Source organism: Astatotilapia calliptera, chromosome 6 (genome assembly GCF_900246225.1).
Source record: "Astatotilapia calliptera chromosome 6, fAstCal1.2, whole genome shotgun sequence".
Lineage (NCBI taxonomy): Eukaryota > Metazoa > Chordata > Actinopteri > Cichliformes > Cichlidae > Astatotilapia > Astatotilapia calliptera.
In genome coordinates this window covers 40,214,975-40,287,063 of record NC_039307.1, presented here as the reverse complement: position 1 = coordinate 40,287,063, position 72,089 = coordinate 40,214,975, and the positions used below count along the sequence as shown (strand labels likewise).

Below are 72,089 nucleotides of genomic sequence, written 5' to 3'. Positions count from 1 at the left end.
TTACAGCCTCCTCTGGTGTAATTAGACGTAGATGCTTCAAACTGGCCTTTGACGGCCGAGGTAAGCTGTGATCTGCGCTACACTGGACCGACTAATAAATAAATCCCAGCCAGAGCGCCTGAAGTGACTCAGGCGACTTCCTGTTAATAATCCCCACCCAAGTAAAGTCTGTGTGTAGGAAACCAACACAAGAACGAGCTAAACGGAACTTGACTCTGACGACTCGCCGCTCTTCTTCTTCTGCAGGAGACAACAAAGGAACAGCGCTGTCCATCTGCAGGCGAGTGGGCATCATCACAGAGCAGGAGGAAGAGCAGGAGGGCGCGGGGGTCATCGGGGGCCTAACGGGGCGGGAGTTTGACGAGCTGCCCCCACACCTGCAGCGTCAGGCCTGTCAGACGGCCCGTTGCTTCGCCCGGGTGGAACCGGCCCACAAGAGTCGGATAGTGGAGTACCTGCAGAGCCTGAACGACATAACGGCCATGGTGAGAGAGCGAGCGTGTGCTCATCGCCTGCTCAGGCTGTCTGCTGCTGTCACCTAATGGTTCTGGACGGTTTAGACAGGTGACGGGGTGAACGACGCGCCGGCGCTGAAGAAGGCAGAGATCGGCATCGCCATGGGCAGCGGCACAGCGGTGGCCAAGTCTGCCTCCGAGATGATCCTAGCTGACGATAACTTCTCCACTATCGTAGCTGCCGTGGAGGAGGGCAGAGCCATCTACAACAACATGAAGCAGTTCATCCGATACCTGATATCCTCCAACATAGGAGAGGTGGTCTGGTGAGTAGGAAGAAGCGGCGTTACCACCTGTGTTTGTGGTAAACCAGACGCCTCCTCTCTGATCCCTGCTCTCCGTCTGTCCGCAGTATTTTCCTAACAGCAGCACTGGGCATGCCTGAAGCGCTGATCCCCGTCCAGCTGCTGTGGGTCAACCTGGTCACTGATGGATTCCCAGCAACCGCTCTGGGCTTCAACCCTCCGGACCTGGACATCATGTCTCGTCCTCCTCGCTCCCCGAAGGAGCCGCTCATCTCCAGCTGGTTGTTCTGCCGCTACCTCATCATCGGATGTGAGTGGCTCACCTCCTGCCATGTTGGGAGCATCGTCCCTTTCATGTTTGAACCAGGATTAAGCTAAATTACATGCACAGCACAGGATTTCTGTATTCTGCGTGTTTAACTGCTTTGAAAGTGCACCGCAGTGACTTGTGTTTGTCCACAGGTTATGTAGGAGCTGCCACAGTGGGAGCTGCTGCCTGGTGGTTCATGGCAGCCCACGATGGACCCAAACTGACCTTCTATCAGCTGGTAAGCATCTTACATCTTCCCAAATATTGAAGAGCACCTTATTTCTAACATAAGCACAACTGCAAACCTGAAGAGACAGTTTTTTGTGGGGCGATCGTGGCTCAAGAGTGGGCAGTTCGTCTTGTAACCGGAAGGTTGCTGGTTCGAGCCCCGGCTCAGACAGTCTCGGTCGTTGTGTCCTTGGGCAAGACACTTCACTTACCGCCTACTGGTGGTGGTCAGAGGGGCCGATGGCGCGATATGACAGCCTGGCTTCTGTCAGTCTGCCCCAGGGCAGCTGTGGCTACATGTAGCTGCCTCCACCAGTGTGTGAATGTGAGAGCGAATGAATAGTGGCTTTGTGAAGTGCTGTATAAATGCAATCCATCATTATTATTTGTTCGTCTGCCTTACAGTATCATGTTGTTGTCTCGATGCACGCTCAGTCATCCAGGTAACTCACTCTCCAAAGGTTGATCCTGTTCATCTGGACGTAGCGTTTCGTCATCATCAGGTGACGTCTTCAGTCTCAGCTGACTGCAGGTTTGTGCTTGTTCATCAATGCTCATGAGAATTTGCATAATTGTGATGAAGGAGCTGAGCTCCCAGCCCATTGTTCCTTCAGGGCTGGTTTCAGTCATTATGCAGATGTACTGCTTATAAGGTTGAGACCTGCAGTCAGCTGAGACTGAAGACGTCACCTGATGATGACGAAACGCTACGTCCAGATGAACAGGATCAACCTGCTGTTGTTGTTGCTGTATGAATAAAACTGAACTGGCAGTCTGTTTGTTGATGCTTCAAAGGTCAAAGGTTACCACATGAGCTCTACGCACATCAGACAAACTGTGATACAGCGTAAATGTCCTCATGAAGCACTCTGACTGCCTCGTTTCTGTGCGTTCACACACCAGTGAAGCAGAGAGTAACTTGGGGTTCAGCATCTGGCCCATTTGGCACACAGACTGGAGGGGTCCAACCATCAGCGTCACTATGCAGAGCGCCTGCTCCACCTCGTGAGCCGTACGCCCCCTGCAGGGTGTAGTAATGCTGTTTTGGCTTTTTCCCACTACAGTCCCACTATCTGCAGTGCAGCGAAGGCCACGCTGAGTTTGCTGGAGTGCAGTGTTCGGTCTTTGAGTCTCCTTATCCTATGACTATGGCTCTGTCTGTGCTGGTCACCATAGAGATGTGCAACGCCTTGAACAGGTAAGAAAAGACAGTCAGGTGAGAGGTGACGATGGCAGAGGAAAGTAATTCGCTTTTTTTGGGCTGTCCAGTCTGTCCGAGAACCAGTCCCTGCTAAAGATGCCCCCGTGGTCCAACCCCTGGTTGGTGGGGGCCATCTGCCTGTCCATGGCCCTGCACTTCCTCATTTTATATGTGGACCCCCTGCCGGTAAGCACCAGAGACAGTCCTGGACGTTCAGTCCTTTTCTATGACCACAGAGCTGAACCGCCGATGCTTCTGTCTCCAGGTGATATTTCAGATACGCCCACTGTCCTGGACGCAGTGGGTGGTGGTTTTGAAGCTGTCCCTTCCTGTCATCTTGATGGATGAGGCCCTCAAGTTACTGGCCCGCAACTACATCGAGCCAGGAAGCCACATCCAGGTCAGAACAAGTGACGTCAGCAGGTTGTCTCACCATAACACTTTTCTTTTCTAACACTTCTCTGTTGAAATCCACGTCTCCCAAAGACTTTAGAAGAGGAAGAGGAGCAGCAGAGGGCGAGGGCCAACGTGGGGTCGGTTGGTGCTGCGGTGATGAGGCTCCATCAGTCGCTTGAGGGCGTGTCCTGGTCCTTCGTACTGATCTCTGCACCGCTGGTGATCTGGATCTTCAGTCTGGACTCTGACATCACCAACATCTTCTGGGAGTGACAGGGATGTGGGTGGGCTGCCGGGGACGCACAAACACGGTGAAAGAAGGGGAAAGGGGTGTGGAAGGTGTAAGGGTGGGGCGTGGGGAAACGAGGCACGAGCAAAGGTGATGGATGCGACGAAGGAAACATGTAACCCTGAGACAATCAGAGAAAGAGTGTGTGTGACAGCCTCACCGATAAAGGTGCTGTGTGTCTGCTTTGAGTTCACACTTCCTCCCACGTTCCTGCTGTGTCGCCACGTCACACCCACAGACACGTCACAGCTCACCGCCGGTTTCTTTACAATCTTCCAAACAGTGCTGTTGGTTTGTGTGAACTTGGATCTGATTTATTCTTTCATGTAATTTGAAATAGAGAGAAATGTTAGTGTTTGAGGTTTGGTGCATGTGTGTAGCTTACAGTGTGTGTTGGTGTTTTCCATATTTCTCCTGACATTCCCGGCTCCCTGCTGTGTGGATGCTACCGTGCTTCACACAGCACTTTTATGAGGAAACGAGTGGATTAGAATCACACGCAGGCTCTCCATCCACACTGTTGTTCACGTAGTAATAATGTGTGCTCCACGATAAGGCCGCCTGCCTCTGGAACAGCAGAGTCCGCCAGCCGGCTGCTTTCATAGTCTGCACTGTTGTTTGGACGTCCTCACGGGAAACTAATCCGAGCCGTGAGGACGGCTAGCGTTTCAAATGCATGTGAGTGCACGTCACACACTTCTGGCTTTGAGTTTTAAAGTTGATCCTGCAGAAGCGTGCCGTCTCCCTGCAGCCGGGAGTGAAAGTGGGACAACCCTGATGAGGATGCACATATTTATCAGAGGCTAACCCTTCTAGCATATACGACCTTGATTCTGATGGCCGACTGTCCTCTGTTGTCTTTTCTGTGTATCGATGCTGACACTGCTGACTGTCTTGAAGTTGACGTGGCGTTCGTTGGCTCTTCTCAGACAGGCTGAGGGCAGAATAAGTTCTTCAGTTAACAAATACTGGTGTTCAGTACGGCTGTGCTGCCAGTCGGCCTCTACCTGACGCGCTTTCCCTGCTTTGTGTGTGATTGATTTGGTTCTGGATGTCAGGGATTCAAAGTCAGCACGTCATGTGTTTCTTTCAGGTCGGTCCTCTCTCCTCCACAGAAGCCGTGTCTGTGTTGGTGAACATCACACGGAGCGTTTCAGTTTGATGTAAACACAGATTTGAACGAGGGTCTGCCTTTTTGTCCAGCGATGCCATGAAGTCTTGAACTTAGCTGTCATTATGTAACACATGCAGCCTTCATTAGGAGGAATATCATTACTGAACGGACAGGAAGAGTTAGAAAGTAGCCCTAATGTTCTGACATCAAGTCATTTTGTAGAGAAATAAATCATTAAGATTCGCACTAAGAGCTGATTTAAGGGGTTTTGTATTTGTGTTATTCATGGTATAACTGATTTTCTCAGAAGTGTGAAGCTGTTGGAGGTTTTGTTGTTTGGCACAGAATCTTTTTTTTCTCATTTCAATTTATAGTTTTTCTCACAATAGACTAAAAACTGGTTTAAAATAAAGAGTGAGACTGTAATGAGCAGCTTTTCTGCAGATGCCACCCCATCTCTTTAAAACAACGACATTGCATCAACTGCATTTACTCTGTACTTTGTTATTATTGCTGTTTCCTCTGCTGCCCCCGTCCTCCACGGAGAAGAAGTGAAGGGAACACACCTGAAATAAAGGTTGGATTAGGAAAAAGCTCACAGTGTCTTTCAGGTCATTGCATCTCAAATTACTGTCAGCCTTCTGCTTGACCATCACTAAAATGTTAGGGTAAAGTGTTTGTGTGTGTGCACGTTTAGATAGAGCTGGACTAAAAACACACAGAAGCACTGATAGCAGCACATGAAGAAGCTTTAAGCACACTGACAGAATCTAGAGTTCAGCAGGGTGTAAGATGCAGGCAGGTCATTCATGGCACGCCATAACCACATAGTTTCATAATTCAATTCAATTTTATTTATATAGCGCCAAATCACAACAACAGTCACCTCAAGGCGCCTCATAGATACAGAGAAAAACCCAACAATCATATGACCCCCTATGAGCAAGCACTTTGGCGACAGTGGGAAGGAAAAACTCCCTTTTAACAGGAAGAAACCTCCAGCAGAACCAGGCTCAGGGAGGGGCGGGGCCATCTGCTGTGATTGGTTGGGGTGAGAGAAGGAAGACAGGATAAAGACATGCTGTGGAAGAGAGACAGAGATTAATAACAGATATGATTCAATGCAGAGAGGTCTGTTAACACATAGTGAGTGAGAAAGGTGACTGGAAAGGAAACACCCAGTGCATCATGGGAATCCCCGGCAGCCTACGTCTATTGCAGCATAACTAAGGGAGGATTCAGGGTCACCTGGTCCAGCCCTAACTATATGCTTTAGCAAAAAGGAAAGTTTGAAACCTTATCTTGAAAGTAGAGATATCACTCTAAAAACTATTGTTTAAGCTCAACAAAAAAAATGAACGCAACAGTTTCCATTACTCTTTTTGAGTTATGATAACTTGTGTTGAAATTAGATTGAACCAACAAACTATATTGAGTTACGGGAATTAAATTATCCTCCATAATCAAAGGTGATTTTAATTACCATTTAGGTAATATTTGGTAGCTTAAAAACATATTTTTAAGTTGTTTACTCATAAAAATTATGTTCCTCCAATTACTTTTTCCACATTATTTGAAATGATCTTTAAATGTTATGTAATTAATTACAGCAATTACAAAAACAATTTTTTAAAGTTCATTATTTAAAATATTAAGTTGCTGATTTTCATCATTATTATCATCATTTTAGCTTTCTCTCATTTTTTTTTATTGTAATAGCTTTTAAGAAAGGAATTCATTCAACATTTTTTTTATCAAATAACTTTTTTATTTTTTAACAGTAGGCATTTCAACACTTTGTACTTAAAAAGTGAAAATAAACCAGAAATTTAGATTTATACCATCACAGCCAAGTTATAGAATATGCCTTTATGTATTTAACACCACAGAAACAAATGTGTTCAATTGGTAAAAAATCTACTTAGAAAACATTTTGTTGCAGTAATACTTCCATGCAAGTGTTCAGTAAATGTTAACTTTCAATGCCTACCAAACTTTACAAGATCTTGCATCTTTCTATGACACAATGCAGCAAACACCTTTAAGATCAATTTTACACATACAGGATTCAAAACAGTTAACAATCTTTGAAACAGAGTCAACATCTTTAACATAATGATGGTTCCATCAAGGTCAAGGAACAGCTTCTGAACAACTTCAAAAGTATATTTCAGATCCTTGCATTAGCTCAGATTGAGAGCATATATTATGCCCATGAGCAAAACACAGCACCTTAGGAAATTCTGGCCCTCCATGATTTTTGTTTCCTCCACCACAATGGTTGCAGTCTTATGGTTAGATCCAGGGGTGTACCGGTCACTGATGATGGCAGTTTTCATCACCTGCCTTAAGTTCTTCGGTGTCCTTGTAAAGCAAATTTAAAAAAAAAATAGGTTAGTGAATTATAGATTAGACTTTTATACTTACTGAATCTTAATGAATTCAGATGATCAATGGAAAACACACACACACACACGCACACACACACACACAATGCTGGATTACTTACACCAAACTCCATGAACAGGCCCTCGTCCATCTCTCCAAGGAAAGTGATAAGGCAGCAGATGGCTACTTCTCTGTGTGTTTCGATTGTATTGTGCTATTTAAGAAAAAATAAAGTATGCGTATAAACTACATGGGTGACTGCCAACAAAGTGCATTTCAAAGATACCCAAAGTCTAAAGAGTTGTCCTACCTCAAGAAGCATGTCCTTGATCTGCCTGATTCTCACTCCTTTAGCTCCTCCCCTTGATAAAATGACATCCATCAGTTTTGGGGTGCAATGGTCAAGTGTAGCCATTCAAGGCTTACAGTGGTTATTCTCTTGAACGCCTCCTTTATCTGTCGACCACACAAACACAAGAATTAAGCCTTGCAGACTATTAGCTATACTGCATTAATGAATGCTCTAATACATTATTTAAAGAGGATAGAAGTGATCTAAGGCTACCCCAAATTTTGAGGGAACAAAAACAATCTTGGTGAAGACAAGGGAGACTTCCCCACCATAACCGTGGTGTAATCTCTAATGTTTTAGCAACCCTGTTTTTGCAGAGGTTTCGAATTTACACATTGTTCACTCCCAGCCCATTTTGTAAAAAATGTGTCCCAACTTAACAAAGCACTAATGACCCTCGATTATCACACTATACTAACTGCTTACATAAAGTCTTGATGTTAAGTAGATTCACATAGCCTATGTCAGAATAATGCTATTGGAATGACATTAACAATATTTCACACAATCTGATTTTTTTTAAAAAACAAAACAAAGATACAGTTGTGGTCAAAGGTTTACATACACTTGTAAAGAATATAATATAATGGCTCTACCGAGTGTCCTGTTATTTCTAAAACTCTGATTTTTCTCTGATAGAGTGATTGGAACAGATACTTCTTTGTCACAAAAAACATTCATGAAGTTTGGTTCTTTTATGACTTTATTATGGGTTAACAGAAAAAAGTGATCACATCTGCTGGGTCAAAAATATACATACAGCAGTGCTAATATTTGGTTACATGTCCTTTAGCCATTTTCACTTCAATTAGGCACTTTTGGTAGCCATCTACAAGCTTCTGGCAAGCTTCTGGTTGAATCTTTGACCACTCCTCTTGACAGAATTGGTGCAGTTCAGTTAAATTTGATGGCTTTCTGACATGGACTTGTTTCTTCAGCATTGTCCACATGTTTTCAATGGGGTTTAAGTCAGGACTTTGGGAAGGCCATTCTAAAACCTTTATTCTAGCCTGACTTAGCCATTCCTTTACCACTTTTGATGTCTGTTTGGGGTCATTGTCCTGTTGGAACACCCAACTGTGCCCAAGACCCAACCTTCGTGCTGATGATTTTAGTTTATGTTGAAGAATGTGAAGGTAATCCTCCTTCTTCATTGTCCCATTTACTCTCTGTAAATGCTATGGTTCTTCAGCTATTACAAATGGTTCTTTAAAGAACAAAAGGTTCTTCATCCTTAGCTATCTAAGTTTGATGGTGTAAATGGCATAAATATTTAGGTAGGGGTAGGGGGGGGGGGGGGGCACACACACACACACACCCCTAACCCCGCAAACCCATTATGAATATGGTGAGTTAACAAACAGTAGACACAATACACACATTCAAATACTGTACTTTAGTTTTAAATTTTAATAAGGTATTACTATTTTCTACTCCAAGGCATTACTTTTGAGATTATTATATATTTTTGAAAATATAGCAAAGATAACAATCAGAATAACTGTGTACTGTTTGTGTCTCATGATGATCTCAGCACCAAACTGAGTGGCCTGACTGTGAATCTGGGCCGTCAGCGTCTAAGACAGTGACACAGATCATCATCCATCCAAACTACAACTCTGATACCAATGACAACGACATCTGCCTCCTGCAGCTCTCCTCACCGGTGGCTTTCACCAACTACGTTTCTCCCGTCTGCCTGGCAGCTTCAAGCAGCACCTTCTACAGCGGTGTTAACAGCTGGGTCACCGGCTGGGCCGATATAGGGAGTGGAGGTCATAAAGACATCTGACTGTTTCAGAGAAATTTGACTATAATGCAGGAAACAAGTGTGCTGTCTCAGAAATATTTAGAGCAATAAAATGTTTCCATGAGGTTAAATCTGTCGAGAGTTCAAAACAAGAAAGAATCATTATGTGAATTAACCAGTCTGGAAGTGCTGAATCTGCACCGAGTCACAAAGATCCCTGGTTGAAAGAAAGTATACTTTCTGTGTAGCTGACACTGCCCCCAAGTGGTATTAGACAGTACTACATGTTGACGTCCATCTAATGTCTGTGTGAAGTTACGTTTATTTTTTTAGCACGTTTAAAACCAGCAGCTGTTGTGCTTCTTCTAAAACAATGAGGTGAAGTGAGGTCATTACACTACACAAGTTAACCAGGCGACTGTGTTCTGCAGGGAGCTATAAACCCAGCAGACAAACACATGTCTCCATCTTTGCACACATGACTGCACTTTACATTTGGTGGAGCCATCACTTTGCTTGAAGGTGCATTTAATCCCTCACATCATTTATTACAAACTGATATATTTATTTTACCCCTTCAGTGTCCCTTCCTTCTCTACAAAACCTCATGGAGGTGGAGGTTCCTGTTGTAGGAAACAGACAGTGTAACTGTGACTATGGAGTGGGAAACATCACTGACAACATGATCTGTGCCGGGCTACATACAGGAGGAAAGGACTCCTGTCAGGTGATCGCTGTTTCCTGTGTTTGGCACATTTTCACCTTCTACAGTTTCCTCTCCTCAGCTTTGCTCTCAAAGGAGGATTCAGGAGGTCCAACGGTGAGCAAGCAGAACGGTCGCTGGATTCAGGCGGGAATCGTCAGTTTTGGGGAAGGTTGTGCTGAGCCGAATTTTCCAGGAGTCTACACCAGAGTATCCCAGTACCAGACCTGGATCAACAGCCGGATTTCCTCCAACCAGCTGGGCTTCATGACGTTCACGTCCACTGGGACCAACAGTGACCTCAATGTCACCTGCCCGAATAGCAGCGAGGGTCGTCCTGCTCACTCCTTCATCTTTGTCTTCTTCCATCTCCTCAGCCTCGCCTTTTGTCTCTGCTGACCAGCAGGGGGCTCCTCTGGATGCAAACAGCAGTCAGATCACTTATTGCTTATTCACACACAGCCACTGTGTGCAAACTCAGCTGTAACTTTAGAGAGAGATAAAACAGGGTTTTTTTAATTCAACAAAGTGCCACAAACACCCTGACTGAAGGCTCACCTTTAACTGTGTTATGATTTGGATTCAACTTTATTGTCCTTACACATGTATAAACACAGGGTAACGAAATACAGTTTGCATCTAATCAGAAGTGCAAGAGCAGTAAGTGCAATAGGAGCAGATTATATACAGATAAGGGTAGCATAAAAGGTGGGAATAGCTGTGAACACATTACGTACAAATAAGTGAAGTATACAGATGTTTATGTTACTGTACAGAGAGCAAAGATACAGATATACACAGATGTTCTGTTTATACATATGCACAGATATACAGATGATCTGTATTGCTGTACAGATGGGCAGATATACAGGTGTACTATGAACAAATATACAGATGTGCTACATATATACAGATGTAGCAGTGTGAGGTAAACAGATCTACAGTAGTGGAAGCGTAGCGCTCTGAACAGACTATAATAGTGAACAGTGTACGCACTTTAACAGAGACCATACTATGTGTCACGGGATGGACTGGACAGGTTTAACCAGTGTTTTTAATCATCTTGCTTGGGTTGCTGTGTTTCATCATTTTTGATCTTTTGATAACATACAGTGTTTTTTATGGTTTTATTGCATGTTTGTATAGAGATTGACAGACCACGTGACTTTCGCACATTGCATGTTGGGTACTCGTGGCAAAACAATCAAAGCAATGCATCAAACGCAAGCATTTGCTGCACCGCAAAACGTTCATTCTCCGGTTCCAATACCTTCTTGCTTTTTCTTTGCCCCCCAAAAAAGGAGTGTACAAAACGAAGGAGAACAATGCCGGACCGCACAAAGACAGACTTGATGAAAAGTCAAAGAAAAGATACGAGGAAAAAATCAAAGGAGTGAAAGGGTCAGACCCGTACGAGCGCACAGAGTGGACAAAACATGTGCTGCCCAACTTTCACCACGCTCAGATTTATAATCATACGGTTCTTGGAGTGAGCGCATACACTCATGAAGTTTAGTAACTTCAGGTCACTGCAACAAGCCCAGGTACAGTTTACCGACGGATGGGTGCAGGACCTTGAAATGCACCGAACGAAAGACCATCGTACGAACAATGTGTTCATCCATCTCTCTGCATTCAATTATTAGTTATTATTAATCTCCGACTCTCTTCCACAGCCTGTCTTCGTCTGTCTTCCTCCCCTCATTCACAGCAGATGGCCCCGCCCCTCCCTGAGCCCGCTTCTCCCAGGGGTTTCTTCCTATTAAAAGGGAGTTTTTCCTTCCTACTTTCTCCAAGTACTAGCTGAAAGGGGGTCATGTGATTGTTGGGGATTCTCTGTAATATTGTAGGGTTTATGTCTTACAATAATAAGTGTTGTTACTCACTGGTAGATCCAGTTTGGTGTCAGACATGGAAGCATTGTTCCAGGAAACAAATATTTATGTGAATGTTTCCTGGAGTACAGCATCTATTACATAATGTTACCATTAGATTTAGATTTAGATTTAGATAGAACTTTATTAATCCCTCGGGTGGGTTCCTCTGGGAAATTCGATTTCCAAAAAAGCACAGCACCGACAGAAGTTACAGAGTTATACACACACACATATATAAATACAGAGACAAATATAAATAAAATATACAAAGGGGATAAATAGAATAAATAGGAATAAAAAATAAAAATACAAGGGAATTGCACATTTCAAGTATTGAGTCTATTGCACTGTTGACTATTTACAAAAAGTATTGCACAAGGTATTGTACAGTGAGGTGCAGAGGCACTACAGCTTAGTTGTTCCCCCCTCCTTTGTCCTCCTGTTTCCCCTCCCTCTCCCCTCCAGAGAGGAGTTAAACAGTCTGATGGCGTGTGGGACAAAGGAGTTTTTAAGTCTGTTAGTTCTTGTCTTTGGGAGAAGCAACCTGTCACTGAACAGACTCTTCTGGTTGTTTATGGCCGTGTGCAGAGGATGCCCAGCATTGTTCATAATGTCCATCAGTTTCTTTAATGTCTTTTTCTCTGCCACTGTCACCAGAGTGTCCAGCATTACAGTGTTTCATGAGAACCAGTGTCCAAAACAACCCCGCGCGCACACACACACACACACACACACACACACACACACACACACACACACACACACACACACACAGAGCTACTTTTTGTACAATGCTTAGTCTTTTGCACTGTTGTGAGTCTGCATCGTTCTGTCGTAGCACCACAGTCTTGGAGGAACGTTGTCTCCTTTCACTGTGTACTGTACCTCTGCACATGGCTGCAATGACAATAAAGCCACCTGACTTGGAGCAGGAAACATGTGGGCACTGTACTGAATACATAAGATGAAGGTGTGATGAATGCAAACGCCTCACATTAATCTTGGTTGACGACTTCTGTGGTTCCCTCACAGGTGTCAGATTTCAACAGTGTTATAGTTCACCACAAGGTGGGTCCAGTGAGTAAGCTGCCAGTACGCCCTGTACTGAGATCAGAGTGAAACTGTCAAATCTGAAGCCCTGATCGTTTTTAATGAGTAAGAATTTCACTGAAAGTGTAAAAATGCATCAGCTGATAGACAGCAGACTTTATCTGCCTTCATTCAGATCAAACCACAAATCATGGCCGAGCTGACCGAGCAAGCCCAAAAGTGTGTGCTGTGTTAAGGTCAGGGAGGAGGGTGGGTGAGACTTGAGCTCCATTTATAGAGAGAGAAAGAGTCCATGTGAGCTCACACATGTGCCACCACATACTGCCGGCACAGTGGGACGAACATCGTGAGAGTTTGAACGTTCTCCTGTCGGGAAGAGGAGGAGCAGAGCAGAAGTGTGAAACAGATCAACTGCAGGTGGAGAGCAGCTTGTAAAGTAAGTCATTCTAAGGTGTGTTTTCACCTCACGCTGCCACGTGCAGTGGAGGTCGTGCTTGATGAATGTGGACCACGTCTTTGTTTGTAACTATTAATATTGTTCAGTCGTTCCCACGTGTCCTCTCTGTGTCCGCATTTTAAAACTGCTGACAGTAAAGAGATTTTTGTTGGCCAATCAGAAAGGTCTTTGAAACATGAAAGCAGGCTAACAGCATTAAAAGAAACATAGTGATCAGAAACATCACATCGAGTGGAGACCACAGTGGACACAGCACCAAGTTACTCATTCATTTCCAAAAGCATGGCAGTTATTTAATGCTGGGCTCGTCTTACTGACCACTCAAGGTCCTTTAAGTACCACGCTAACCAGTGTACAATCTAGAGTACTTCACAGGCACACTGGGACCATGCAAACCCCACGCAGACAGGCTGCCAGGAATCGTCTTCATGTGAGGAAACAATTCAAACAACGCACCACCGTTCTGCCACGTCACATCTAGTTAGCTTATTTTTGCTCTTTTCCAGTCACGCAGTCTAATTCTTGCACATTAAAGTAGCTCTGCAGGTCATCATCTGTCTGAAAAATGCTGTTTTAGCCCTTCGTCTCTTTTAAGGACCCCTTTCTTCTGATTGGCTGCCCCTCAAAAACACAAGGTTTGAACAGCAGTGTGCTAATATGACCACATCAGGGATATGCCCACACTGTGACTTCATAAAGATCTGATCTCTTATTTGCAGATGTTGACACATGGACAGACCTACATCATTACTGGCACTGTTGTCAGGGTTAACGTTAGTCCCAGGGTCAGTCTCTATGAAGTTAAAGTCAGCGTAATGCCCTCTAACGTGATGACACCCGATAGCTCCTACTGTGGGTCATATGAGGTCAAACTCCTCCTCCTTCCTACCCCCTCAATAATTCCTTTTGTGACAGCTCTAAGGTGAAGCTCCACCTGCTTTTTTAAAATAATAACATAAATATAGTGACCCTCAAACAGGAAAGCATCCTCGCACGTCCTCACTACCACGTGGAACTGACCACCACCAACAGCTCGCACACTGCAGAACTCCCAGTTTGTTTAGTGCTTGATGTTTCAGGCCCACGTGCTCGTCATCACCTGTCACAGGTCACAGGACCATGACCAACAGCAGGAATAACCAATGAAAACAACATCTTATGAAGCACAAACAGCTGAGAAAGCTACAAGTAATACACATCGCCTTGACATGAGGAAAAAAGACAAAAGGAAATAAGAGTAATTAAATGCAGTCACTGGTGGTGGTCACGTGACCTATATTTAAGCTAGCGCTGTCCTGTGTTTCATTGGCTGATGACGAGCACAAACTGCAGCTCTGCAGTGTGAAAGGAGTTTATTGTTTCCACACTGACGATGGTGCACAGGAGTCCAGATGGAGGCGGGACGACTTGTAACTAGTGACTGACTCATAATCAAGATTCCTCACGGTTTAAAAAGGTAACACGACAAGACTTCACCAAACAAAGGGCGATGTCGCGCCAAGTCGCGCTGGGTGTCTCACGTTCAGCTGTAATTCATGCAAAGCTACTCTTATAGCTTTGCATGAATCAAGTCCAACAAAGAGCATTGCAAGAACTCCACAAGTTTAGGTTCATGTATATGTAACAGATGTGTTCCTGCGTTGTGTCTGACACTGACAAAGAAACGTAAAACAAACAAAGACCTCCAAGTAAATAACTTGCCCACTTGTAATCTATTACATGTAGACTCTGGGTTAATGACTTGTTTGGCCAGAGAAGTTGATTTAAGCAGTGATCTGAAAAAGTCCAGTGCTGTGTTTGGGGACACTGTGCAGGAGAGACAGGGAATCACACTCACGTCTTCCCTGTATCTCCAGCCGTCATGGCTCCCAGCTTGTCACAGGCATACAGGAGGAGGTGGTGGATGGCCATCACAGCCATCGTAGAGAACCTGCTGTTCTCTGCTGTGCTGCTGGGCTGGGCCTCGCTGCTCATCATGCTGAAGAAGGAAGGCTTCTATTCTCACCTTTGCCCTGGTAAGACCGCTGTAAAATGACGTCTGTTTCATTAAAAGAAACAATGCACTGCAGGAATCATCCACAAGCAGGCGCCTCTTTCACTTTAGCCTTGCAGTATTTAACCTTGCTAGAAATGAGGATATTGTGGCACGAGGTGCTTTCGGTAGCTGAAGCAGTTTCTCGGGGTCTTTATTTGGTCGTCCTGATTTGCTTCTTCTATGACCCGTCCCAGGAAACGAGACTGCGGACACGAATGCGACTTTCATGCAGGGCAACGATTGGAAGAGTTGTGTGGAACAAGAGGAGATACTGAATCTCGGCTTCACCATCGGATCCTTCCTCTTGAGCGCAGCCACATTACCCCTGGGGATCTTGATGGACAAATATGGGCCACGACCACTGAGACTCATTGGCAGGTATGACAGCTAAATGAACCAATCAAAGACACTTTAAACTTTAGTTCATGTTCTGAGTGAAAAGGTTTGAGGGCTGATTGCATCATCACGTGTGAGTTTAACTGTTGGGCTGAGCAGCTTGGCAGGGATGCCTGATTTAGTGTCAAACAGAGTGAAATGTGAGGTACTCAGACGTCTGTGTCTTTATGTATTTCAGTTCATGTTTCGCAGCCTCCTGCGCCATAATAGCTGCTGCTGCGTATGACCCTGAAGGTGAGGAAACACGTCAGCACACACAAAGGCAAACTCTAGCAGAGACATATTTGTAGTTTTAGTATGCCACCCTCCCTCCTCATTATGATATAACACTGCCATGTTTACAACGTCCACCTCTGGTCAGGGAAAGTAGACAGGAAGTGACACTTGGTTTCATCACAGCTGAAGGTATTTCTCGTTTGGTCCATCAGTCCTGTCGGGCCTCATCTTCCTGGCTGTGTCCTTGAATGGTTTTGGAGGAATCTGCCTGACCTTCACTTCACTCACAGTACGATTTCCACTCACACACGCACACTCACACACACAGACACACAGACACACTCACACACACACACACACACACACACACACACACACACACACACACACACACACTCACACACACACACACACAGATACTCACACAGACACACACACACAGATACACACACACTCATACACACACTCACACACACACACACAGATACACACACAGACACACACACACTCACACACACACAGACACACACACACATAAGGGCGATCGTGGCTCAAGAGTTGGGAGTTCGTCTTGTAATCGGAAGGTTGCCGGTTCGAGCCCCGGCTTGGACAGTCTCGGTCGTTGTGTCCTTGGGCAAGACACTTCCCCCGTTGACTGCTGGTGGTGGTCAGAGGGCCCGGTGGCGCCAGTGTTCGGCAGCCTCGCCTCTGTCAGTGCGCCCCAGGGTGGCTGTGGCTACAATGTAGCTGCCATCACCAGTGTGTGAATGGGTGAATGACTGGATGTGTAAAGCGCTATATAAATACAGGCCATTTACCATTTACACACACACTCACACACACACACACACACTCATACACACACACACACACACTCATACAGAGGCTCTCACACACACACACACACACACACACACACACACACTCATACACACACACACTCACACACACACACACACACAGACACACACTCACATACACACAGACACACACACACTCACACACACACACTCACATACACACAGACACACTCATACACACAGACACACACACACTCACACACACACACACACACTCATACAGACGCTCTCACACACACTCACATACACACACACACTCATACACACACTCATACACTCACACACACTCATACACACAGACACACACACACTCACACACTCATACACACAGACACACACACACTCACACACTCATACACACACTCATACACACAGACACACTCATACACACAGACACACTCATACACACAGACACACACACTCACACTGCCTTTTCTGGCATTTCAAACCTCTGGGGATGAGTAAGTTACCATCAGTGACAACCAAACACGACCTTTCAGGGGAACTAACTTGACGTTCAGTTTGTGTCACGTGCCTCTCAGTGTTGTTCACAGTGTTGTGAGTGGACATACTGTACAAAGAGTGATGCAGTCGCTGTGCTGGTCTGTGTGGTAGAGAGAGAGATGAGTATGAACGCACAGCTGCTGATTTCACAGAACACAAACATAAGGCTTTGTGTTTATGTTGATGAAGTGCCTTGCATCTGCATTCTATCTTGCAACCACCAGATGGCGATAGCTGCGACTGCAGAAGTCTATGGTAAATGGCATATTCAGTTTTTTGCAGCCGGAATGGAGGCACCAGAAACATTTATCACGAGGGGTCAATCGAGTTAAAGTCAGTTATAACAAGTTCACTCAGCAGTGATGGGAAGCAGAGACTTGCACATGGAACAAAGTTCGCAGTATGATGCAATATATACACTGCTGGGCATCAGACTGCCCCATATCCCTACGTTTCCATCTGCCCCAGGTCCAAACTCCAACCACCTGTCCACACAGTCAGATGCAGAACATACTTAGAGTGTGTGTGTTTTCAAAAACTTGTTCTAAATTCAGCAGCAGTCCTTCAACCAATCACAAAGCTGGCTGGTCAACACACCCTCCCACGCCCCTGTCAGCCCCTCACTCCATTGGTCTCTCTCCTACAGACCTAAAATAACATGAGCCTGAGTGGGTGTGTGTAGGTGAGTGTATTGTTTGTTAAGGGTTCAGGTCAGGTAGGGCAACAAGCCGATATCTTAGGGTTAAAAACAGTGTCTAAGTGAATGTTCCAAGTGTACCCATATGGAAAAGAAATCGTAAAAACATATATGATTTACTCATGAAAGTGGCCACTTTCATGAGCAAATCATATATGTTTTTAGTAAGTATACAAAACATACAAGTTTCATTATATAATTTTTTAAGGGATCTTATATGTGTTTTCACTCTTGTATGCTTTTCATACAAGTTTCATACAAGAGAGATAATAACTTTATAAGATTTATATATATCTTTTCCATATGGGTAATGCTGGCTGAAGTTATTGAGACACAATGGTGTGTGTGTGTGTGTGTGTGGGGGGGGGGGGGGCTCTTACATAAGTACCTGATATATATAGTCAGTAACACTTGTTTAGCTTTGATAAAGCTGCCGTATAATAACTGGTTCCCAGCTCTTCCAGCATCCACATGTCAAAGTGTCCTGTCCACAAATCCAGTGATGATGTGAGCGAGTTAGAAACAGTCAGAAACAGTCAGAAACAGCACCAGAAGACATGAAGTAACGTGCCGGGTGGCTTGCAGTAAAACACTTTGAGTGCTCAGCCAGAATAGAAAAGGAATAAATCAGACATGAAACCAAGTGTGTGCTAGTTTATGTAAAACTGAATATTCAGCAGAAATTTAAGAAACCAGCCGGCCACGATCCAGAGTGGCTGCAGCATGTTACTGTGAAACAACAATGACTCTTTTTGCATTTTCATTTTATAGATAGATAAATATGTATAACATACCATACATATACTGTATATACATATGCATATGCATCAATATTAACATTCTTGTCTAGTTATCGGATTTATGTAGCTACGGGCTTGTGCTTCATGTTAATTTGCAATGAATTAACACAAAAAGACCCACTGGTGTCATTCTGTGGAACTGACCTGCAGCTGGTGTTGTGATATTTGTGGTTGGAACTTCATGCTTATGCTTTATAAGCTGTGTGTGCACAGAGGCAACACAGCGATGGAAAAGAGGGGAGGGCTGATAAGAATGGAGAGCCAAGGCAAACCTACAACATGGGAACATTACTCTGGGAAGGCATGACTTCAGCTGAACCTGAGGCTGTAGACAGACAAATAAAACCCAGTGATATTTACACTGGGGCAAATGAGGGCAATGTACAAACAAAGAAACTGACGGCCTGTTGCATGCTATAGCTGAATTCTCCGATATTATCGGTTTCATTTCATTTCATTTATGTAAACAAAGAGTGTTTCTCATGACACCTTCAGCGTGAACACTTGTGACACCATAGTTACAACCCCAATTCAAAAAAGAAGTTAAGACGCAACGTAAATAAAAACAGAACTCAATGGTTTGTAACTCTGACAAAGCCATGTTTTGTTTCCACAGTATAACATAAAAATGATTTTAAATATTTAAACTGAGACATTGTATCATTTGATTTAAAAAAAATGGCTTGTTTTGATTAATGGGAGCAACAAAAGGCCAAAAAGGTAAACGATACTAAAAAGAAACAGTTAGAGGAAAACACGGTGACTGTACTGCTCTCTCTATGTGTTGAACTCCCTGAGCGTGAACAGCCAGCCAAACTCAAGAGCCAGGGAGGTGAGCGTACTTGCTCCTCGAACATAGTGTTGAACTGACATCATTGAACTGGAGTGAAACTAGAAACACATAAAACTAAACTCTTAATGATTGTCATACAATCAGCAGGTAAGTGTATTTAGCCACTAACATAGGAGACTTCAAGATAAGCATCCTGTAGATATACAATCTGATATTAATACAAAGAACAATAAGCAGGTAGTGGGCAAGTGTACACTTGTATCATTAGCTCAGAAGCTACGACCTATAACTACTGCACTTCAAGGAAGGTACAAAATAATGTCTCAAACACCCCATTACTAATTGTCTAATATACAAAGAACTGACTGAACTTACTTTTGCTTTCTGAAGGAGTATTTTGGATTCAACTCAAAAGATTTCAAAGGTGTAGCCATGCTTTCCCCACTGTTCCTGTCTATGCACATGTCAAAATAAAGGCTTTCCTGTCTATTCGGATGTCAAAATAAAAGCTTCACAAATTTCTGATGTATAACAATAGAAATACAATTTCCTCTTATTTGTCTCATTAGCATGTGAACATAGTCAAAACAGAACAGTGACTCAGAATCAGAATCAGAATGGGTTTATTGCCAGATGTTGAGGTTTACAACATTAGGAAATTGCTGCGGTGCTTCAGTGCAAACAATAAGAATTAAAGTGCTATGTAGAAAGAAAGATATGTGCATGAGATATACATGAGATATATACATGAGAATAAGAATTATGAGTGCTACGTAGAAAGATATATACATGAGTGCAGGTGGTGATCAGTGCCAGACATGAAATGATGCAGTGACACAGCGTAGGGTCATGTGTTAGTGGTGGGAACAGTCATATGGTTATTGTTCATGTGTCCAACAGCAGAGGGGAAGAAACTGTTCTTATGGCGAGAGGTTCTGGTGCGAATGGACCGGAGCCTCCTGCCTGAGGGGAGCAGGTCAAACAGACTGTGTCCAGGGTGAGAAGGGTCAGCTGAGATCCGAGCTGCACGCCGCAATGTCCTGGAGGTGTACAGGTCCTGCAGAGATGGGAGTCTGCAGCCAATCACCTTCTCAGCAGAGCGCACAACACGCTGCAGTCTCTGTTTGTCCCTGATAGTGGCTCCAGCGTACCACACGGTGATGGAGGAGGTGAGGATGGACTCGATGATTGCGGTGTAGAATTGCATCATCGTCCGTGTTGGCAGGTTGAATTTCTTCAGCTGCCTCAGGAAGTACATCCTCTGCTGGGCTTTCTTGATGACGGAGGTGATGGTGGGCTCCCACTTCAGGTCCTGGGTGATGGTGGTACCCAGGAAGCGGAATGAGTCCACAGAGGTGATGGGGGTGTCAGACAGGATGATGGGGGGGAGTGGGGCTGTGTGTTTCCTGAAGTCCACAATAATCTCCACTGTCTTCTGGGCATTCAGCACCAGGTTGTTGTGGCTGCACCAGGACACCAGACGTTCAACCTCCCTCCTGTAGGCAGACTCATCCCCGTCCGAGATGAGTCCAATAACGGTGGTGTCATCTGCAAACTTGATTAGCTTGACAGACTGGTGGGTGGAGGTGCAGCAGTTGGTGTACAGGGAGAAGAGCAGAGGAGAAAGAACACAGCCCTGAGGGGAGCCGGTGCTGATGGTCCGGGAGTCCGAGACATTCTTCCCCAGCCTCACGTGCTGCTTCCTGTCCGTCAGGAAGTCAGTGATCCACCGGCAGATGGGATCAGGCACATTCATCTGGGAAAGCTTGCCTCGGAGATGGTCTGGAAGGATGGTGTTGAAGGCAGAGCTGAAGTCCACAAACAGGATCCTGGCGTAGGTTCCTGGGGAGTCCAGATGCTGCAGGATGAAGTGTAGGGCCATGTTGATGGCGTCGTCTACAGACCTGTTGGCTCTATATGCAAACTGCAGGGGGTCCAGGAGGGGGGCCGTGAGGGTCTTGAGATGGGAGAGAACTAGGCGCTCAAATGACTTCATGACCACAGATGTCAGAGCCACGGGTCTGTAGTCATTTAGTCCAGTGATCCTAGGTTTCTTGGGGACAGGGATTATGGTAGAGGACTTGAAGCAGGCAGGCACATGACATGCCTGCAGTGAGGAGTTGAAGATGCCAGAAAACACTGGGCCAGCTCGTTTGCACAGTGTCTGAGGGTGGCAGGAGACACACCGTCTGGGCCGGGAGCTTTTCGAGCATTCAGACTCTTAAACTGCTTCCTCACATCTGCTTCATGAATATGAAGAGTTGTGGTGGGAGGAGGTGGTGTGAAATCTTCTTTTGTGTGGGGTGAGGAGGGGGGTGTTGTAGGTGAACAGTTTGAAGGTGGTGATGGCTCGTCAAAACGGCAGTAGAAGTCGTTAAGGGTGTTGGCTAAGAGCAAGTCATCAGTGGAGTGGGGGGTTTTAGGCTTGTAGTTTGTAATATTCCTAAAACCTTTCCACACAGAGGCCGAGTCATTCTCTGAGATCTGCTGCTGCATCTTCTCAGAGTGCTGATGTTTAGCAATGTCCACTTCTTTAGTGAACCTGTACTTGGCCTCTCTGTAGCAGACCCTGTCTGCGCTTCTGAACGCCTTTCTCTTTTCCAGCCACAGCTTTTTGAGTTTAGGAGTAAACCAGGGTTTGTCATTGTTATAACTCACCCTGGTGCGTGATGGCACAATGCTGTCCTCACAGAAGTGGATATAGGAGGTGACAGTGTCCGTAAACTCGTCCAAGCTGTTAGAAGCAGCCTTCATTGTGTCCCAGTCTGTGGTCTCCAAACACGTGCGAAGCTCCTCCACAGCCTCGTTGCTCCACAGTTTTTTGGTCCTCACGACAGGTTTGGAGAGCTTCAGCCTCTGCCTGTACGCGGGGATCAGGTGGATCATGACGTGGTCAGAAAGTCCGAGTGAAGCGCGGGGCACCGCGCGATAGGCCCCGCTGATCGTGCTGTAACAGTGGTCTAATGTCCTCTCCTCTCTGGTCGGGCATTTAATATACTGCTTGTATTTCGGAAGCTCATGGCTCAGATTGGCTTTGTTAAAGTCCCCAAGAGCAATAATGAGAGAGTCCGGGAATGTCCGCTCCATGTGGAGAATCTGCTCCGCGAGTGCGCACTGAGCTGCTTGCGCATCCGCGTCTGGCGGGATGTAAACAGCGGCCAGGATGAATGAAGCAAACTCCCGCGGAGAATAAAACGGTTTGCAGTGAATAAAAAGATATTCCAGAGAGGGAGAGCAGTGCTGAGCAATCACTGTTACATCTGTGCACCAGCCACTATTGATGTAGAAGCAGACACCTCCACCTTTGGTTTTACCGGAGAGAGCGGCCTGCCGGTCCGCGCGCAGCAGATGAAAGCCCTCCAGCTTGAGCGCGCAGTCCGGGATGTCCTCACTGAGCCACGACTCCGTAAAACATAAGACACAGGAGGAGGCAAAGTCTTTGTTCATGCTTCTCATCAGGGCCAGTTCGTCTATCTTATTCCAGAGTGAGCGTACATTAGAAAGGAAGATCCCAGGAAGAGCAGTTCTCAGTCCGCGTTTCCTCAAACGCACGAGTACGCCGGCTCGCTTACCTCTCTTTCGACGTCTCACTTTCCTGGTCAGAGTCAGCAGTAAATCTGCCGCAGATGCGACAAATATTGGAAATAAATCCACAGGCGTTGTAGTCCTGCAGTTAAGGAGCTCTTCTCTGGTGTAAGAATATCCAGAGGAGTGCCCAGACACAGAAGAAATGCACAAAAACAAGACAAAAGTAACGCACTGAAGCACCAGGGCATCCATACGCGGCGCCATCTTGGTTTATGACTCATCAGGTTAACTGACCACAGGTCAGTAACAGAAGTGAAAAATAGATAAATAACCCCGCATCTAGAAACTGTTCAGATATCTCAGAATAATGTCCGTCAGTGTGAAACTGTGAAGACTGTGTCATCGTAAACTGTACGTGATAGCAAAGGATTCTGAGAATGTGGAGAAACCTCCGAGCACAACCATCGAACCTGGAACTGATGGATGTGTGTGCGTTAAGAACAGGCACGATGGTGCCGTTGAATCAGGGACTGGGCTCAGAAACACCTCCAGTAGTGATGGTCTGTGAACACAAGTGCAGCTTCTGTTGTTCTTCGAATGAAGGTGTGTGAGAAATGAAGGTGTGTTATTCATATCTGTGATACAAATATGTAACACACACAGCAGCTGCTTATGACCACTGCTGCTACAACAGTGTAAGTGTAAAGATCAGAGCAGGACAGCGCTGATCCACAGGAAACGACACGAGCAGAGCCTTTGAGACAAAACAGAGACGCTTCTTCTTCATACTGTCATAGTCAATATACACCACGTTCCAAATTATTATGCAAATAGTGTTTAAGTGTTATAAAGATTAAATAAGTTGTTTTTCAATTAAACCCGTGGATGGGATTGTGTCTCAGGACTCTTTGTATCACTGAAATCAATCTCGGACACCTGTGATCAGTTGTTTGCAAGGTGAGCCCAATTAAAGGAAAAACTACTAAAGGAGGATGTTCCACATTATTAAGCAGGCCTCCATTTTCAAGCAATTTAGGAAGGAAAAATGATCTCTGCTGAAAAGCGTGAAATAGTTGACCGCCTTGGACACGTAATGAAAACCTCTTTCACGAAAATTTACGTGTGATCACCATAATGTTAAGAGATTTGTGGCTGAGTCAGAGCACACATGGGTTCGTGCAGATAAAGGCACAATGATGAAGGTTTCTGCCAGAGAGCAGCTGCTAAAAGGCCATTACAAAGCTGCAAACAGACATTTCAAGCTGCTGGTGCCTCTAGAGCCCTGCGAACGTCAAGCTGTAGGATCCTCCAGAGACCGGCAGCTGTGCATAAACCTTCTATTCGGCCACCCCTAACCAATGCTCACAAGCAGAAACGGCTGCAGTGGGCCCAGAACCACATGAAGACTAATTTTCAAACAGTCTTGGTCACTGATGAGTGCAGCGCCACCCTGGATGGTCCAGATGGATGCAGAGGTGGATGGCTGGCTGCATCGTCAGCTAAAAGGTAGTGGAGTCGTTTTTGAGCTGGAATCACGGGGAGAGTTTCAGACTGACCACTTTCTTCCTGGTACAAAAAGAAGAACTGTGCTTTCTGCAACACAACCATCTTCATGCAAGACAATGCACCATCTCATGCTACGAGGCACACCTCTGCATCTTTGGCTGCTATCAGCATAAAAGGAGAGGAACCCATTCTTCCCTGACCTCAATCCTACTGAGAACCTTTGGAGCATCCTCAGGTAAAAGAATATGAGGGTGGGAGACCGTTCACATCCAAACAGCAGCTCTGAGAGGCTATTCTGACATCCTGCAAAGACATTCAAGCAGAAGCTTTCCAAAAACAAGTTCCATGGATGCAAGAATTGTAAAACTGCTATCAAATAAGGGGTCCTGTGTTATTGTGTGACTTGACCTGTTAAGATGTTTTTGATTGAAATAACTTTTGATGTCAGTGAAATTGATCTACTAATGCTGCAAATTCAACAAATGACCATTTTCAATTCTCTACAACCTATAAAATCTTTTGAAACTCTGTGTGCGTAATCATTTGGAAGGCGCTGTAGTAACTTAACACAGGACGTGTTGATTAAAGTCTCTCCTGACATGCACTGTGCAGCTTGTTAAAATAAGATGATGTTAGTCAGTAGAAAAGCAAAAGGATGAGCCTTTGGCTGGATCCAAGCTCACCCCAGAGTGCAGAGTTATAGATAGAGTGAACTCTGAGTAAATGCAGTCATGACTAAAATTATGAACGGCTGTGTGGATTTGACACAACTGAAACCATATTACAGCCCAGTGCATGCTGTCACGGTGGCTCTGTCTTACAGAGCTGTACAGTTTACACCCAAACCACCAACTGAACATCTTCCTGTAGAGAAAAAATATTTTCACATTTCCACTTCATGTATCCCTCCACTCTCTGACTCTTACACTAATTTGTTGTTTAAGCAACACTTAATGAATGAATGTAACTACAGAGTTACAGTGTAGCCGCTTGGCTACATAAGTAACGTTTGAATAAATTAAGACAAATGATGTATTAAATGTAATCCTCCAAATATATGAAACTGATGCAAGTTTCAACTGAGTATTACAGCCTGTAGTGTAACTGAGCCACATTCATGAGGCGGCACTGTTCCACGTGTGTCTATACTTAGAGTGACACACACGTGTGCACACACACACTCGCACACCCAAACACACACACGTCTGGTTTGCTCTCCTCGTGGGGACCTGGATTTTGGTCCCCACCAGTATAGTAAGAACCCATAGACACACACACATACACACACGGCACGACTTTTTTCCCCTGTGTTTGTACAAAGCTTTTAAGAGCGCCACCTGCTGGTCACTTATTAAAATGTACAACTGTAGAGAAAATGTTGAAAGCTCTGAAGCTTTTGTCCTTGGACAGAAACTCAGATTTGCTCCGTGTGACAGCACGATCGTTTCTCTCTCTCATCTAGCTGCCGAACATGTTTGGGAACATTCGATCAACCATCCTCTCCCTGATGATTGGCTCTTATGCTTCTTCAGCTGTCACCTTCCCCGGTGTCAAGGTACAGACACACACTCACACACCTCGTTGAAAGGTGGAAAACCTTTCTTGGCTGAAAGCTAAAAGATATTGCTTGTTAAACTGTAGCAGAAGGGTTGTAAACTGTAGGGAACATGAAAGAAAGCAAAGGGGGCAGAAGGACCAAAAAGCTGATGACAGAGAGTACAGTGGACAGGAAACAGGAAGAAGAATAAACAAGAGACAACACTGGGCGGAAATAAAAGGGAGGATACTGCCGTGAGATTTCACATTAACAGTAACTAAAGGTCAAGTTTGCAGCATCATGCACACGTTTTACCTTTCCTTTATTCACCTCAACCCTGAAATCTCTTCCCTCATGCTTCTCTGTCCTACTCCTCCTCCTCCTCTCCAGGTGATTTATGACCTTGGCGTCTCTTTCCGGGTCATCATGTGGGTCTGGGCTGGAATGGCGTGCACTGTGATCCTAAACTGCTTCCTGAACTGGCCCACTGAATCTTTCCCTGCACCCGAAGACATCAGATACACGTCAGTTTTAACAGAATAGACGAATTAACACTGGAAACTGTGTCAGACGTTTAAAAGTAGAACACAAGTCTCATGATGAGACAGTTGTGATCAGTATGATTGCTCCTACAGAGCGTAGTGATCATATCTGAACTGTAAGATAAGATAAAACTTTATTGATCCCACAACGGGGAAGTTTTTGCGTCACCTCAGCTCAGGTACAGATATCAGAAGGAAATACAAAAATACAAATAAGTACAATCAATGAAAAAAGTAAGATAATACACTACATACAACGGTAGCATACACAGTATGTGACTATGGATATGGTTGGAAATATGGAAGACATCAACTATATAGCTTGACATAACTATTGTACCACTACTATTCCTATTTATAGACATGTACACCTTAAATATGCATATGTATACATATACATGCATATACACCTGCACATGTCCGTACACATGGAAGGTCCATTATGCATGAAGTGGTGAGCGTGGATGCTCCCTGGATTCCCACAGCGGTACCAGTTTGGGGTGATTCCATTCTCCCTGAGAGATTTCTCCAGGGACGACACAAAAACCTGAGTGCAGGATGCAGAACTGAGAGCGCTGAGAGTCGACTAAAGCTCACAATGGAAAGAGACATGAACAAAACACAGAGAACAGAAGAGTGACAACAACACCTGGGACAGCTGTGCACAGGCTGCTCAGAGGACAGAGTCATTGCAGTCGGTTAGGCTATAAATCACTGCCTTCAGACTAATATAGATATTGACGAGGGAATCGCTCCTCATGTTGTGACTTCATGTTACCCACTCATGTCAGCTGTCACGAGGCTTCATGATGAACCTTTCCCATGTGTTCTGAGTTTTACAGATTCAGTAACGTCAGCTGTGGTTTCGGGCACGTTTTATGAGTATCTCCAAAAGTCTTCAACTTAAAACATCTTTGAGATAGTGGGAATTGCACATTATGACTCTTCCCATTACATTCTGTGTGTTTTTTTCCTCTTAACAGTAAAAGGGTGAAGATAAGTGGGGTTGTGACAGAGGACAGCGTGACCGGGGACAGGAATATCACCCACATGACTGCAATGGAAGACACAATGGGATCCAGACAGACAGTACCTGAGCACACAGACCCCCACAGCACAGCCCAAGGTATTTGTTTTGTTATTTTGGCTTTAGTTTAAGTTGAGCTTGCTGCCAACACTCTCAGTGATTTTATTCTCAAAAAAATCAAGCTCCCATCGTCCGAGCGATCATCTATGGCTCCCTTGCCTTTGATGAGGGTTAAGTGTTGCCCCGAGTCCAGAAAAACACCGTCAGGGTCTTGTTCACGAGGGGAGAGTCGACCAGTGGTTGACAGACCAGTGGTCCAGCATCTGCAGTGATGAAAGTGATGGGAAAATGGTAACTGGCCTGCATTAGTATAGTGCTTTACTCAGTCCCTGAGGACCCCAAAGCACTTTACCCTACATTCACACACTGGTGATGGCAAGCCACACCTGCCGGACACTGGCGCCACCGGGCCCTCTGACCACCACCAGTAGGCCAACATGGGGTTAGTATCTTGCCCAATGATATTTGGCATACAGCCAGGGGGGAGCCTGGGATTGAACCACCGACCTTCTGATTAGTGGCTGACCTGCTCTGCCATCGGAGCTACAGCCACCCCTGGGCTTTCTAGTCTTTAAAGACTTGTGTGCACTGTAAACTACCATGAACAGCAAAATGAACTGTGTGAGAATCTGCGATGGACCTGAACTCTCAGTGAACTGAAAGAGTTTTGGCTGGAACCTGCACGGCTCTGAGGTCTGTATCTGCTGAACCAAAAGCTAAATGTACATTCATACATTTTCTCTCTTTGTCTCCTTCTTCAGCGTCTGTGCCGCTCTGTCATTCTGTGTGTTCTCCCATATTCCTGTGGAGTGTTATCACCATGGCGATGACACAGCTGAGGCTCATCTTCTTCATGGGTGCTATGAATAAGATGATGGAGTTCCTAGTCACCCACGGCGACCCCAACCGTAAGAATAATGGTCCATTTTCTATTTTTTAAATCTAAATGCTCCATGGTTTATTTCATTGGCCCTGCGACAGACTGGCGACCTGTCCAGGGTGTACCCTGCCTCTCGCCCCATGACAGCTGGGATAGGCTCCAGTTTTGGTATTCCTTATGTGGTTTTTAAAAAAACTCTATATCAAGTGTTTAGTGTTCTGCTGGGTGAAAGTTAAGGTTATGGCACAGAATTCACATCATTTTTATTCTCATCAAACCATTTAGTAAACCCTCTCACCACATGAATGCAGGCAATCTGGAAAAGACTGCTTTACCATAGTTTCACCGTAGCATAAAGGCAATCACTCAGATCTGCAATGAGCTTCCTTGTAAGGTGCACATTGGAGCCAAATCATCAAATCAAAGGGAACATGTTTTCAGCGTTTCTTTTATTTGTCACTTGTTTATAGGGCCAAAGTGAGTGTGCTGCTAATGAGAATAATTGCTGTTAACCCGTCTCTGGTAATCCCTGACCTGCTGCTGTCTCTTTCAGCCTCTGAGGAGCTACAGAAGGAGGTGGAAAAACAAGGTATAAACCAAAACACTGAGTTCTAATGGTGCACACACATGACTGCTGTCCACCGAGACTCGACCCAGGACCAAGACCTGTTTGGGTCCTGACTTAAGATTCAGATTGGTTTTACTCTGTGGAAGGAACATGTTAGACTTACAAGAAAGCACCTTGAACAGTGAGTTACTCAGATTTCATGGGAACTTCGTGATTCATTTTCTAGAGATCAACCAAATGCAATTTTCTTGGCCAATTCAAAATTGCAGCTGTTTTGTAAAAGGCCAATACCTGCTTTGATCGGCTCTGAGCTCTTGTTCTTGTGCTATGACTAGATGCAAGTGTAACACACCCAAAGAAAGATTCTAGGTCTGACCAACCGTCTCAGTCGTGGGCAAAAAGATGACAGTCAATAAAATTCTAAAAGATAATTTATTGACAAAAAATATCAAGAGATAAAAGATAAAACAGTCCAGTGTCCCATTTATGAATCAAATAAAAACACACAGTCCCAAGGCCAGAGCCAGCTATGCCACACAGCCAGTTACACTCCATGTGTTGCCTGTAACAGGGTTAGAAGTTGTCCTTGGAGACCCACCACCCTGCAAGCATATAGCCAGTGGTCACTCCAGCCTCTGCAACTCTGCTACCTTTAGGCTGTGGCATATAATAGGCCCTGGCCTGCACAGAGAGACAAAACTACACTTTCACTATAGAATTCATAGGACAAAACCCATCCATCCCAAACATATCTGATTTCATCACATTACATACCTGCACAGAGAGACAAAACGACACAGTGTTTGTAGTGTGGGCTATAAGTAGACCAGTGTATCAGTGCAATCAAGTACACCTGCCTCTAATTAGTCCAACCTCATTCCACCCATTGGCTCACCAAAAATGTGACACACACAAAACCACTCCCAACCCAGTGCAACTTCACACAATAATATGGAGCTGAATTAACACAGGTACATTAGTCTACCATGTTACACCCCTCCCTGCTGAAATGGTCATTGTCCCAATGACCATGTAATCTATAAATATTAGTCTCCAAATCTCTGTGGAGGCAGTCCTTTGGTTGTTCTTGTTGACCGTCTGGGTTCTTGATGAATGAGTCCTGTCTCCATGCCTTCTGGGCCAGCCTCGAGAGGGATTTCTGTGGGAAGCCAAAACCCGACCCAGGGTGGAGCAGCTGGAGATCTACCAGTGTGTGGCCATGCATTTCCAGTTTTTAAATCTTCCTGCCTGGCTGTCTCCACCTCACTCCTAGAGTTCTGCATATCTTGTTGCATAGGTAGCAAACAAGGTCTCATTAAGTTACGATGCATCACTTTCTCAACATTTCCCCCTTCTTGTCTAATTACATACACCGGCAAATCAGGATCTGCTTGTTTTATGACGACATAAGGTTGCTGCTCCCACCTATCTGCCAACTTACCTCGGCCCCTTGCTCTCAAGTCCTGTAGCAATACTCTCTCTCCAGGCAGCAATGGAAGAGCATCTGCTTTCAGGTCATGATATTTCTTTTGCCGGGACATTTCAGAGTCTCTATGGTCTTGAGCTTTTCGGAAGGCATACTGCAGCCGTCTCTGATGGTATTGCACCCAGTTGCTTACAGAAAAACAGCCCACATTTTCAGTAAGGCCCATCAGCCGATCCTGGGGAAGAAATCCATGCCTTCCAAACATCAAATAATGTGGTGAATATCCTGTAGAACTGTGCACTGTATGGTTATATACCTGGATCATCTCAGGCAGGTGATCTCGCCAGTTTCTCCTCTCTTCACCTAATGTGCCCAGCAACCCCAGAAGAGTCCGATTAAGCCGTTCACAGGCCCCATTTCCAGCTGGGTGATAGGGTGTTGTATGATCCTTCTTTATACCATACAATTCACACAGCTCCTGCACTAGTTGCGATTCAAAGTTAGGACCTTCATCTGACAGCAGTCGTCTCGGTGCACCAAAGGGCTGAATTACCTTGCTCCAGAGTGCTTTAGCTGTCGTCACTGCAGTCTGGTCTTTTGTAACTGCAGCCCAAGCAAATTTACTGAAGTGATCCACCATGACCAAAACATTATGATACAGATCTTCTGGACCGTTTGTGACCCGTGGTAGGTACCTATTTAAAATAGGACAGAGCCGTAGGCGCACAGTCAGTTTAAAAGAGTTTAATTTTTAATACAAAATAAAAGAAACAGTGTAACAGCAGCACCTAAAAACAATTAAAAACGTTACCTTATTAAAAACGATAAAACTGTACGATTGCCCGTGAGACAGGACAAGCGCTGCGGGGAACAGTTTAAAAACAAATCGACATAGCACACAGGTTAAAAATGGACGGCAACTCACACATGACCCCAAATGGGTAAAACACTATAGAAAAAAAGGCAAATCTTCGGTGCCGTCTTCACTCGGGCCCCCCGCTGTGCATGCAAAAGCGGGGAGGCAAAAAAAGGATTTGTTTTCCCTGCAGCGCCTTCACCGCCTGCGAATCAATATCTGTGGTGCCTACTGATACAGAAAAAGTAAAACAAAAAAACAAAACCATCGACAGCCGCAGCAGTCAGTCCGTCGACTTACACCAGTTTAAAACAAATTAAAACACACTGATGTGTCGGGTCCTTTGCCCGCAGCCAGAAATCCACCTGGCAAAGCAGCAGCTCGGTACTCTGTGAATAAAAGGCAGGCGATCACTAGCTGGACAATAAAACACAGGCATATTCCTCCACTGAATTGGTTTTGTTACCTGTCCACAAGTTCGTGTCACACCCTAATAAATGTGGGTCAGTGGCGATGAAGTCCACTATACCGTTCTCATGGGAGCACCTCTGCCAACAGCCAGCGCTCAAGTGGTACATTTTTGTGTAACCTACCGTTCTAACAGAAGTTTAGGGGAGGACGCGTATCAGACTTTCATAGTTAAGAAACACCAACTTGCCCAACTCGGACCAAGCGCTCGCAGCTTCAGGTTTGCAAAGGAATACCCAATTGCCCACACCTGCGCTTATGAAAGGAGCGAAGACCAGCTCCGTCCCAAGTCTCCAGGTCTCACCTGTCACACACCTATAGACAAAAAGTCTACAGACAACAGTTCCATGGGTGCAGATGTCTTAATGGGAATCAACGGAGCATGTTTCGCAGCAGCCGCTTTACGCAGGACACAGGCATTGCATTGGGAACACCAATTTATAACATCAGTATTTAATTTGGGCCAGAAATATCTTCTTTTAATGAGGGATATTGTTTTTTCTGGGCCCCAGTGTCCTGCATATTCATGGTACAGTTGCCATATAGAATACTTCTCACCCTCAGGAACCAAAATTTGAACTACTGGATCGACCTCCTTGGTATCATGTGATGTCCGACACAGCACTCCATCTTTTAGTGACAGTCGTTCCCAGTGCCGCAGAAGTTAGAACAGGTTTAGACTCCTGTTGCCTCTCACGCTTATTTGGCTGATGGCCCCTCTGTAGATAACAGGCCACCCTTCTTAGCGTTGAGTCCTCCCCTTGCAAGGCAGACCACTGAGATGGCGTGCGTTCAGGAAACAGAGGCACACCACAGGTTACATTTTGTAAACCCTCCTGGTTAGAGTTGCTTACGCCAACACACATTGCTCTGACCACATTTACTTCAACCTGTTTAAAGGATGGAACCTCTACTTCTTCCCTTTGTCCCTCTGTAGCCTCAGTTACTACAGGTGATGGATATCTGGATAGTGCATCTGCACTCTGATTAATACGCCCTGGCCTATATTTGATCTCAAATTGAAAACTAGCCAGGCGTGCTGCCCATCTCTGCTCTAAGCTACCAAGTTTGGCTGAACTCAAATGTACCAAAGGGTTATTGTCTGTGTAAACTGTAAAGGGTACACAATACAGATATTCAGCAAATTTCTTGGTTACTGCCCAGGTCAAGGCCAGAAACTCAAGTTTGAAGGAGCTATAGTTCTTATCATTTTTCTCAGAAGGGCTCAAACTCCTACTAGCAAAAGCAATTACTTTCTCTTTTCCATCCTGAACTTGTGCAAGTACGGCTCCTAAGCCCTGGTTGCTGGCATCTGTGTACAAGATGAAAGGTAGATTAAAATCAGCAAAAGCCAACACTGGTGCAGATGTTAGAGCCATTTTTAAAGAACTAAAGGCTGTGTCACATGTAGAGTTCCATTTAGTGGACAAGGGAACATCCTTCCTCTTAGAATTTTGTGATGCTCCAACTAATATTTGATTTAATGGTTGGGCAATTCTTGCAAAATCTTTCACAAATCTCCGATAATAGCCTGCCAGACCCAGAAATGATTGTAATTGTTTCACAGTAGTTGGAATAGGCCATTCTTGAATACATTTAATCTTGTCAGGGTCTGGAGCAACCCCTTTTGCTGAAACACGATGACCCAAATACTGAACCTCTGGTTTTAGAAGACAGCACTTCTTGGGTTTTAATTTGAGGCCATGCTTTGACAGTTTACCAAGGACTGCATCCAAATGAACCAAGTGGGTGTCAAAATCTGGAGAATAGATTATTACATCATCTAAGTAGACAAGTACAGACTGTAAGTTTTCTTCACCCAGGCATACATGCATCAACCTTTGGAAGGTGGCTGGTGCATTTGACAAGCCAAAGGGCATTCTGGTGAATTCAAATAAACCCATGGGTGTAGTGAAGGCTGTTTTTTCTCTGTCTGGTGGGGACACCCCAACCTGCCAATATCCACTGGCAAGATCAAGTGTGGAAAAATACTTTGCGTTACCTAAACTGGCAAGTGACTCTTCTATTCTTGGAAGAGGGTAAGCATCTTTATGGGTCACAGCATTAGGTTTACGATAATCCACACAAAATCTAAGTATCCCATCCTTCTTACGGACTAACACAACCGGAGAAGCCCATGGACTGCAACTAGGCACAATGATGTTAGCATCCAACATACCTTGAATAAAACTCTTTACCTCCTGATATAACTTTGGTGGAATTTGTCTATAGCGCTCACGGACTGGTGCAGCATTGCCTGTAGGAATTGAATGCTGCATGGTGCTTGTCAATCCATAATCTTCCTCATGCACAGCAAACACTGCTCGGTGCTTATGCAATAAAGCCTGCAGTTTCTCCAATTCCTCTGTGGACAAATGAAGACCAGTTAAATCAGGGAACATGCATTTCTCCTTGGGCAGGGCTTGCGTTTGGTCCATACTCACTCTAACTGTGTTTACACCAACACGAGTCATGTTCACACTATTCTCTTGTATGATATCTGCTGGGTCAATAATAAAAGTCTTAGCCAACTTCTGATGTCTATAAAGGTACATTGGTGAGTCATTAAGATTTTGGACCCTAATCAAAAGCCTCCCATCATGGACTGTAGATAATGTTCTAGCAATTAAGACTTCACCCACCTCGACAGGTTCCACCAGGCATTGATAATCCCTGCCATCCACTCCAGTCTTCGTACGACCCCAAACCAACATCTCACTCCGAGGGGGAATCTGTATAGGATGGCGATTTATGGTACGTACATACCCAATGGACCCATCTGAAGCTGCAAACCGTGCCTGACTGGCACAAATCTGAAAAGCAGTAGTCCAAGCTCTCTGTTCGGCCCCACTAGAGGAGAGGTAGGCTAATGGCTTCTCCTGATCCATTTTTTCATAAGACTGAAATAACATTCATACCCAGGACGCCTTCATTGTCGGTTAAACATTGGTCCTTAATCACCAAAAAACCACATTCAGGGAGTTCCACCTGTCCAATCTTCACATGTAGCAATACATAACCCAGGTATGGAATATCTAGTCCATTAGCAGCCTCGAGCACCAGCCAGCTGCTTGCATCCTTCAATTTCATACCATTACTGCCAAAGTGTTTAGAGAAGTAGCTGTTCTTTATCAGTGACACATTTGATCCAGTATCCAGAATACACTGTATTGGAACATCATCAAGACACAAGCTGACTTTAGGAACTTTTCCAATCAGTTTTTTCACATCAGTTTGAGGCCCATTGGCATCGACACAACCCACTGTCTGGGCCGCCACAGTGGTGTCGTCTAGTTTAACGATCCAGATCTAGGCTTGCTTTTACAGAACCGAGCTATGTGGCCTGGCTGGGAACAAGTGTTACAGATGGGGCTACCTTGTTCATCATAGCTGTTTGAGTAGACTCTGAGTCTGCTCCCTCCTTTCTTTCTTGATCTGGACTGGTCAGTCTGTTTCCAGTCCAAAGTCCCTTGTGTAGCTTGATGAAGTTCTGATCGGATTTCTTTGATCAAAGTCTGTGATAAATCATTGAATTGTGTAGTCATTTGCTTGTTCATGTCCTCCCACAACTCTGATTTGATCTGTTCCATATCCTTAGCATTACAGGTCTTGTATCTTTCACCTTTGGCAGCAAAACACTGGACTGGATCAACCATTTCACCATAAACGTGTTCCCTCAGGATTAGTTCTGCTTTAATTTCTGCAAATGTCAACTGATCATTCATTAGAATTTTTGTTCTGAATTCACCTCTAAGGGCAGTGTCTCTCAAGCCTTCAACCAGATGATCTCTGAGAAGAATATCTTCGTCATTCATACCGCTAGGGTCCTTCCTCTTTAACCTGAGAAAATGTTCTTGTAATCTCAGTGCAAATGAACTGATGTCTTCATGTGTTTCTTGGCGAGGGTTGAAGAACTGAGAGCGCAGGACCGAAGCAGTTGTTTTATCCCCATACAACTTCTCTAACTCATTAAAAATTAGCTCAGATGAATTACGCTTCTCTGGTGCTAGAATTAAAATCTCTCTTTTAGCCTTGCCTTCCAAGCAACAGAGTGTTAATTCTGCTCTAAAATCTACAGGAACTCCTTGCAAAGCAAATGTTGTCTGCAAATTACTTTTCCATTCACCTAGACTAATATCTGAATCCTTCCCTCTAAATTTAGTTGTGAGCATATTAAACATAGGGATCATACCAAAGGGCCTAAACCCTGCACTAGAAACTGGTGCTTCTCTATTTGGGCCAGACTGTAATTCACTCTGATCAGTCATCTTGCTTTTGCCCACTACAGATTATGGTAGCCAGATCCTGCCGACAACGCCAGTTGTAACACACCCAAAGAAAGACTCTAGGTCTGACCAACCGTCTCAGTCGTGGGCAAAAAGATGACAGTCAATAAAATTCTAAAAGATACTTTATTGACAAAATATATCAAGAGATAAAAGATAAAACAGTCCAGTGTCCCATTTATGAATCAAATAAAAACACACAGTCCCAAGGCCAGAGCCAGCTATGCCACACGGCCAGTTACACTCCATGTGTTGCCTGTAACAGGGTTAGAAGTTGTCCTTGGAGACCCACCACCCTGCAAGCATATAGTCAGTGGTCACTCCAGCCTCTGCAACTCTGCTACCTTTAGGCTGTGGCATATAATAGGCCCTGGCCTGCACAGAGAGACAAAACTACACTTTCACTATAGAATTCATAGGACAAAACCCATCCATCCCAAACATATCTGATTTCATCACAGTACATACCTGCACAGAGAGACAAAACGACACAGCAGTGTTTGTAGTGTGGGCTATAAGTAGACCAGTGTATCAGTGCAATCAAGTACACCTGCCTCTAATTAGTCCAACCCCATTCCACCCATTGGCTCACCAAAAATTTGACACACACACAAAACCACTCCCAACCCAGTGCAACTTCACACAATAATATGGAGCTGAATTAACACAGGTACATTAGTCTACCATGTTACACAAGAGTTTAAGTACGGATCCTGGGGAGGGAAAAGGGGCAGCGGCCTGGGTGGAGGTACACTGAGTCACTATAATGAGAAGAGACAGGCAGTCAGTGGCAGTCCAGTGAATCACAGCCAGAGATTAAGCTATGATGGTTATGGTTTACGTGTTGCAGGGGTAGGCGTCAGGCAAGGAGGGTGTCTAGGGGGTCTGGGTGAGGAGTGGTCAAGACAGAGTCCAGAATATACTTGGAGCAACGGCCCTGGCAGGGGGCAGGTAGGTGAAAGGCCACGATGGAGGGAGTGCAACCTGATAGCAGAAAACCAGCGTCCAGACAGAGATGCGTATTTTTCCTGCTTGTGAAGTGTGACGTGGTACTATGACAGAGAGAAAACACTGTGGGTAGAAATGCAAAAGATAAGGTGGCCACGACTAAAGCGAGTTAGCTGAAGATCTGGCAAAGGTCTGTTGTGAGTGCTGGTCTTAAATGCCGGTGACTTGATTGCATTGAGCTGTGAAGGCTGATTGGAGTCTCCGCCTGAAGGTGCAGCCCAGCAGAGTGGAAAAACCCCGCACTCACCTGGACCATGACAGTTGGTTTCAGCCAGTTTGTCTTTCTTGGCTTCTTTAAAATGGCCATGTTCAAACTTTTTGTGGTAGTCCACCTGCAGTTTACTTTGGTGAGCTGTGTCTTCCCTCCCAGTGTTAGCATGTGGCATTATTGCATGTCCACGATGTAACTACTTCTGATGTTTCCTCTACATTTCACCTTCACTAGTTACTTTGCCTTGTTTGGTGTCATTCGTTTCAGCACAACCTCACGTGTCTGAATTTACAGTCATGTTTTCATTTTGACAAACTGTATTAACACAATTGATCTAAAATCAGACAAACAACAAAATCCGAGTAGAAAGTTATATTTGTTACTGTAACAACCACAAACATGTTTATTGAATCATATTTCATAACTTTAAATGCAAATATAAATTGTCAGTTTTAAAATCATACGCACAAGTTTTGCAAACAACAAAGTGATTTGCAGCCATTTACCTTTTTTAACCATGTCAAACTGTTTACAGAACAATCAGCTGTTCTTCAATAAGATGCCACAAATTATTTGTGTCACTCCAAATATTTCTGTCCACTATAAAGGAAACATCACAGCCTGATACCTGCAGGTCTGACAGCAGCAGGTGTGTCACTCCTGTTTCTACCTGGAGACAGCAGTCGCCTCATTGTTCTGACACACAACACAACACTATCCACAACACTACACACTAACTACACAAGACAACACATTAACTACACACTCCAAACATCTCTCACATCTCAAAACTCGCTCTCTCTCTCTCTCGCCGTCACTCCTAAATCTTCCTAAACAACCAAATGTCATGTTGCCATATCAACATGGTGCATTTTTGCACCAACATGAACGGGCTGATTTTGGTTTGATTTTTCTTTTTTGCTCATTAGCAGAGAGGTCTCGCTGCGCTGTCCTCAGACAGTAAACACACGTATATATTGTTTATCATGAGTCTGGTTTTACGTGGCCTATCAGCACAATTTAAAAACTGGCACCTTGTTGCTTTGTCATCTTGAAGTGGTCATGTGATCGGCTTACCACGACTACTTTATTCTTCCTCAGTCAAACAGCAGCACTCATGCCATTGTTTTGCCCCCTGAGCTCCAGGTGTTGTGCCAAAAAGTGATCGTCGGGCAGAAAGTGATCGCTGTCCGCGGGAGCGCAGCTGCTTAAAGCTGCAGCGCCCAGATTACTTACAGCTACTTCTGTGCAGCTGATATAAGATGCTGTAAACTACAGACAGCTTCAACCGTCTGTTTGCTGTAAAATAGTAACGCGACCGCGCCGCAGTTTCTTGTTAGTAACGGTAACGGCGTTGTAACGATAGGAATAGTAATTAGATTACTCGTTACTGAAAAACGTAACGCTGTTATTCCCATCACTGGTAATCGGACATGTGGGAAGCTGACATGCCGGTTACCTGTCTATGTCGAGAGCACTGAAAAATTCCAGCTCCAGGCCCTGTCCAGTCAATGAAAGAGTCTGCAACATTTAAAGATATTACAGGATGACATCCTAGGTGACAGGTTTGACCAGCCCACAACCCCCCCACCCTCACCCTCACCTTCACTACAGAGTCCTCCCCCCACTCTCCTACCTCCCTCGCTTCCCCCCCTTCCTGACACCATGACACCCCCCTCCTCCAATCCCTCTCTCAGCAGCAAGACATCTCCCCCCCTCCCCTCCTCCCAAACATCTCCCAGTGTCACAGTGGATCAGGTCAGGAGGCAACTGAGGAAGCTTCGCCCCAGAAAGGCAGCAGGCCCAGACAAGGTGTGTCCTAGGATGCTAAAGGCGTGTGCTGCTGAACTTGGGGAGCCGCTACAACGAGTCTTCAACCTCAGTCTGCGACTGGGGAGAGTGCCCGCCCTATGTAAGACATCCTGCATCGTCCCGGTCCCCAAAAAGAACCGGCCCAATGAGCTGAATGACTTCCGACCGGTGGCACTGACGTCACATCTTATGAAGACTCTAGAGCGGCTCTTCCTCAACCTCCTCCGACCACAGGTACAACATGCCCAGGACCCACTACAGTTTGCATACAAGGCGGGTGTCGGAGTGGAGGATGCCATCCTGTACCTCCTACACAGAGCCCACTCACACCTGGATGGGGGAAAAGGCACGGTCAGGATCCTGTTTCTTGACTTTTCCAGTGCCTTTAATACCATCCAGCCCTGTATGCTTCAGGAAAAACTGAACAGGATGGAGGTGGACCCCTGCCTGGTGGCTTGGATCTCCGACTACCTCACCGACAGACCACAGTACGTCAGGCTGAAGGACATCACGTCTGACACTGTGGTCAGCAGCACAGGAGCACCACAGGGAACTGTGCTGTCCCCTCTTCTCTTCACCCTGTACACCTCTGACTTCTGCTACAACTCTGAATTATGCCACATTCAGAAGTTTGCAGATGACACGGCCATCATGGGGTGTATCTGGGATGATCAGGAAGAGGAGTACAGAAGTCTGGTGAGGAACTTTGTCGCATGGAGTCACACAAACCACCTGCAACTCAACACCTCAAAGACTAAGGAACTGGTTGTGGACTTCGGGAGGTCCAGAGAAGGTCCACTGCCGGTTCAGATAGAGGGGGAGGAGGTGGAGGTGGTCAACAAGTACAAGTACCTCGGGCTGTGGGTGGACAATAAACTGGACTGGTCATGCAACACAGAGCACCTGTATAAAAAAGCCCAAAGCCGACTGTACTTCCTCAGGAGGCTGAGGTCTTTTAACATCTGCAGGAAGCTCCTGAGGATGTTTTACCAGTCGGTGGTTGCTGGAGTACTTTTCTATGCTGTGGTGTGCTGGGGGAGCAGCACAGCAAAGAGGGACTCATGCAGGCTGGAGAAACTGATCAGGAGGGCTAGCTCTGTGGTCGGCATGAAGCTGGACACTCTGGTGACAGTGGCAGAGAAAAGGACATTAAAGAAACTGATGGACACATTATGGACAATGCTGGGCATCCTCTGCACACGGCCATAAACAATCAGAAGAGTCTGTTCAGTGACAGGTTGCTTCTCCCCAAGACAAGAACTAACAGACTTAAAAACTCCTTTGTCCCACACGCCATCAGACTGTTTAACTCCTCTCTGGAGGGGAGAGGGAGGGGAGACAGGAGGACAAAGGAGGGGGGAACAACTAAGCTGTAGTGCCTCTTCACCTCACTGTGCAATACCTTTTGTGCAATACTTTTTGTAAATAGTCAACAGTGCAATAGACTCAATACTTGAAATGTGCAATTCACTTGTATTTTTATTTTTTATTCCTATTTATTCTATTTATCCCCTTCGTATATTTTATTTATATTTGTCTCTGTATTTATATATGTGTGTGTGTGTGTGTGTGTGTGTGTGTGTGTGTGTGTGTGTGTGTGTGTATATATATATATATAACAATTCTGTAACTGTAACTTCGGTCGTTGCTGTGCTTTTTTTGGAAGTCGAATTTCCCAGAGGAACCCACCCGAGGGATTAATAAAGTTCTATCTTATCTTATCTTATCTTATCTTATTGGCCCACAACGTTTGTTAGACGGGAATAAAAGCTGTAGTACTGGTGGTAAAGAAAAGTAATACAGCTCAGAGATATGGCTTGTGCCAAAGATTTAATGTTAACGTATTGTTGATGGATTTCATTGTATAGGTTCAAGTTGTGTCTGGCCATGGGGCAAATGATATTACCCATGTAAATCACTTTTTATTGACTCCCCCTCTCTATAAATGTCCTCTCCAGTTGGATTCTACTCATCTGTCTTCGGTACGATGCAGCTGCTGTGTCTACTGACCTGTCCGTTGATTGGCTACATCATGGACTGGAGGATGAAGGACTGTGAAGAGGAAAGTCCAAACACACAAACAGACAATTGGTATGAAAAGTGTTCAGGATAAGATACTACAGACAGACCCAAAGGCTGGTGTTTAGTACATAGGATGGGTTTAATGTTAACTTTGAACTTGGATTGCGATATAAAAGAGGAGAAGCCTGGTGGTGTCACTAACATCACAGTGTACCTCTGCATCTTGATTTCACCACATTCAAACTTTTTGTGTAGCCATGAGCCTCTTTTGACACTTGAACTTTGTCCTTCTCAGCCAACTGAATGCCTCAAAGAGGAACAGGAAGATCCAGAAACTCACTAATGCCATGAGAGCTTTCATCTTCACCAACCTCCTGTTGGTCACCTTTGGCATCACATCCCTGATAGACAATTTGCCCTTACAGGTTAGCAAAATCCTGAGCTTCAGAAGTCCTCACTGACACATCCGAGTATCACTGTTAACATCTGACTTTGCTTCTCTGATAGATGGTGTCATTCATTCTGCATACCATAGTAAGAGGATTTGTTCACTCCTGCTGTGGAGGTCTCTATGCTGCTGTGTGGGTAACAACAGGGCTTTTACAAAGCTACAGTATTTATATATTAACATATGTAATGTGAGAGATTTTGCTTACAGTTAGAAACCCTGTAAGGAAGGCATGGGCAAGGAAATCAGAGTTTAAAATATTGATTTTCAGCCCTAACATGGGGTCCTGTGCCCTCGTATAGACGGTACAACTGTACGTGGAAAATGACCACACAGGCAGCTGAACTTTGTTTTATATTGTTAAACTGCATCGCCGAGTGCTGTGACAAGTATTTGGATTCTTTACTTAACTAAAAGACAAATGTTTTTCCATCAAAACATACTTAAAATGCCAAAACCTTCCAGGGTTTATGGCTGAGATAGGCTGTAGCCATCCCCCAACCCTGAAACTCTAAAGCAGTTTTTTCAACAGAACATTGTTTTCCTCTCTTATGATTAACCAAACAAGCAACATCACTGAGCTTCACGTTCCCGTTAACACAGACAGACATCAGACCACTGTGGAAAAGCAAATTAGTCAGCTGGAACATCCTTAAGTTGAAGCTTAGAGAAGAAAGAGACCCCAAATTTTAAAAGCAGTTTAAAAAAATGGATAAATACAGGGAGTGCAGAATTATTAGGCAAATGAGTATTTTGTCCACATCATCCTCTCCATGTATGTTGTCTTACTCCAAGCTGTATAGGCTACTACCAATTAAGCACATTAGGTGATGTGCATCTCTGTAATGAGAAGGGGTGTGGTCTAATGACATCAACACCCTATATCAGGTGTGCATAATTATTAGGCAACGTCCTTTCCTTTGGCAAAATGGGTCAAAAGAAGGACTTGACAGGCTCAGAAAAGTCAAAAATAGTGAGATATCTTGCAGAGGGATGCAGCAGTCTCAAAATTGCAAAGCTTCTGAAGCGTGATCATCGAACAATCAAGCGTTTCATTCAAAATAGTCAACAGGGTCGCAAGAAGCGTGTGGAAAAACCAAGGCGCAAAATAACTGCCCATGAACTGAGAAAAGTCAAGCGTGCAGCTGCCAAGATGCCACTTGCCACCAGTTTGGCCATATTTCAGAGCTGCAACATCACTGGAGTGCCCAAAAGCACAAGGTGTGCAATACTCAGAGACATGGCCAAGGTAAGAAAGGCTGAAAGACGACCACCACTGAACAAGACACACAAGCTGAAACGTCAAGACTGGGCCAAGAAATATCTCAAGACTGGTTTTTCTAAGGTTTCATGGACTGATGAAATGAGAGTGAGTCTTGATGGGCCAGATGGATGGGCCCGTGGCTGGATTGGTAAAGGGCAGAGAGCTCCAGTCCGACTCAGACGCCAGCAAGGTGGAGGTGGAGTACTGGTTTGGGCTGGTATCATCAAAGATGAGCTTGTGGGGCCTTTTCGGGTTGAGGATGGAGTCAAGCTCAACTCCCAGTCCTACTGCCAGTTTCTGGAAGACACCTTCTTCAAGCAGTGGTACAGGAAGAAGTCTGCATCCTTCAAGAAAAACATGATTTTCATGCAGGACAATGCTCCATCACACGCGTCCAAGTACTCCACAGCGTGGCTGCAAGAAAGGGTATAAAAGAAGAAAAACTAATGACATGGCCTCCTTGTTCACCTGATCTGAACCCCATTGAGAACCTGTGGTCCATCATCAAATGTGAGATTTAAAGGAGGGAAAACAGTACACCTCTCTGAACAGTGTCTGGGAGGCTGTGGTTGCTGCTGCACGCAATGTTGATGGTGAACAGATCAAAACACTGACAGAATCCATGGATGGCAGGCTTTTGAGTGTCCTTGCAAAGAAAGGTGGCTATATTGGTCGCTGATTTGTTTTTGTTTTGTTTTTGAATGTCAGAAATGTATATTTGTGAATGTGGAGATGTTATATTGGTTTCACTGGTAAAAATAAATAATTGAAATGGGTATATATTTGTTTTTTGTTAAGTTGCCTAATAATTATGCACAGTAATAGTCACCTGCACACACAGATATCCCCCTAAAATAGCTAAAACTAAAAACAAACTAAAAACTACTTCCAAAAACATTCAGCTTTGATATTAATGAGTTTTTTGGGTTCATTGAGAACATGGTTGTTGTTCAATAATAACATTATTCCTCAAAGATACAACTTGCCTAATAATTCTGCACTCCCTGTACATGACTGTATGATTGTGAAAAGGGCCAGAGTCAGCCAGAGTTCATGAGCTCTGTCTGTAATACATTAATACATGAGAGTCCCTTGGGTTGGGTTCGGTGTACTTTAGCAGTAATTTAAGAATGAATGAATACAAATGAACGAGAAAAAGAAGCTTGTCTACCTCTCTTTCTAGATATCCAGCCAACCACTTCGGGACACTGACAGGTATGCAGTCAATGATCAGTGCTGCGTTTGCCCTGCTTCAGCAACCACTGTTCATATTGATGGTGGGACCCCTCAGTGGAAATCCTTACTGGGTAGGACACGTGCACACCGAGAGGAGTTTTTCAACAACGGGTTTTAGAAGAGCTTTGGTTTGAAACATGTACCGACGCTGTCTCCTTACCACAGATCAATCTGGGCCTTCTCATCTTCTCCCTTGCTGGCTTCCTGTTGCCAGGCTACCTGTTCTATCACCGGAGAAACCTGATCAGGGCAAAGGCAGAACACGATAGGACAGCTGTCGGCCAATCGAAGACTGAAAATGTTGCTCTAACCCAGTCATTCGGTGGAACTGCTAAGACCCTAGCCAATGGGGATGCAGCTAATGAACTCATGCCAAATGGTGTTTAAGATGAAATGAATAACTTAGTAAGTAGTTTGCTCATTTTTGAGGATATAAATCAAACTTGATTATGAAAAGGACAACACACACAAACCAAAGAAAACATATATTTCAAAAAATAACATCCTGCATTACTCCGTGAGTGAGAATAAGAGTTGGCTGTGATGAACGGCTTGTTCAGAAGAGCTTCAATCCCCATATGACCCTGGAAATATGTGGGAAACATCCTGTATCCTTTCATCCTGTTCACCACATGCAGCAGTTTTATGAGAACATTTCCAGCTGTAGTTTAAACTGTGACGGTGGTCTGTGGGCTTGTGCTTACAAAGCAATGCAAGTGTAGAAATTCAAGCAAGCGTGCAGATATGAAATGCTTATTACACAAGTTATGAGCTTGTTTGGTTTGTTTAAATATTCTAGTTATTTAAAGTGGGTTTAAAGTCACTTGTTTCCTGGTAACTGAGGACAATTATGGACAATATTGTTACGATCTTGAGAAAATAATTTATGTTAATGGTAATATGGAAAAAGAACTGTTGATAGTTCACAAACGTTATTTTCAGAATTATAAACTTCTGCTGCTGCCACTGTGTAACGTGGTTTGACACAGTAAACTGTTACAGAGCTCTTGACCAATCACATTAGGGCGCCTGTTCCTCTGAGGTCCCGCCCTCCAACCTTGTGGTCGGGTTGATTTGAGTGAGCAGAATTTAGTTTCAACAACAGTTCCTTGCGTGAGCTTGAATTCACTGCAGCACTCGCATGCATGATGGCGTCTTTGTGTGTGTGGCTGCTGACTCTCTGCACACAGACTGCTGAACTTACGCACAAGAAATGTCATTGCATCATTGCAGTGAGCACCTGTGCCCATGAAAGATGACCTTGTAAACACAGGTGGGTGGTGCTTTCATGCTCACAGCCAAACGTGTGTGCTTGTGATGACCATATTAGGGACCTGCCCTCTCTGTGACATCATACAGGTTGGAGAGTAGAAAAAACTGTAGAAGAAAAGTGTTTAGAGCATCCTGCAGTCGAAGCTTTTGGCTTACAGAGATTACTTGTGCATTTGCTGAGCTCATTATTTGAAACATTAGCCAGGTTTAGCATGAGCATGCACATTTCATTGTCCCCTTAGGCTAGGAGGTTTGGAGGAAGTCAGTACCACTGCAAAGAACAGGGTCTAGTTAAATTCCAGAGAAATTAATTTTGAAGACATAAATGTCTGTGCTCTGGGCTTTAGTTATATTTAAAATACAGACATTTGAGGTTATGGCTTGAAGCACTGAAGGCTAGTCATGGCCGAAGTACTTCTGTGCTAACATTACATGCTGGAAACAATTATGACATGTGACAAAATGTCACATGTCAGATGACTAATCTGTTGAATCTTTGCGATTGTTTGACTGTAACATCTGAGTTACACAAAGCCAACCCTCGCCCTGTGCCTAAGAGCAGGCCAGAGCTGACCTGGTGAGTGCTCAGCCCTTAGGGACTTGGCAGTTCCTTTGTTCCATCAGCTTGGAGAACTTCCTTCAGTTCTTCTGTGGATTTGTTAGTGTCTTATTTTTTATGAAGTGAGAGTAACAGAATTCATGAAAATAACTTTCACGCTGTTAGAAGATCATCTTCAGCATAATTAAGTCATTTTTTATAGACGAGTTTTTGCTCGAAGTGGAGAAATCGTTCTCTTAGCTGATGTTTCCTAAATGAATCGAGGATTGACCAGTCGGCACTTCCTTATGTTGAAGTAGCTACTGCTGGCTCTAACATGAAAGCAGCAGGATTAAATAATGTGTATGAATCACTGACAATCATCCCACACTGGGTATAAAAGCAATAGCTTGTCTCTGACTGCCAGATGGCAGCTTGTAACTAGGATGGCTTCATCTTACCTTTTAAACGTGAGTGAAGTTTATGTTCTTTACTTTGAGCACACACAGGTGTGGAAACGTGTGAAACATAAATATTTTGTTTCAGTATGGTCACTTCATCAAATCCTAGGACCAAGGACCAAGTGTAACTGTAGTGTCGGTTTGGTTAACCGATGCAGGTACGGGGATTTGCTTTCCCCTTGTTTCCTCATCGTTATTCATATTTCCTAATCCTTAAATGCGGACAGGTTGCGAACACATTGCCATTAGTGAATGAGTCTTTGTCAATGAGCACAACTCAAAGGACACGACTGGCTGCCAGTTTGTTGTGTATTTCTGTAGAACATGAAGGCTGTTGAGTGCATATGTAATAACTGAATGTGAACTTCTACCCATGTAAACAGCTGCAGATGTGTGATCTTCAACTATTTACCACAGTTAACTCTTCTATTATCAGAAACTGTTGTTGTAATACTCAGCATGTCACAAAAACTTATCCTGAGAATAATTTTCAACCCAGTTGGTATTATGATTTCCTGCTGCAAAGACAAAGGTTGTGGGGAGAAATAAACTGTTAGCTGTTGTACCCTGTTACATTGCATACATGTGATTTATTGCTGACATTTTAAAAGACACAAACACACTAGTATTTAAAACCTTGGGAATTAGGACTGTACTGTGCTTTTCCGGTCAGACTGGCTTTCTCATTGGTGGTGGTTTGTTTTTGTTGTACTTTATCCCAGTTTGAGGGTATTTATAACAGATTACTCTGTTCAGGCCAGTGTTTCTTAGGAGAAAAATCCCCACTACCAGCAGAACACCCAGCCAGTTGTAGAGCAGGTTCGATCCTTGGCTTCCCCAGTCTGCATGCCCAAGTATTCTTGGTGCTCTCCGATGCATCCATCGCAGTGTGTATGAATGTTGGTTAGATTGCACTTATGTATAGAAGGAAGTGCTTGTATGAGTGGGTGTGATTGGGTGAATGAGGCATGTTGTATAGAGCGCTTTGAGTACTCCGGGAGAGTAGAAAAGCGCTATATAATGATCAGTCCATTTACCATTACCAAATAAACAGGAATCAAAAGAAACAATACTCAACATGTGCATCTGGCATAACTGAGGAGATGTGCAGGACTAAAGATGTGGAGGTTAAGTTCAGTGCATTTATTTACAGTGAATGTTAAAAATGTTAATAAATGCCGTAATGCAAAGTGAATGGGCAGTAGTCAGAGGATTCCTCGGCACCAGCTCAGGAAAAGAGTCTCTTCCCACAGGAAAATCTTTTCTCACTCTCAGTAACTGACATCAGGAGGACATCCAGGAATCCTGAGCAGACGAGAACAAAGAGGTGCATCAAGTAAGATGAGCCATCAAAACTGATTGTTTCCTGCTTGACGATTCAGTGTCAAATGAAGGTCTTAAACAGCAGCCAGGCCTATCACAGGATTGTCAACAGGTAAGTTAATTAACACAGGCATGCTGGACTGAAGGGGGGGAAACAGGAGGACCAGACCCCACAACAGAAGGTGTGAATAATGCAAACATACACTCCCACAGACAGAGGAGAGGAGCGACAGATAGAAAGAGTGAGCCAGCACAGGAGGACTGAAGGACCATGACACCAATCCACAACTGCTCTTCTGGGCCATATCACTCCTGCTCCACCAGATATCGTAGATCTCTCCTGCGATGTCGAACATTCATAATCTGCTGGCCAGTAAAGGCTGGCTCACTGAGGCTGAACCAACCAAGAGTGGGTTTGATCTGAGAAACATGTTATTGATTCTCATATTTTGAGCTGACAGACACAGGATTAAACAGAGCCTCAATTTCAAACGGTCTGATGAAGTTTGGAGACGTTTTATCAGATTCCGTTCTTAGAGGAATTTTCTTTGTTGATAACCAAACCTTTTGTCTCGGCATGTAACTTGGAGTTTGGTCTGGACGACTTTTATTTCGATCCTTGGTCCACAATAGTGCTGCCCGAGCTGCCTTCCAGATCCGCTGACAGCAGCGGAGAGGATTTGGCATTGCTGGAAACAGTGGAGGTTGATACCCGAGGAGTGCTTCAAACTGAAAGAGACCAGGGGCTGATGGTGTCATGGTGTTTTGTGCATACTTAATCCAGGTGAGTTGCGTGCTCCGGGTGGACTGATTAAGGGAAGTGATGCAGTTCTGTGAATGGAAACCAGAAGAAGAAAGGTTCACCTGGACACCGAGGATGGAGCAGAATTCTTTCATACAAGTGCTGTAAATTAAGGACCCTGGATTGAAACTATGTCCAGTCGAATTCAATGAACACATCGTCTACCAGGAGCTGAAGCAAGTGTGCAGCTTTTGAAAAATGATCAACAATAGTGAGGATTATTGTGTTACCAGAGCAAGGGGACAAGCCGGTGAGAAAATACACTTCAATGTGGGACCAAGGACTTCCTGGAGTTGGAAGTTGGTGGAGCAGACCGACTGAAGGAGACCTGGAAGATTTGTTCTGAGCACACACTGTACAGGCAGCAACGCATTCTTTTTTCATCTTTTATCAAGATATCAACGAGTATTTACGGGTCGATCTACGTCCCGTCCCATATGGTCGCGAGCAGTGGGTAGTGACTGAAAGAATGAGATCTCGGATACAAGCGGTGGAACTGGTCTTCCTCTGAAGGGTGGCTGGCCTCTCCCTTAGAGATTTGGTGAGAAGTTCGGCCATCCAGGAAAGGGCTCAGAGTAGAGCTGCTGCTCCTTCGCATCAAAAGGAGCCAGTTGAGGTGGTTCAGGCATCTCATAAGGATGCCTTCTGGGCGCCTCCTGGGTGAGGAGTTCAGGGCATGTGCCAACTGGAGGAGGCCCTGGGGCAGACACGCTGGAGAGATTATATTTGTCGGCTTGCCTTGGTCTTTCCCCGGATAAGCTGGAGGAGGTGGCGGGGGAGAGGAAAGTCTGGGCTTCTCTGCTTAGGCTGCTGCCCCTGCAACCCGGCCCCAGAAAAGCAGAAGAAGATGGATCGATGGATCTTTTATCTTTTTTATGTTTGCAACCAAAACAGAAGCTTGAAGAATTACATTATTACTGGGATGATATGCAAACTCGGAGGTATGAGCTCAGTGGATGACCTGGGAGTGGACACAAGAGGGGACAAAAAGAGGTGGCCCATTACCTGGGCCTATATGTCTCCTTCTCTGATTCACACCAAGTGATTTGCATCATATAAATCAAGTTTTGAAAAGATTGTGGGTCGCTACAACAGTTCAAATGCTGATGATAACAGAGGCGATGGATACTTGTTTTTAACTGTGAGGGATGTGTTTGCTCAGCCAAGGGTATCCTAACACTAGCACTGCAAAAGTATACTTGGATATGTTCTGAGTGGGCACTGGATTTATAGAGAGAGAGAGATCATTTCCAGGAGACATGTCCAGTCCAACTGTGAAACTTGAAGGAGTTTGGATAATTCTTCCAGGGGAATCTTGAGTGTGGCAGTCAGGTTCTACTCAGGAAAATTCTGCTCTGCTCCAGAATCAATTAAGGCTTGGACAGAATATGAAATAGACCGGGAAACAAGTTTATCTGGCAACAACAATCTTGGCAGGGAATGTTTCTTTAACTTCCATCCACCCATTTGCTTCTGCTTATCCTTTTCAGAGTTTGCTGGAGCTTATCCCAGCGAGAGGTGGGGTACACCCTGGACAGGTCGCCAGTCTGTTGCAGGGCTAACGCACAGACAACCATTCACACCTATTCACATTAACCTATCCCCACTAGATGCATGTCTTTGGACTGTGGGAGCAAGCCGGAGTAACCGGGGAGAACATGCTAAACTCCACACAGAAAGACCCCAGCCTGATGGTGGAACTGAACCCAGTCCCATCTTGCTTTTCAACAACAGTGCTAACCACCGTGCCACCCCCTTTACCTTTATTTAACGTGCCCACCAGTATCCCCACCTTTCCTGAGGGGTGTTGTCTTTTATATGCCGCAGATATGTTTAAAAAAAACTCACCTTCTGTCATGGTCCCTGTGCCCCCTCGGCCAGCCCAGTGTGGCCACAAGTGTTTGTTGTTTTTGTCTCACTCTCTCTCTCCTACCTGTCTGCCTGGGCAGAGCTCTGATTGGGCTCCCGCCCTTGGCCCACGCACCTGCAGCTGATCTCGGGTGAATTGCAGTTCTCTGGCTCTTAAGGCTGGGGCTCTGAGCTATTCGTCGCTGGAATATTGAGTGACCCTCGTCAGTATTGCCTGGCTTCATTGTGAATTAGTTGTTCCCGTGCTTGCCGCCGACTTACCCTCGTCTATGTTGATAGGTTTATCTGGACCTGCCCGCTTTGATTCCTGGACCCCGTGAGTGTGAGTGGGTTGCCCGTGTGAGGAGTGTTTGGACGAGGAGCGGAGCGAGTGTGAAGACGTGTGTTTCCCCCCTGTTGACCCCCGGGACCCTGGTGTTCCCCCCCCCCCCCCCTTCACGTGTACATAGCGCACCGGAGTGTCTAATAAAGTGTTGTTAAACTGTTGAGTCCGTTCCACCCCCGTTCTGTCACGGAGGTGGAACGGACTCAGGTGCAGACTGAAGTAGCACGGTTCAACAACACTTTATTAAACACTCCGAGCGAGAGAAAAACAACAAGCACTTGTGGCCACACTGGGCTGGCCGGGGGGGGCACAGGGACCATGACACCTTCTCTGATTATTCTGTGTCTCTCAAGTGGAGAAAGCCACGCCTGGCCAACTTCTGTCACACCTTTCAGGAAGTCCTCCGGGAAAACTCCACCAGAACTTGGGGTTATTCTAACCAGGGCAGCAGATCGTGCTGGTGATAGGACAGTGGAAACAGACATACCTCAACTCTGAAGACTGGCATCTTGTTGGCCAGAGACATGGTGGAGTAGTCCCTATGTATATCCAGCTGGGCTTTTTGGAGGACAGGGGAGCAGCAAATTCAGGTCTGGGTCGAGATGTGGCTAAATCATTCTGTCATAACCAGAGATGGGTTATGACAGACTGTAATCTGATTACTTTTTTCAGGTAACGAGTAAAGTAAGGGATTACTATTGCAAAAACGGTAATTAGATTACCGTTACTTTCCCGTAGGAACGCTGCGTTACTGCGTTACTAAAACCGTGATTTTTTTTGCGAGAATGTCTCATGACAGTGACGTGAGCGAGTGCGACGTTTGTGACAACAGCTGTGTGCAGATCAACAATGGACAGTGTTGGGGAGTAACGGAATACATGTACCGCCGTTACGTATTTAGAATACAAAATATGAGTAACTGTATTCCGTTACAGTTACCATTTAAAAAGGTGGTATTCAGAATACAGTTACTTTGTTGAAATAAATGGATTACACTGCGGTACTTGTTTCATTTTGTCGCGGGTCAGGACTGTTTGGGTTTTGTTTGACAGCTACGCTCTTTGTTCCAGGCGGCAGCGTTACGGTTGCCATGGTTACAGGGCGACGCTCTCTCTCTCTGCGACTGTGTGTTTCCTGGGTGAGAGAGCGCCTTTTCGTTGTTGTTGTTGTGCTAAGCTAACAGGCAGAATGCTACAAGCATAGCTCTAAAGAATGTAGCATCATGGGCAGTGTAGTCCGTGCTGCAGGGAGAATGGACTGCCATACACGTTATGTGTCTGTGAGCGCGAGGAGGGACAAAAAGGGGAGTGGAAAGGTACGAGTTGTCATCGAGGAAAAACGGGAGCTGGAATCATGTAAATATAATAATAACCACTGCAGCCAAGAAGAGAGCCTGACGAGCCCAGTTGTAAGTAAGCTATTAAGACTCGACTGTACACCGTGTTCGTGTTTTCCTCTGAAACAATAAGTTCTGTTGGAGCAGTCTTTCAACGCCTCTCTCTGTCTCTCGCAAGAAAAATTGACCCACACAACAAAGTAAAGCTATTTTTCGGCTACGAGCCGACAGGGACCCCGCCGTATTAGTCAGAGGTCCCTTTACTACAGTTCGGAGTCGCGGACCTTCAGTAATAGTAATAAATCACACAGCAATAGTACATTCACGTTGTTGTAAAAAGCATGATAATATATTAAGTAATCCAAAGTATTCAGGATACGTTACTGTCATTGAGTAACGTAACGGAATACGTTACAGAATACATTTTGGGGCATGTATTCTGTATTCTGTAATGGAATACATTTAAAAGTAACCTTCCCAACACTGACAGTGGATCATATATCGAGTGCAGGAGAGAGTATGAGCGTGCAGCGTTTAAAGCGTGGAAGTACTGACCTTACTTTGAGTTTGATTCCATAAAAAGTGACAAAAACATTAGTGTCCGCTGTGCGTGGGAAGAAAACTTCTTTTTACAGCGAAAAAAAACCCTAAACCTCCAAGCAAGCACCGAGTAGCTACGACGTAATGGGAAACTCACAGAGAAACTCGCGGATTCTTCCACTGACCGCGGCACACCTGCACCAGGGTAAACCTCCGCCTACCTCACTCCTGCTTTACAGGTGAAAATAGAGCAACAGGACCGCTGAGTCTTTGACTTTATTTATGTTCTGCTGTGTTTTACTTGCATCTATTTGAAAGACTGAGTGTAAACACAAAAAATATTTTATTTTATGAGCTGGGATGTGCAGAAAATAGGTTTAAATGTTAAACTAATTTCTTCCAGTCAGAGAATGTTGCATATAATTAAATGTTTGCTTGATGCATAAAGTTAAAAGATTAAAACTAATAAAACAAGTTTTAAAAAGAGACTTTTCCATTTGATTACATTTTGTATGATGGATTATGCAGAAAAAGTAGAATTGGGCTGAAAGATCTATCGCTTTATCACCTATTCAGGTTGTAAATCGTGTTTTTAAAAAGTAACTAAGTAACTAAGTAATTAATTACTTTTGAAAATAAGTAATCAGTAAAGTAACGGGATTACTTTTTTGGGGAAGTAATCAGTAATTAGTTACTGATTACTTTTTTCAAGTAACTTGACCAACACTGGTCATAACTAAGGAGATCTGAGGACTCAAGATGTGGGAGGTTAAGCTCAGCACGTTTATTTACAGTGATTGTTCGATAATAAAGCAAAGTTAAGATACTCAGATGATTCTTTGTCTCCAGCTCAGGCAAACCCACAGAGTCTCTCTCTCTGGTCTCTTAGGCCAGGGGTAGGCACCTCCAGGCCTCAGGCTGGTGTCCTGCAGGTTTTAGACCTGTGCTTGATCCAACACAGCAGATTCAAATTGCTAAATGACCTCCTCAACATGTCTTGAAGTTGTCCAGAGGCGTACAAATGAATGTGAACTAATGATAATGAACTAATCATTTGATTCAGGTGTGTTGACCCAGGGTGATATCTAAAAGCTGCAGGACACCGGCACTCGAGGCCTGGAGCTGCCCACCCCTGTCTTAGGCTAACAAAGCAGCTTCATTCTCAAATGAAGGATTCAGAAGATGATAACAATGTAAGGCTTTTTTCTTTATTTACCCCATATTTGGGAAATTTTGTTACAGAAATTGAACTGATGATGGTAAATGGTGTCTTGCCCAAGGATATTTGGCAGGCAGACTGGGATCAAACCACTAGTGATGGCCAAATGAAGCTTTCTGAAGCTTGTATTGAAAAACGGTTCATTACTCGAAGCTTTTCAACACAGTCCTCTCTGGTGACATCTGGTGGCCAAATATATGAAGAGCAGCTTGAATCCACAAAATAAAACCAACCGCTTCATTATGACTGCCCACTCGACAGAGTGGAGTTCTGTCTGATATTGAGCCACCGCTGTGTTGCTTTAAACATGTATTTTTGGGGGTGAAAAAAATGTTGTTTATTTCTTTAATACATAATTTTGACCAGTAAACTCTCGTTGTTTAAACATGCACCATGGTGTGGTCTTTCTTTGCTTGTGACTTCTTGATGTTGGTTACAATAATTGAAAAATACCACATTACATATAATATACATATGATAATGTACAACACATTATGGAGTATGCTTCTGCTCTGAGGTCCCGCCTCCTTGTACTTGTGCAATTAATCGCCGGACGGGTATATTTATAAATAATATTATGTTAGGGACATTTTCCTATACATATTTGTGACCTGGGGGTAGAATTGATTGTGAACTGGAAAAGGAAAATGCTTATGAACTTGCAAATTAAAAACATGATGCATTTAAAGCAACCCTTTTTCATTTTTATTTAAAAAGAGAATTTGTTCTAGTGTGCGATGGCCGAACCTGTTCCTTTTCGTGGAGATAATTTCTCTTCACATGGCACAGAGGAGGCTGCAGTGCAGAGAAACTGGTAGAGATGCAGTTATACAGTCTGGGCCCCACAAACTATCAGCTAAAGAGAATAAATAAATTCAATTGCTGCACATTTGGCAGACTAACATTTTAAGATTAATTTAAAAAAAATAAGATATATATTTTTACAACATTACATGTGAAGAGTAAAATGGAAGTCTTTCTAAAGTTATTTAATGATATTTATATTATGAAAATAGGATTTTTGACATTTTACCTTTTTCCCGTTGTCAGATAAAATAAACACGCACAAAACAAAAGCAAACAACCAGAACACAAAGCTGGAAAACCCACCCGATCGACCAAAATCAACTCAAAATCCTCCCACACAACAGAACCTCCTCTATTCCTCGCTGGCTCCAAATCTCCCAGTGGAATGATCAGTGGTTCGCTCTCTGTCACCATCAAACACTCCACAAATCCCGCGAATGATTCGCTTCCTTATAAACCATTGAATCAGACACCGAAGCAGTTAGGTTCTAAATGAAGCTTCGGACGTCACTGATCACGTGACTCTGGCCAAACGAATCAAGCTTCGACACAGTGCTTCTGAAGCTGTGTGTTCATTTTTGTGACACACGCACCGGAGCGTCAGCTTCAAGCAAGAGCACCTGGCTGCAGCCACTGTCCACTGTGGAGCTCCACAGTAACCGGAAACACGTGACCTCCACAGTAACCGGAAACACGTGACCTCCACACTCGCCGTAAACACGTAACTTCGGTTAAATCGACTTTGACAGCGAAAACTAAATTGCGTTTTTGTTACTATAAAATGGTTTTAAGTTGGGGTTTTTTTTTAACACTCTGGGTTTGTTCAAAAAAAATTCTCCATCCCCTAAATTGTTCGTGGCCAAAAGTGACACTTGCTGTTTCGCTGATTTATTATTATTTTTACAGTACATCGTGTTGTGCGTTCTGATTGCTGTAGACCATTGTCAATCAATCTAGTCCAGTGTCTCCTGTACAGGAGCGGTCCCTAATAGGCCCACGGACCGGTCCCGGTCCGTGAGTCCTTTGGTACTGTTCCGGGAGAGTTGATCCTCCGGTGTGAAATGTATGGTTGTAGTTTCTGTGTCTTATTTTGAAAGAACTATTTACGCGTTACCATAGCGACCAGAGAGCGTTAAAAAGCAGAGAGGAGGATGTCACTGTCATTGTTGTTGGCGCACAGCTCAAGTCACGTTTATTATTATATTTACAAAATACCACAGTTTCTTTTTTTTATTCTTTTGTTGTATTTATCCGCGACACCTTAAAGGTAGTTCCCTGAAAATATTGTCTGACATTAAAGTGGTCTGTGGTGCAAAAAGGTTGGGGACTCCTGCTGTACAGTACAGAATGCGTTTAGCTTGTCGAATTTACATAAATCTTCGATCGCTAGCAGTGTAACTCTGAAGTGCTGTACTGTATGTTTGTAAGTTTTCTCCCAAACAAACACAACAATGCCGACGAAACGTTTTGCACCCTGAAATGCACCTTTAGGTTTCATTCCATAATCCTGGAGTCATGTTTCTACGAAGGTTTGAACTCTAAGAGTGTTTAAACAAAAGAGAAAAGTGTGAAAATGTTCATGCCTGTCTGAGAAAAGTGTATAAAGCATGTAGTGAGGGGTTTTACAGTCTTAACATCTATAATAATTGTAAAAAATAAAGTTGGCTACTTCATGGATTTCACCTACCGCGGGTTATTTTTAGAACGTAACACCAGCGATAAACGAGGGGCTGCTGTATTATTGATAGTAGAGTCTGGGACATCTAATTGATTAACATCGACATTGATTATTATGCACTATTATTTTTGTTCAAGGAGAGCCAAAAATATAAAGAGGAACTACCAGACCCCCGTCATCAACGAGTGCCCAGTGGAGAGAGTGGACAGCTTCAAATACCTCGGAGTTCACATCACGCAGGACCTGTCATGGTCCTGTCACATCAACACCGTGGTGAAAAAGGCCCGACAGCGTCTCTACCACCTCAGACGCTTGAGAGACTTCCAACTGCCCTCCAAGGTGCTCAGGAACTTTTACTCCTGCACCATAGAGAGCATCCTGACGGGAAACATCTTAACCTGGTTCGGGAACAGCACCATGCAGGACAGACGAGCTCTACAGAGGGTTGTGCGGTCAGCTGAGCGCACCATCCGCTCCGAGCTCCCTGACCTGCACTCAATCTACAGCAGGCGGTGCTGGACCAAGGCCAGGAAGATGGTGAAGGACCTCAGCCATCCCAACAACAGACTGTTCTCTCTGCTTTTATTTGTCACGTACACAGTCATACACAGTACGATATGTAGTGAAATGCTTGGACAACTGCTCGTGACCTAAAGAAAACAAAAAAGGAAAAGGCTATGAATAAGAAAGGAAATAAATATGAAAAATTAAAAAGGGTAAATTTAACTAGGAAGGAATAAAATATAAATTAAGGTTAAAAATGAAATAACTGTACAACACAAATTAGAATGAAGGGTAAATTTAACTGGGAAAGAATAAGATAAAATATATAAATTAAAGTTGAAAATAAAATAACTGTACAACAAAATACACAATATAGAACTATATAAGAATGTATGAAGAAATCTAAATATAAATAAATATATACACAATAACAGCAGCTGTACAAGTATTAACTGGAAATGAAGAATATAGTGACCAGTGTTGTGCAAAACCAAAGTCCAGAAAGTCCAGTGTGTGTGTAAGAACCATATGTGTGGGTCAGTACTGTGTGGTGGTGTGATTGAGAGACCGTATCGCCTGCGGGAAGAAGCTCCTCCTCAGTCTCTCTGTGTTGGTCTTCAGGGAGCGGAATCGCTTTCCTGACCTCAGCAGAGAGAACAGTCTGTTGTTGGGATGGCTGAGGTCCTTCACGATCTTCCTGGCCTTGGTCCAGCACCGCCTGCTGTAGATTGAGTGCAGGTCAGGGAGCTCGGAGCGGATGGTGCGCTCAGCTGACCGCACAACCCTCTGTAGAGCTCGTCTGTCCTGCATGGTGCTGTTCCCGAACCAGGTTAAGATGTTTCCCGCCAGGATGCTCTCTATGGTGCACGAGTAAAAGTTCCTGAGCACCTTGGAGGGCAGTTGGAAGTCTCTCAAGCGTCTGAGGTGGTAGAGACGCTGTCGGGCCTTTTTCACCACGGTGTTGATGTGACAGGACCATGACAGGTCCTGCGTGATGTGAACTCCGAGGTATTTGAAGCTGTCCACTCTCTCCACTGGGCACTCGTTGATGACGGGGGTTGATGGTGGCTGACTTGGCATTGAAGAATGCTGACAAGACAATAAATGCCTTGCCATATCCCCACGCCGTATGATTGTAATCTTACAGACAGGGCGGTGAAAGTGTCCTGTTGTCCTACAAGGCAGCCTGCACCGGCATATCATTTTATCTGTAAGAGAAAAAAACAAACAAACAAACAAACAGATGTAATTTAAATGTAGTTGTATAGAATGCAACCAATTTGTCTAACAATCAGATTGTACATGTTAACAAAAACATCCAAGCCAACCTCAATAATGAAAGCAAAATGGTATGGATCACAAAAGTTATGTCTAGGAAAGTGGTGAAAAGTAAATAAAAATATATTTTATAAAAACACTATTTTTGTTGCAGATGAACAGTACAATATCAACAGCAACTTTTAAGTCAACAAAGATACTGCAGACGTGCTTAAAAAAGTGCATATTTATAACTATAAAGTATATTTAATACAAACATACCTTTGAAAGGCAAAGCATTTTTTATATGCACACTTAGATGCTCCTCAATCTTTGCCCTGACAGTAGGGCTGAAAGTGGGGCACAGAGGGCAGTGAAAGAGTCCTCTGCAACACGTGTTGCATTCCTGCAATTCTGGCTTTAAGCCCGAATTCCAGATTGATGTGTGCATCTAAAACAGAGAGAGAAACAGATAAACACCATATACACATTTAAGTTAAGGTTTTAGCAGAAATAACAATTTACAGTTGGCATGTAATAGATTTGGGAAGAAAATCCTTGAAAAAAACCCCACAAATATTTTACAAGACACTTTAATTTGTGAGACATGTTTCTATTGACATATAACAGTCAATTGAACAGAGGCTAACTAAAATCTGGGCAATAAAAAAGCTGTACAGAAAAGAATGACGAATAGAAGTATTGATAAATATATAAATCTGTTTGTGACGAAATTTACAGTGTTGACGCTAACCAAAGGTGTCACAAGTGCACACGTTCCTTACTACAGTTTAGATACCTCTGTTTAGAAAGCACTGACTCGACTTTTTAGTCAAGTCGAAGCAAGAAGTACAGGGTCTAAAATATCATTTATGTACAAAATTTTGAAGTAATCTTGCGTCCAAAGCACGCGTGCTGATTTACAAATGTACGGATTACAAAGTACAGATACGCGTGCTACAATGTGAGAAGTAGAAGTATAAAGAAGTATACAGTAGGCACAAAAAAGTACAGCAGTAAAGATACCAGAAAATTCTACTTAAGTACAGTATTGAAGTATTCGTTATTTTGCATCTCTGACGCCAACAATAAATCATACTCTAATGCAAAATGTGTTTTTTGCTTCTTCTCGCCCACAGAAGCCGTTAATCCAGCTCTCTTACTGAAACCAGGCCCAGGAAAAAGCATATCTGTGTGTTTCTCTGCCATGGAGCACGATGAAAAAACATTCAAATAAGGAGGAATGTTGTTGTAACGCTAAATAAGTGGCAACATGATCATTGTAAGAAAACTAGACGATTCCTAGAATTATGAAATCACTAACGGCAAATTTATTTAAGAAAGACTTAACCAACCTTTGCGATCAACTTGCAAGACTTCCACGGTATCCATGCGTGTTTCCGGCTACTGTGGAGGTCACGTGCTTCCGGCTACTGTGGAGGTCACGTGCTTCCGGCTACTGTGGAGGTCACGTGTTTCCGGTTAGTGTGGAGCTCCACAGTGGCTGCAGCCAGACCCTTCTCGCTTCAAGCGGGCCATCACCAATTTTTGGATCAAGAGGTTACCTGCTCTACCACCTGAGCTACAGCCACATATGATTAAATACTAATCATCAGTGCCATAAACAGTATTATACGATTTGGTTTAGCTGTGAGTAAAACATCAGCAAGAGCTCCTCCTCCTTTCTCTCCTTCTTTAATGTTTATTCTGTGCAGGCACAGACAAATGTGACGGGATTTAAACACAGTGGAAAACACAGTAAACAACACTCGGAACACAACAGCACATATTAGAGTCTATCAGTAGAAATATAGAATTACTTGAGACTATGTCTTGTCATGTCTGGTAAAGTCCAGAGAGCTTGTACAGAGTGAACAGAAAAAGTGATAACACTGCAAAGATAAGAGGTGTACGTATGTACATTTGTGTATGTGAGACATGCTTTAGTGTTAGTGCCTTAGACTAAACTCACTAAAGTGTCTTTATTTTAGGCACCATACATGCTGTAAAATCTAATCGAATACACAACACCCACAAATAACTTGATATGGCGTAGTTGATATATAATAGGACGCTTGAAGATGTGCTTATTTGAGAGTTTAGAAATGTGTTAGGTAGGATGTAGAATTATTGTAGAGACACTGACACTGCCTGGATGCAATAAAGGCCTGAGTGTGTCATGAATTTGGGAGTAGATTTCTAGGAGGCCCTCCCCCACTTTGAACTGTGACAGTAAGACAAAGAGAAGTTAATGTTGAGTGGAAATTCCCCAGGGGAGACCTGGGTGGGGGTCTCCGTGTTTGTAATATGTTAACTCTGTTTTCTCTGTTGTGTAGAGGAATTTGGTGTAGCTTGGGTGAGGAGATTACTTTTGTGACCTGCAGGAAGTCACATACACAGAGACACACACGCAGTGCTTTGACTGTTATGACGCACCCACACCTACATGCACACTCACTCACGTGCACTCACATAGACACACGGGTACGCGCACACACAGGCACTCACGTGCTCGTGCGTACACACACAGACACAGAGTTTGCAGCACACCGTGGGGGTTTTATGATGGGGTCGCTGGCACCTCTCCCCTTCTAGAAGATGCTTAAATGAAGATGAATGAAGGTGAATAAAGGTTTTGTGAAAATGACTACTGAGTCCGGTGCCGTCTCTGGATGCTCGAGGAATAAAAAGAACCGGGTGACTGATTTCATAACACATTGTAGACAGAGAGAATGTTGTAGTTATGGTGTAGCCAGCCTATTGTATCCACCTGTTGTGTGTTATTGTGACATTGTTCAGCAGTGGTGATTAAGGCCTGTGTACATTGTTGTACATGTGTGTGCAGTGTCTTGCTTGATTGCAATGCTGCTCTGATTTGTTGTAGAATTATATGAATAAATAAAGGTCCCTGAAAATGTTATATCAAACAGTTGCGTTTCTGTTGAAGCTCCTAACATTCGAGATGACTGGGAAACAGCTCTGAACCCGCACAACCATCATTCATTTTCTTGACGACTTATACAAATTAGGGTTTCTAGACCATATCCCAGCTGATACTGGGCTGAGGTGTGTTGCACCCTGGGCACAATACCAGAGCTGTAGAGTGTTTAAAGTCGAGTCCTTGAGGCAGCTCTTGTTGTGATTTGGTGCTCTATAAATGAAAATAAACTGAACTAACACAGAGACATGTTTATGGACTGTGTGGGACGGCCAGAGTACCCAGAGGAGGCACAACAAACTACAACAAAAAATGAATCTGGGTATGTTACACCCAACACTGATACCAACTGTCAGCTGTTTTCTTGAGAACGCTCTTTATTGTTTTGAAGGAAGAAAAACAAAACCACCGTCAGTTAGAATAACTCTCTTTGTTCACATTTATGTTTTTGGTTTGTAAGTATCCCTGCTTTGCATCCTGGCTTATTAGAACAGTGTGATGCTCTTAGCAGTGGTCTGATGTTCATACCTTGGTCAATGTAGAAAGAAGTGGTGCTAAAAAAAAAAGTACACATAAACAACAGCACATGATGTGCTACACTGAGTCATTATTTCATTAATAACACCACAGAGGCATTGTGTGTTACATTTAAATTTCACTGGAATAAGGAAAGGTGTAGTCAATAATCCTGTTAAATAACTGAGACTACAATATTCACCAGTACTGATTGTGAATTTTGTTATGACTGATTGGTCTACATGAAGTGATAAGTAGTGAAAAAATGTAACCTATTCTTTACTAATCAGGTTTTTAGACTGAAGTGCACATAATGACCCCCACCCCCTCTGAGAAGTGGGTCATCACAAAATCCATTGGTTTTTGTTTTCAATTCTATGATTGCCCCTTCACCAACTGTCCAGTCTTTCAAGAAGCACACACACACACACACACACACACACACACACACACACACACACACACACACACACACACACACACACACACCGTGCCATAATACAGCCGCATCTATGTTTTTCCTGTGGCAGGATTTTAGATTTAATATTAGCGATTTTGTGTCTGTGGCTGCTGATGGGGGACTTGTTTGTGCGCTTATCACAGCGCCTGCTGTCCATTTAATCTCTCCGTTGTGTTGTTGGTGTATGCGTGTGCGTGTGTTAGTCCTATAACGAGAATACGGGTGCACATACACATATAACAAACATACGTTACTGTGTCAGTGTGTCACATGAAAGGATTAAACCCTCAGCTTATGTAGCATCCAGCCTCAGTGACAATAACGTTCAGCTGCAAGTATTTTAACACGTGTGGGTGCTGCTCTGTGCTGCTCTATCAATTTTATCACGATAAAGAGCAATCATGACGCTCGGCGTTCAGGGGGCGGGGACTGGGGAGGGCTTGCAGGTGCAGAAGGAATACAATACGCTTGTAGGGTGATTGACAGCCCTGTTGTCCAATCACTGTTATTTTTATTGCGATAAGTCTGCTGTTGGACGCTGGCATCAGAGTTTAATAGTACTGAGAAATATGTCGCTCTTTGAGAGTCTGTTACCCAGTAATACTATGGATTTGTGAGAAGAACACGTAATTATTGTGGGATTACGTTTATTTGGCGGCCTCTCGGCGTTGCACGGGCCTGGATAAGTTACAAACCGAGCAGCCTCTTCTACGAACAGTTGGTCAAGCTAGCCGCCTGTAGTAAAATGACGGAAGACGTATCGGTGGGCTGCTAGCTGATTATTTATCTTTGAATTAGCCAGGAACTGGTACAGCTAGCTACCAAGACAAGACCCCATCACCGCTGAAAGGCTGGAGTATGGATTTCTGACGGATACAACGACTTTTCTGTCATTCTAACCGCAGGAAGAAAAAACATGACCAACAGTGAAACATCGGGTTTACTGTGTTTGGAACTGAACCTCGCAGGTGAGATGAATTGTTAGCTAGCTGCTAGCCAGGGTTAAGCAGTACAGACCTAGGTAGCTCACGGTTAGCTCATGTTAATGCTTACTCGGGCAGCAGCGTTATACTGAGCTTTAGCAGTCGGTGGAGTGCCTGTATGAATGGTATTTTTAGATGTCCACATAGCTCATAGTAGCAAGGCAGAGCCCGTGGCTGTGGCCGTACTCTCGCGTCCTGTGGCTCGGCTTCGTTTTCTCCATCCCACTCATTTCATGAAGATAGGCGTGTAAGCTAGCTATCACCGGAATTGAAATCTTAGCGAAATTTTCTCCAATCCCTTTGACGTTAGCACCATTCTCGGTGGCTAATGCTCTGCGTCCCCACCCCGGCTTCAGTGTGGGCTGTGTGTCGCTCACTCGGGGGCTCAGAACATTCCGTCAGCTTCTGCTTCCTGAGTATTGGCAGTGAAGCCCTGACACCACTGCACGGTGTCTCTGAAAGGATGGTAATGATAACGACCACCATGTTAACACTGGCAGCTTCACAGAGCCGTTTAGCGTGACGCCCTGTTCGTCTGTAAAGACCAGCCTGGCAGGGCCGAGTCTGGTCCGCTGCCCGCTTCCTTCATGTAAATCGGGCAGCCGCCTGGCTCTGCGGGATCAGCCGAACATCCCCGCGCTGCACTTGACACGTTACTGGGTTTTTTCCTTTTTCAACGCGATTAAAATGACAATTCACAGCCAGTGTTCGGAGATTATAATCTTTGAGTAAAAGCCATCCTTTTTCCACTTTGCATATATCAAGGCTCTGTCTGCTGCTGGGACTGCAGCAGGATATACACACCCAGTATCTGTGTGTGCATAGGTGCTGACAGCGCTGTAGGCTGCTTCAGATGGAAGGTGGTGCCATTGTGCTTGTAGGTTTTCTTGAAGGGTGGAGATTCTGCCTGATGGGAGCATGAATCCACTGTGAAGTACTGACCAGCTTACATAAGACCCGTTGCTGAAAAGAGAAGAAACTTGTTAGAATTGTACAGGGTCTGTCTGTGGGTTATATGAAGCATTTCCATCTGTGTTTGCACCATTTTGCTCACAAAAATGTAAAGAAATGAGTGGTGGCTCAAGAATTTAGCGAAATACTCCTGGTGCTTTTGGATCCAACAGTTTTGAATGCTCCCTCAGGGTGACCACATACTGCAGTCCTGACATGTGCACTTTCATTTTATTTATTTTTTTTATAACTTTGTTCGATCAAAATGATGTTGTTTTTTCCCTGCCAATTAATCTCTAATAGAAACGGACTGATCCAGGCTTTAAGTGATCTGTTAAGTTTTCAAAGCTAATGTTTGTTCACAGCAGTTATCGTAGTTTTATCATTTCTAGTTAGTTTTCAGACTTTTTGTTTTGAATTCAGTTTGGTTTTAGTTTCCAGAGTGGATTGTCTTATTTCCTCTTAGTTTTTATTGTTTCAAGATGTTTAGTTTCAGTTAGTTTTAGTCTTTTTAATCATTACTGTATGGAGGCCATGTGTCAGAGGAAAGTTTTTAAGAAAATTAGTATAGATGGTACAGTAAAAACCTGATTTTTGAAAGCAGATGACTCACGGTGTAATTGTAGACATCGAGAGTCTCAAACATGTCTGTCAACTCGTTGGGTAAGTTTATTTGTTTTATTAACAAACTAACAGATACAAATACTAAGGATATTTCCTCTAGACATTTAGTCTTTTTTTTTTTTTTTTGTAAGTTTAGAAAACCATTTCAGTTTCTTTTTTTAAATCAAGTCTGGTTTTTATATAACTAAAATGTTTTTCACCTCCAGTAACTGGTTCCTCGTACCTTGATGTGAGAATTATAAAACATTGTCAGTCTGACGGACATTGAAATATAACTCATTCAGGCCTAGGTGGACCCTGGCAGACTGGCCGGCTTTACTCAGTTTCCAGAAATCCGGATTTACTCTGGTAACCACTGGGCATCTCGTATGGGAGCTGTAGTCTGCTACAAAGCCTACAACTCATCAACCCACATGCTTCAACCTGACGTCCACCCTAAAGGTCAGCTTAAAGCCAAGAACCCACACAAAAGACTGAGTGTGGCAGTGAGGGCACAGTCCCACTGAGGCAGTAAGCTAACAACTGTATGTGGAGATGCCCAACGAGCTGCTGCACTGATGTCCTCCACAGAAACACTCAGGAAGGGTCCGTGAGATCGACATTCCTCCGGTGTGACGTGCACGCAGGAAGTTGTAGTCCTGGCACTCGTATGCCATCACAGTGGCCTCCACCAGCACCTAATGTGCCAGTCAGTGATGTGGCATAAGCTTCCTTCATGAGATGAGTCCAGGATACAGAGCTGGTTCCCTTTTCCTAAACCTCTTAGTCCTACTCCCCGTTGAGGGGATTCCCACTTTCCCGGTCTGTGCACCAGGAAGTGTGTTGTGCCCAATGAGGGTAGGTCCTTGCTGCTCCACATGATCAGACTGTAAGCTAACCTGTGCAGTGTCACAGAGCGAGCGCGTCCCACTGTTGAGTCTGTCCTAACCAAGGCATGACTATATTTCAGGAATGGCAGGAAATGCCTGTAAACCAAAAAAACTGCCGTGAGCTCCAAGTGGCAGCAGCTTTTACGAGTGTGATGGAGGAGCTGGTTGAAGAGGGGATCAAATTCAGCCTCAGCATCTTAAACCATGTCCCTATACTAGCTTTCCCAGTTTGTTGCTGGGCTCTGCTGCAGTATCAGAAAGGCAGGGATTGGCCTGTGACGCTGCCAGTCAACGTTCTGCCAGCACACACACATGCAGGCAGTGCCGAGGGGGCGACGGTCTGTCCCCAAGACCCTTATTTTTAGATTTTGACTGTTCTCATCAAATTACCAGTAACACTTTTTACTTAGTTAACAAAAGTCACATACATAAACTAACCTGTAAAGCTACAGAGGTTTGGCCTGTGAGGTAGAATTACTCTTTGGTAGCACAGTCTGACAGCTTATCACAAGACGAAGCATCGTCAGGCCCTGTGTGATGGACCGAGCAGTGAAGGAAACTTAGGCACAGGTTAAAGTCCAAAAAAATGATTTTTTATTTAACCCTAAAAACATAATTGGTTAACTCATGCAAAAAGAATCAAAATCTTGGGCCCATAAAAGAGGTCAAAATAACAAAACTCTACTCAAAGTTGACAACACAACTGATAACTCAAACAAACTGACCTAACTTAATGAGACAAAGGGGAAACTTAAATAGTGGCTGATCAGCCCACAAAAACAGGAGAAGGGCTAAAACACACAAAACCTAACTAAACATAATGAACTCCAATCCCCCCCCATGGTCCTGAGTTATGGCATGAACCAATTTGTAGTCTCCTTTAAAGCTCGCTCCGCCCCTTTTCCACGTCTTGGCTCCTAATCAAGGGACTGGAACAGCTGCAACTACGGTAACGCAGAAAACAAAAAGATCAATCATACATAACAGTGTAAACTAAAATGTGCGCACTTATTTTAGAAGGCAGCGTTATGTGGATATGTGAATTAACTCTAAACCAAAACCAGTTATTTATTGTCCTGTAAATTAATTCCTATATTTAAAGAAAGACATGTGAATGCAAGGTTACTTATAAGCCTCCACACTAACATGGTGGGTATTACCACTGTGTGGCTGTAGGTGCAGCCATCACACCCTGGAAGCACCAACTGCAGTCCGTGGGCAAACTTTGAAGTTGACCATAAAATGATTTTCTGTTTTTGCCATTATACTTTCCATTTGAGTTTCAGTGTACACTTAAACACGGAGAGTCACACTCTGTCAGATTAGTTCCCTCATTGTCTTTTTCATAGATTTTTACACTTGCAGCATAAGATGGACATTCTTGCTGCCTTCTCCCATCCAAATGCAGGATTACTTCCCAACTCCCTGAATTGGTTCTTGGTCCCCTGGGAAAATCCCTGCTGTGAAACATAAAACATGTCTTCTCATTATTTGATTTGTAAGCAGCACTGCTGATCAGAACAGTCTGAGGAGGTAGTGTTTCCAGCACCACTGACTGCAGCACCTCGAGTTACTGTTTTCTTAATAAAAGTGAATGCAGTCAGTAATTCCACAGCAGCAGCATTTGATCCTATTGATCAGTGACAGCTGATCAGTGAATGCAGCTCCCAAAGGCTGTGGAAAATAATAGTTTCTCTTCCTGTTCTTACCACTATAGGAGCATCCTGACCAACCGTGGGACTGGATTCAGCTGTTTGTGACTCCGGACAGATTCTACTGTTCCAGTGTTTCATCTGTTTACCCACCAGACGAGGAAACGTGTTTGCATCCTGAGGAATACTCAGTACACAGCTGGCCTTTGGAACCTCTATTTCCTACATATTAAAGGCACCACTTTTCCCTTCTTGTTGAGGTTGTTTTTAGGGCACGGCTCTGGAGAGACTGTAACCTCCACGGGATTGTTGTGGGGAGGGTGTTATCAATGCCTCAGTGCTCTGCTAGGGAAGGAAGTGGAGGGACGTCCCTGGAGGAGAGGGCACAAAAACACAAAACTGCCTGAAGCTGGGATGCCTGACATTTCTGTTGCATAACTGACACCCATGAAACCATCGGAGGAACAGAGTAGGTCAGTGTTGCCATGGCTGGCTGATGTGATACCACTACCTGTTTACACATAGCCCGGGCCTCCCTGTTTGGCTCTTTCTCAACACTTCCAATACTAATGAAAAGGATACTAATGGATGGTCTACTGGATTTTCCCCCAGTTGTTTTGGAAAGTGTTACCCACTCACAAACTGCCTCCTGTCTTGCGATCACATCTACAGTGCAGCTTGCAGGTGTGGTGGTTTGAATCGGCCACCAGCGGGGTCTAGGGATGCCCCGACACAAGAAAACCAGGCTACTCCATTGGCCCGCTTACAGACTGCTGTTTCTAATACAAGTCCTGGACTGAAGGCCAGTCGGGGTTGATGCATTTTTTAAATTTAAAGCCTGTCCTCGGATCGTTCCCCTGACCTGAGAACATTTTGCTAGTGTGGACGAGCTTGTTGCTGATGTGAAGGACTCGGCTTTTAAAAAACACAAAGCAGTGACATTTTCATCCAGTGCTTTATTTTTCATTCACACTTTTCTTTTTAAGCCTCATCACATTTCTCACTGCTTGCTACCCAAACAGCTCCGCCTCTGCGCTCACCCTTCTCCTATTTGAGGACCAATCAGGCTGCGAGGTTCTGTTACAATTTGAGTTTTTTCACAGCACCAAAGTACTAAATAGTTTTTGTTTTTCACAATTAGCCATTCTCCATTTAAAACTGTACTCTTATCATTTTGCCAATTTTTTTTGTTTTGTTTTGTTGACGTTTGCGGACCAGTTGTTCTGGGACCTTTGGGAAAGACCGCCTTCTGTCGTATTCATACTTGACTGACACGTTGGAATAAACAGAATAGAACTTTAGCGTGTTTGCTCGTGGCACACGGTGGATCAGGCACCTTCCTCTTTACGTTCAGTGGCTTATTTGTGCAGCCTGTCTTCCCACCTGTTTTTTTTTTTTTTGTTTTTTTGTTTTTTTTAGGCAGACGGGGAAACGAGGCTTTTACAGCACAGACCTGTAAGCTTACTTTAATCTGTCACAGTTGATCAGGATTGACCTAAGAACCTGAGATAACAAGCATCCAGCCCTCCTCCCATCTGAGCGTGCAGTAAAGCATTTTTCTCTTTTCCATCTCAGAAGTGAAACCTTCCAACTATTATCGACAGTCCCTGCACACCAAACCCTCTCTGTACACGTAAGGGAACGTTTAAGGCTGATGATAAATGACTTTGGATAGCAGTTAGTGGACACACACATCACTACTAACAGGAAGTGATGCCAGGCAGTAGTAGTAAGAGCGGAGGGCGGGGTCCATCCTCGTCCCCCCTCCCTCATGCTGTAGTCCCGTCCAGCAGACCCCTGCGACCTTCACGCTACGTTCCTGTGTCAGCAGCAGCGTTCTTCCTCGTCGGCTCCACCACGCTCTTCTTCTGTTTCACGTGAGTGCAAACACTGCGCACACACACAGTTCATGGGCTGTGATCATTTCCATTGTTTTATTGCTCCGTTTGGTTATTTTACAGTCAGCGTTGTATGTTTGGGTAGCTCAGACCTTCCCAAAGTGTGGGGCCCGCCCCCTAGGGGGGCGCAGAGCCATTGCAAGGGGGGGGGCGCGGCATGAAAAGGGGAAAAAAAAACCCAACAATGCTTGGACACTGCTAGCACGGGGCTCCCACACAAACACAAAGCAGGAGATGAAGCGTCGCTGAATATGTTTCCAAACCAACTTCATTCTGAGCCAAAGACTAGAAAATCTGGTGAAGCACATCTGCCCTTTGGCTTCACCTGCACAGGTGCTGAGGTAGGTCTCCCTGCAGGTTCCCCTTCTTCAGGAGCAGCGCTGGGCTGTTTAAATCACAGACAAACAGGATCCCACATTCTTGATCTTTAGTTCACAAACACTTGTTGTAATGACTAACTGCTCCTGACATGTTGGAGATGTTTGCTCTTTATACAGTAAAGTTACAGCAGGATACAAATAACATCAGGCTGATCCTGACACAGTTTGTTCCCCCGGTTCAAATCACAGACAAACAGGATCCCACAGCTGTTTATGTTTTTGAACACATTTTGCACAGAGAGAAAAATGTATTGATGCAATGTTGAACATTATTACACAGGAAAAAACAACCACATGTAAAACAATCACACTGTGACGCCTCTGCCTTTGTAAATGGAGGGACAGTAACTGCGTGTAAACCTGCAGATAGAGACAAAATACTGTTCATCTGGAGTCCGTTCTTCGTACCTCGCTAAGTAAGTTAGCTGGATTTGATTATTGATGATTTCGCGTGATCTTGGATCGTTCGGTTCTTCGAAGCCCATCCGGGACTTGCTGTCATAGCAACAGAGCCGTAAGCGTAAACCTGCTCGGGAGCAGGTTTACTTTATGTAAACAGGATTAGATCGCGGCCACTAAGGTATGTCCGCTTCATTTATACGAAAGCAACAGCGATATTCCACCACTGTTTCACCATAAATAAATAACATCAATGTAACTAAAGATAATGCAGCACTTGATCCATTTATTGATGTCACACAGATACATACAGGTCATTTCCTAAAAAAGGGAAATGTACTATTAACATTCTATTACATGTATGTGATTATTACAGATGTAATCCATATTTCACAGTAGTAATTGCAAATCACTTCGTGTAATCAAGATGAGAGACCACGGCTATAAAAGCGAAGGTGGATTTGGGAAGTCTGTCGCAGTCATATCCTGTCCGTATAAGCGAGCCACCCATTGCGGAAGGTGCAAGATTGATAAGGAGAGTCCTCAGAATCCAGCGTATATTGCGGGACAGACAGGATCCTTTAGCTCAGCGCGACAGTGTGCTCATAGAGAGATATCGATTTTCCCGTGAGGGTATTATTTACTTAACCAACTTGTTGACGAGGGGGTGCAGGACCACCACCTGTCTTTGTTTGCTCTGCCCTTTTCTTGGTTGCTGTTATAAACAAACAGATTATTTCAGGGACTCTTTCCAAGAGACGAAAAGCAATATAAGTGATAAATATTACCATTCTGTAGAATATTCTTATATTTCACTTTTACTTGTTCCCATGTTCTAGTGGGTCCTGTTGTGGCTCTAATGTGAAAGGATATAATGTAATATAATATAATATGATATAATATAATATAATAAATTTACCCTACCGCCTACTGGTGTTGGCCAGAGGGGCCGATGGTGCGATATGGCAGCCTGGCTTCTGTCAGTCTGCCCCAGGGCAGCTGTGGCTACAACCGTAGCTGCCTCCACCAGTGTGTGAATGTGAGAGTGAATGAATAGTGGTATCGTACAGCGCTTTGGGTGCCTTGAAAAGCGCTATATAAATCCAATCCATTATTATTGTTATTATTAAATCACTTACGAGTTTAATTTGTCAGCAACTTCCTGCCAGCCCTCTCTCCTTGCTTTTGCAGCCTTTGCAGTGTTCCCTTGCGTTTTAATTAAACTCTGAAACTCCTGAAATCTCTCAATCAAGAGTTCTTGCTCTGCTGCCGAAAAATACCGAGCGCGCTCCTTCGACATTTTCGCCGACCAATCAAAGGGTTGCCGATCAATATTTCTACTATCGATGCGTAGCCCCTGTTAAGCCACCCAGTGATCTCACATTACTTCATCCAGCTGTACTAATCGTCAACAACAGGTGTGTTTGGAGAACCGGAATAGAGAGCTCAAAGTTAGCGCGATGGTTTGATCTTGGATGTAGTAAGCGAGGTACGAAGAACGGACCCCTGAATATCTGCCATTCTGCAGTTCATCTCATGTAAACAATAACGTGGCCACAGCGTGACGTGGAAAAAGTTACATACCTTTGACGCTGCGTGACGAACTCTGTATTCCTCGTCCACACGTAAACGCAAAAAAGGAGTTTTAAAAAATCTCAGTTTTCAGTGATTTGAAACGCCGTTTACGTGGACGAAACAGCTGCGTGTTCAAAATCACCCGTGTAGGTGCGGACGCAGCGTGACAGAGTTAGTAGTTTATGTTATTACTTCCTGCAGATTACTTGTATTTGCTTAATTGTTCACTAAATGTTTGAGGTGTGAAATAAACAGCAATGGAGCAAAATATGGGCGTGTGGTTGGAGGAAGGTTTTTTTGTTTTGTGGGGGGGGGGGGGGGCATTTTTCTTGTGAAACAAAGGGGGGCCCAGCAAAAAAAGTTTGGGAACCACTGGGGTAGCTAATGTCACTGATGCCTCTCACTTACCTGGATAAGCACAGACATGGATATCTGTCCCTGTGAGAACATTCACTGCCACTCAGAGTGTAACTGCCACAGCTAACCCTTACCCCAGTGTTTCCCATAGAAATGTATGTTACAGGTCTGTGTATGCAAAATGAGGTGCATCTAAATATATTAAGTAACAAAGGATATATTTATTATTTATCAAGTAAAAGAACAATAATCCACTGCCTGCGGACGCTCTGTAAAGAATGAGGACTGAACATTGTCTGAAGTTGCCCTTTCACATTAATACATGTTATAATTAGTGCTGTCGATAGATGAAAAAAACTTAACTAATTGATCTCAGTTTTCTGTAATTAATCGCAATTAATCACAATTACTTGATCAATACCCTGGTTGCAATTACATTTTTTCAGCTTTATATTTAAGCTTTTAAAAGACATTTATACAATATAATGAAGTAAATACAGAATGTTAAATGCTTCAATTCAAAGAGAATAGTTTTCTTCAGTCTTTCAACACAGGTTCTTTCCTGTGAGAGTTCAGACGAGTTAAGAGAGTTAAGACGGACTTTTGAGAGAGGGAGAGGGAGGGAGGGGGAGAGGGAGGGAGGGGGAGAGAGAGATATATACAAATATATATATATATATTTTTATTAGGGGTGC

General features: G+C 44.2%; 4 protein-coding genes across 6 annotated transcripts in view; all 4 read left to right on the top strand.

The window, feature by feature from the left end:
• LOC113024801 (sarcoplasmic/endoplasmic reticulum calcium ATPase 2) overlaps positions 1 to 4,896 on the top strand; it is a 23,114-nt gene extending 18,218 nt beyond the window's left edge. For both annotated transcript variants that reach the window (XM_026172144.1, XM_026172143.1), the window contains exons 17-24: positions 247 to 485; positions 561 to 781; positions 868 to 1,070; positions 1,223 to 1,308; positions 2,363 to 2,496; positions 2,568 to 2,685; positions 2,765 to 2,899; positions 2,986 to 4,896. In XM_026172144.1, coding sequence (XP_026027929.1) covers positions 247 to 485; positions 561 to 781; positions 868 to 1,070; positions 1,223 to 1,308; positions 2,363 to 2,496; positions 2,568 to 2,685; positions 2,765 to 2,899; positions 2,986 to 3,168 — 1,319 coding nt within the window. In that variant the 3' untranslated portion in view covers positions 3,169 to 4,896. The remainder of the gene's footprint in view (positions 1 to 246; positions 486 to 560; positions 782 to 867; positions 1,071 to 1,222; positions 1,309 to 2,362; positions 2,497 to 2,567; positions 2,686 to 2,764; positions 2,900 to 2,985) is intronic.
• Positions 4,897 to 8,566: 3,670 nt separating this feature from the next.
• LOC113024567 (tryptase-like) lies at positions 8,567 to 9,894 on the top strand (the record flags this gene model as incomplete). The annotated part of the gene is made up of 3 exons (XM_026171748.1): positions 8,567 to 8,813; positions 9,370 to 9,515; positions 9,588 to 9,894. Coding segments are annotated over 3 exons (696 nt in total), but the record flags the coding sequence as incomplete, so codon positions are not given.
• A 2,828-nt stretch (positions 9,895 to 12,722) lies between these two features.
• Positions 12,723 to 46,705, top strand: slc43a1b (solute carrier family 43 member 1b). Its single transcript, XM_026172142.1, has 15 exons — positions 12,723 to 12,854; positions 14,732 to 14,890; positions 15,105 to 15,288; positions 15,485 to 15,540; positions 15,735 to 15,811; positions 25,673 to 25,765; positions 26,138 to 26,271; positions 27,273 to 27,415; positions 28,138 to 28,284; positions 28,810 to 28,845; positions 40,850 to 40,982; positions 41,209 to 41,338; positions 41,421 to 41,494; positions 43,809 to 43,932; positions 44,027 to 46,705. Exons 2-15 carry the CDS (start codon positions 14,737 to 14,739, stop codon positions 44,246 to 44,248), a joined length of 1,707 nt encoding a protein of 568 aa, XP_026027927.1. The 5' UTR covers positions 12,723 to 12,854; positions 14,732 to 14,736; the 3' UTR covers positions 44,249 to 46,705.
• A 15,466-nt stretch (positions 46,706 to 62,171) lies between these two features.
• The window catches only part of zdhhc5a (zDHHC palmitoyltransferase 5a), a 31,849-nt gene continuing 21,931 nt past the window's right edge, over positions 62,172 to 72,089 (top strand). The window contains exons 1-2 of one of the 2 annotated variants that reach the window (XR_003272711.1): positions 62,172 to 62,674; positions 66,851 to 68,662. Coding sequence is in view for 1 of the 2 variants with exons in the window: in XM_026172141.1 (XP_026027926.1) it covers positions 68,499 to 68,662 (164 nt within the window). In the remaining variant the exon portion in view is untranslated. The remainder of the gene's footprint in view (positions 62,675 to 66,850; positions 68,663 to 72,089) is intronic. The other variant, XM_026172141.1, reaches the window with a different exon arrangement.

Coding starts and splice junctions, on each gene's coding strand:
- slc43a1b (XM_026172142.1), top strand. CDS start 14,737: ATGGCTCCCAGCTTGTCACAGGCATACAGGAGGAGGTGGTGGATGGCC. Junction 15,289..15,484: donor CCACTGAGACTCATTGGCAG/GTATGACAGCTA, acceptor TATGTATTTCAG/TTCATGTTTCGCAGCCTCCT. Junction 27,416..28,137: donor CCCCCACAGCACAGCCCAAG/GTATTTGTTTTG, acceptor CTCCTTCTTCAG/CGTCTGTGCCGCTCTGTCAT.